General features: G+C 39.4%; 4 protein-coding genes across 4 annotated transcripts; 2 read left to right on the top strand and 2 right to left on the bottom strand.

The window, feature by feature from the left end:
• Positions 1–11827: 11827 nt before the first annotated feature.
• On the bottom strand, positions 11828–13477 carry LOC116108247 (pathogenesis-related protein 1-like). The gene is made up of 2 exons (XM_031394507.1): positions 13262–13477; positions 11828–12043 (listed from the first exon to the last, which is right to left on the bottom strand). Exons 1-2 carry the CDS (start codon positions 13475–13477, stop codon positions 11828–11830), a joined length of 432 nt encoding a protein of 143 aa, XP_031250367.1.
• A 24406-nt stretch (positions 13478–37883) lies between these two features.
• Positions 37884–41521, top strand: LOC116108244 (pentatricopeptide repeat-containing protein At5g04780, mitochondrial-like). The gene is made up of 2 exons (XM_031394503.1): positions 37884–41027; positions 41333–41521. The coding sequence occupies exon 1, from the start codon at positions 38005–38007 to the stop codon at positions 40852–40854; it is 2850 nt and encodes a 949-aa protein (XP_031250363.1). The 5' UTR covers positions 37884–38004; the 3' UTR covers positions 40855–41027; positions 41333–41521.
• A 14-nt stretch (positions 41522–41535) lies between these two features.
• On the bottom strand, positions 41536–46052 carry LOC116108245 (MACPF domain-containing protein NSL1-like). The gene is made up of 7 exons (XM_031394504.1): positions 45626–46052; positions 45006–45244; positions 44623–44809; positions 43760–43843; positions 43462–43645; positions 43031–43197; positions 41536–42376 (listed from the first exon to the last, which is right to left on the bottom strand). Exons 1-7 carry the CDS (start codon positions 45890–45892, stop codon positions 41687–41689), a joined length of 1818 nt encoding a protein of 605 aa, XP_031250364.1. The 5' UTR covers positions 45893–46052; the 3' UTR covers positions 41536–41686.
• A 24257-nt stretch (positions 46053–70309) lies between these two features.
• Positions 70310–71640, top strand: LOC116108246 (ethylene-responsive transcription factor 4-like). The gene has a single exon (XM_031394506.1). The coding sequence runs from the start codon at positions 70399–70401 to the stop codon at positions 71089–71091; it is 693 nt and encodes a 230-aa protein (XP_031250366.1). The 5' UTR covers positions 70310–70398; the 3' UTR covers positions 71092–71640.
• The last annotated feature ends 449 nt before the right edge of the window (positions 71641–72089 follow it).

The following is a 72089-nucleotide window of genomic DNA, read 5'->3' as shown; positions in this document are numbered from 1 at the left end:
AAAAGTCTAATAAAAATAGTATAATCCATGGATTATCAAATACCCCTAAACTAAAGACATGCTCGTCCCCGAGCATAAGGTACAAAACTCAACGAAGGAATAACAACAAACAACCAAAAACACAAAACACAACACAACAAAACTGAAAAATGAGCAAACACAAATTAGACTCAAACTCAACATACGAATTGCCTAGAAATTACAGAAGTCTCAAAGGTTGTTGAAAAATTATTATCAGAAAATGTTCAACACTCCAAGAAGTTATAAGCTACATCGACCGTCATGGTTTCTAGTGGATTCACCTGAGGGGGTGAAACCCATAGAGTCTAAATGGGTCTTCAAGAAGAATACTGACATGGTTGGCGAGGTGCATACTTATAAGGCATGACTGGTTACCAAAAGGTTTAGAACAAATTCATGGTATTGACTATGAAGAAACATTTTGCTAGTTGCCATAATTAAATCCTTCTCAATTATGCTTGTGATTGCTACGTATCCTGATTGTGAAATTTGGCAAATGAATGTCAAAACGGCTTTCCTGAATGGAAACTTTGAAGAGGATGTGTACATGACACAACCCAATGGTTTCATTCTTGACGAACAAACTAAAAGGATATTCAAGTTGCAGAGGTCCATACATGGACTCAAGCAAGCTTCAAAGAGTTGGAACATTTGTTTCGATGAAGCCATAAAATACTATGGTTTCATCAAGAACGAAGATAAGGCCTGTATTTACAAGAAAGTAAGTGGAAACGCAGTGGCATTCCTGGTGTTGTATGTCAACAACATACTTTTGATCGGAAATGATATACTGAGCTTGCAGTCGGTAAACACTTGGTTATCCAAGTCATTCTCCATAAAGGACTTAGGGGAAACAGCTTACATTCTTGGAATGAAGATCTATCGTGATAGATAAGGAAGTCTGCTTAACCCAAGTTAGAATACATAGACAAGGTACTGAAGAGATTCAGTGTGGAAGAATCCAAGAAGGGATCTCTTCCGATGCAACATGGTGTCTATCTCTCTGAGGATATGTGTCCTAAACCACACATTAAGAGAGATAAAATGAAGAGGATCCCATATGCGTTAGCAATTGGATCCATCTTGTATGCTCAGATTGTATCTCATGTGCATTAAGCACTTGTAAGGGATATCAATCTAATCCAAGTGAGCGATGCTCTGATTGCATGCTCAGACTAATATCTTATGTGCATTGAGCAGTTGTAGCAAATATCAATTAGATTCAAGTGTGCAATGTTCTCAAATTGATGTCTTATGTGCATTCAATACTTGTAGAAGATATCAATCAGATCCAAGTAAGTAACACTAGATGAGTGTTAATGGACATCCTTAAGTACTTGAAGAGTACTAAGGATATGTTCTTGGATTATGGAGGGGTAGATGAGCTCACTATAAGAATATACAGTGATGCTAACAGATAAAGATGATTTTCGTGTGCAATCCGGGTTTATATTTTGTCTCAATAGAGCTGCTGTGAGCTAGAAGGGCTCGAAGCTATTGAAGTTTCTATTGGAGCAGAAGCATGATGGGCACTTGGGTCATTCGATGTTAAATACATGAATGATTGGCTATAGTACAAGTGGGAGATTGTTGGAGCAGGTGCCCTAGAGCCAATCAATTATTGTGGAATTGACTATTTGTAATAATGTTTATTAATCAATAAAAGGCATTATCCACTATATCACATAAATCATATTATATGTATTGAGATATGTCCTTAGGATGGTAGAACCGTGACGAGGGTATCAAGTGTTTAAAATCTTGATAGTGAGAACCATATGATCACATATGGTGGCCATTCTAGAAACGTCCATAGCCCCAATATTATTCTGACCAAGGACACAGATAATATGGTAAGGCTATCATAGTATTGAACGACCCTGTCGAAAGGCAGTGATTGATCTCACTTGTCAAGGTTGTTTGCCAACAACCTGGTGTAATGCATAGGTGCTTGCAAGAGGCAAGTTCACCAGACAAACCCACTAAAGGATTTAATATGGATGGTAACCTCAATGTCTATGGAATAAATCCTCTAACGTATGGTGGTGCATGTGATCAATAGACTAGAGATCACCAGAGTGCCTTGTGCACCAATTGGTGTAGTTTGACACTAGCCCAACGTAGTTCTATTTAGAGCTATCAATACGGTATTGATTGGCTACATTGAGAAGTGTATCAAGACTATGGTGGATCGATAAAGGATTCATCACTCCTGGGTACGAGAGAAGTTATCTCACTGAGTAATTCAGTAAATGGCAATGACACTAAATCTGTGGCCACAATGGGATTGAGTTGTTGCTCTATCCAATTTGATATTCCGGTCATTGGTCCATTAACTAAATACAAACATGTCGAGGATATCTAAGGTTGATATTATTTTTGTACCTAAGTCTCGATGAGATAACAGATGATGAAAGGATTTGATTGCACGGTAACCATACCATTGACAGGCTACGGTTTCACTAAATTTGAATCTATCGGGCAGCCATGATGCCTTGCTAAGGGCCAATCTCGGTATGTGTGTAGTGAGACGATTAATTGGTGTTAATCGCGATACTACACACTGGCGATATGATGAGGAGCCTATGGATCAAACACCTAGAAGATAATTTAAGAATCAATTTGTGAGAAGGATATTTTCGACTTTCATGGAAGGGTATTTTGGTAATCTCACAGTGCAATTAAATTTGCTGAGGTTGTTGCCTGTTTTTAATTTTAATATTAAAATTAAATTAGTGAAATTATTTAAATATATCTATGCATATATTTAAATGAGTTATTATTATTATATATTAATTGATTTTAATTATGATAATAATTAATTAATTAAAATACCATAAAGGGTGTGTTTGTTTGCAAGGGTGAATTAGGGTTGGAGCCCATGGCTATTCCTTATTAGAATAGGGTTTTAATTGTTGCACTATATAAGTGCAACTTAAATTAAAAACAAATGAGAGATTTTCATTCATTCATTCAATAATTGAAAACCCTAGCCACCCTTTTACTCTCTCTCTCTCATGCCCCACTCATTGATTGAAGAGAAAAATATTCTTTCTCTTCTTGACTCATTGAAAAACATTGATTCTTGAAGCCCTTGATTGTTCTAGCAAAATAATCAAGGGTTCTGCGGATTGTCTTCATGTGATTTTCGTGAATGCGATCCTACTTTGAACTGATTAGCGAAGAATCACGCAAATAGTGTCAATGAATAGTAACAGTGAACAGTTCTGTGAACAATAGCTGGTGAACAATGCTGTGAACAGTGTTCGTCAGCGTAATCAGAGATATTCAAAGGAGCCTCCAAATGTGTGTAAGCATTCTGAATCCTTGTATGGATTTATTGTATTGTTGTAATGCAAAATTTATAAACACTATAATTTGTACCCAGATTTGGGATTAAGCATATGATCGGGTCTTTATTTGTTTTGAAACAGTTTTTTTCCACTATGTAAACCCGATCACATGCTAACACACCGTCCACGGTGATTGGAAATCAAAAGAGGTAATGGTCACTAGACGAAAAAAGGTTGAGTGAAATTAATAACCAGTGCTATGTTTCCCTTTCAGAACCTAAGAATTTTAAAGAAGCACTTGAAGACGATTGCTGGATTGTTGCCATGCATAAGGAGCTAGAAATGACATGTGGAACCTAGTTCCCCGTACAGAAGGGATCAATGTTATTAGGACAAAGTGGATTTTTAAGAATAAATCAGATGAGTTTGGGAACATTGTGCGAAACAAAGCAAGGCTTGTTGCATAAGAGTATACCCAAGTTGAAGGAGTTGATTTCGATGAGACTTTGCACCAGTGGCTAGGCTTGAATCCATAAGATTAATGCTGGGAGTTGCTTGCTGTATGAAGCTGAAACTTTATCAAATGGATGTGAAGAGTGCATTCTTGAATGGCTTGCTCATGGAAGAAGTTTATGTTGAGCAACCAGGTTTTCAGGATCCTTATAAGCCAGACCATGTTTTCAAACTAAGGAAAGCACTCTATGGATTGACGCAAGCACCGAGAGCCTGGTATGATAGGCTAAGCTCCTTCCTTCTTGATCACAACTTCTCAAGAGGTAATTTCGACAAAACATTGTTCATAAAGCATGAAAATTGTGAGTTTTTTTGCGCTCAAATTTATGTAGATGATATAGTCTTTGGTTCTACTTCTCATACTCAATTAAAAAAAAAAAAAATTATTGTATTAATGAAAGATGAATTTGAGATGACCATGGTTGGAGAGCTAAACATGTTCCTTAGCCTTCAAATCAAACAAATTGATTGTGGCATGTTTGTCTCACAGTCCAAGTATGCCAAAAACATGCTTAAGAGATCTCAAATCTGCCAAGCATGCTAAAACTCCAATGAGCTCCACCCTTAAACTTTCCAAGGATGAAAATGGTAAAAAGGTTGATAACAAGTTATTTAGAAGCATGATAGGAAGTTTGTATACTTGACAGCAAGTAAGCTTGATTTGTGCTTTAGCGTAGGTGTGTGTGTGCTAGGTTTCAATCTAATCCAACTGAGCTCTATCTTAAAGATGTGAAAAGGATTATGAAATATGTTGCTGGAACATCTGATTTTGGACTTGGTCTTCTTATGATTCTAATCCTACTCTAAGTGGGCTATAGTGATGCTGATTGGGCATGGAACTTGGATGATAGAAAAAGCACATTTGGAGGATTTTTTTTCTCGGCAACAATTTGATCACCTGGTATAGCAAGAAACAAAATTCAATCTCACTTTCCACAGCCAAAGCTGAATATATTGCTGTAGGGAGCTACTGTACACGAGTTCTTTGGTTAAAACAAATGCTAAGTGATTATGGATTAGATCAAGAATGCATAACTGTTTTTTGTGATAACACAAGTGCAATAAACATCTCTAAAAATCCAGTTCAGCATTCTAGAACCAAACACATTAACAATAGGCATCATTTTATAAGAGACTTAGTTGATGAGAAAGTGATCACTCTTGCCCATGTTAACACAAACTCTCAACTTGTTGACTTGTTCACTAAGGCTTTAGACTTGCAAACTTTTGTAAATTTGAGGAAGTCCATTGGACTGATTCAATTTGAGTAGTGCCTTTGTCTTTTCTAATAAATACCATGAGAAAAATTTCTAATTTTTTTATTTTTGCAAGTATTTTTTATTATTGTTGGTATATGAGAATTATTCTTGTCTTGTGGTAGTATGATGTTGTGTTGTGTCCACCTTGTGCTTTCATATCTAAAAGCATTTATGAATTTTCTCTCCATGAGTTTTTATTGCTTGACGTTGTCATCATGTGAAAGAGCTACCTTGCTTGTAGTGTGAAAGTCATAATTGAGTATTCTTCTAGGATGTAAAGATCCCTATGCTCTTGGAAAATCTACCATTTAGAGGGCTACTTCCTTGAAAGTGTGAAAGCTACACTTAGTTGCTTTTGAAAGATTTGTTTTTGCCTATTGCTTGCAAAGTTCATAGAAAAAGAAATCAAAAAGAATTCAAATGAATTGAAAAAGAAAAAGGGCATAAGGGAAGGGAGAGTTAAATGAAATAAAATTGACCAATGTGTCATGCTTCCCTTTGAGGACACTTCACACACTTATGACAAAGAATTCTTGCATTCTTGCTCATTGTTTGAGTAAAGGAATAATTGCTCTTGTGAGTGAAAGTGACTTGATTAAGAACATTCTTTTTGCATCCTCAAACAAGTTGGTGATTTTTCTTTATGTCACTTTGATCTTCAATACTTGCCTCTGTAAAACTTTGTTTAATGAAATTGATCTCCTGGTAATTTCTCCATTTTTTTTTTTTTTTTTGTCTCTTGGCTATTGCCTTTGTTTGATGTCACCACCTTAAGAGTTCATGTGTGTAACGCCCACATCAAGGTACGTAGCTTTATTTATGCCCTAATACCCTTAGTTGAATCTTGTTAGCGTTATCTTGAACAAGTGTGAAGGAAATTCTTTAAAACGTTGTTAGGGGTAAAATAGTCATTTCACTCTTAATTAGATGAAAGAGTGGGGAGTGAAAAGAAATAGAATAACATGGAGAAGTTAATAAAAATGAGGGTATTTTAGTAATTGACTAAAGGACATAGATAGAATTTCATAGAAAGTGTAAGGGCAAAATAGGAATACATGTTTATATTATTTGATATAAGGCTTTATATGAAGAAACCCTAACACACCTTCAGCCCTTGTTCACGTCACGTTTACCCCTTTTCTCTCAATTTTCTTCAATAAATTTCAAAGGAAAATCATAGGATTTGGTATGGATTTTTGGAGATTTTCAATCCTAAAGCATCCTAAGGTAAGATTCTAGCAAAAGGAGTGTGATTAAACTTTAAAGTTTTAAATTCTTATGGTTTTTAAATGATCTAGGTCCAAGAGGAAGAGATTTAGAGCAAAAGGGAAGTGATCTCACATATTCAAAGTAAGTAAACCTAATTTGAACCTTGATTTGAGAGAGACTTGTGTTGAATGAATTTTTGCATGTTTCTATGTGATGGTATGAGAGAATTATTGGCTGTTTTTATGTTTAATGATGTATAAATTCTAGCCATGAGAAGTAGTGTATGGTTATGTGATGATTTGGTGAAGTTGTGGAAGATTTTGTGTTGAAATTTTTGGAGTGTAGAGAAGTGATGAATTTGGCCCAGTTTGATACTAAAGTTAGCGAGTTTTTGGTTCACAATTTGGTTGAATTAGAGAGTTGTGGAATTGTAGCCAACATGGTAGTTGTATGTGCATATGAAGTGTTTGATGAAAATCCAAAGAGAAAATGCATGCATGAGTTGGCTAAACCCTAATGAAGAAAGGGTTAGAGAAAGGCAAGAATTGAAGTTTGATGACAATCAATGGAATTAGTCGCATCATGGGTTTTTAACATATTACAAGGGAGGTTATTATTGATCTTTTAACATGTTTTCACAAGGGAGAATGGTTAGGAAAGGTTAGGGAGTAAGTGGAGGTAAATAGGTATGGAAAAGCCTTAAAGTAGGCATGTTACCATGGTTGCTCTGTCAAATCCGTGGCCTTCTGAGTGATTTTTAGGAATCTTACCTATCGAACTAGGTTGAGACCTAAACACAAAAGTTGTAGCCCTTTATCTAAGCTTTAAAATGAGACCAAGACCATAGCAACATGGCATGTATAACTCAAGATATGATTTCTTAAATATGACATGTGCAGAATGATTACGTCAAAAGTGCTTCCAATTTATTAGTTTATTTTTAGCCTAATAATCTATAATTGATTCCAAGTATGAAAATGATGCTTAAAGGGTTGTGAAGCATGTTTGAATGAGTGGTCTTTGTGATTATTTAATGATTGTAGGAACATAGATATTTGATGTAATGAATGACCATGGAGGCTATGTGTAATATGTTATATATTACCCAAGTATGAGCTTGTGTTTGTATAAACAAGCCTAAGGATGATATGTTTCTATGAACTTGTTATGCATCCAAAAAATGGTCTTGATGAAATGATATGTTCATTTATGGAAAGTGTATGTTTTTAAAGAATGCAAGTGTAGAATTTCCATAGCTTGGAAATTCATGTTGAAATGTGTATAGTATCACTTTCTATTCTCTTTCTATAGCATGCTATGATATAAGGTTTTTACGATGGGGAACCCGTGAGTGATAGAGATGCCTACGTACCCGCCGCCACAAGCAAGCAGCATCAACAGAGAGATACAGTATTTGTACAATCCGTGAGTAGTGTATGTGGATGAGGACTATACCCAGTAGAGCATACCTACATGCACGCCGCCATGAGCAAGCGGCCACGGCAGAGAGATAAAGTACTTGTACAGTCCGTGAGTAGTACATGTAGATGAGGACTATACCCACTCACACGGCCAGGGTTCCAAATCCATGCATCAACCTAGTCTGATCGGCAAACTAGAAAGAAGAAAGAAAAGAAATAGAAACATAGAAGAAAAGAAAGAGATACAGTATAAGAGAAACAAAAACAGGAAAGAAAAGAAAGTTCTTTTCTCAAGAAAATTTATTATTCTGCATATGTATTATTCTACTTACATGATTCAGTATTTCTTATGTGCTCGACGATGTACAGTTTTATTCATTGACTTTGCACGTTGGTAAGTAGCAAATCAGAGTATCTGAAAAGAATGCAGAATATCAAAAAAGAATGAAGAATATAATCAAAGAATAGAGTGAGAAAAGGAAAAAAAATCAGAACATGAGTAACGGAGGAAACACAGTAATGCAGTTTGGTTTACTTACTGAGCAATTAGCGCTCACTCCGTTATTTTACTGTTTTGTAGGTACTAGATGATTTACGACCGGGTAGGAAGTCAAGAAGCGGAGGAGTTTGGCAGCACTATTCAAGATTACCTTATGCTTACTAAAGTATATCAGTATTTTGTGTATATATTTATATGAATTAAAATTAGAATTTTCAGATTTACATTATGTATATATGTTTGTAAAAGTCATTTAGTGGATTTTATCTTATATTTCTTAAAGAATTACTAGCTATACAGTATATTACAATGTGCTCACATGCCTGTTATTTTGTGTCTTTGAATTCTCTCCTAAGTGTCTGCCCTGCAGTTGTGTTATATCATTGGTTCACTATGTGCACCTTGCTTTGTCATGTTACCACATGTGTGATTTTATTATTATTATTTGTTATGCACACATTACAATTCTATGTGCCCACTTTGTGTCCAGTGAAAATTTCCCATGTTTTTCTAGGGCTTCAAATTTTTCTTTTTAAGCCACCTCTTTTTTCTTTTGTGCCATCAAACCTAGGTCGGCGTTTTTCAATTTTTTTTATCTTCTCAAAATTCTCTTCATAACTAACCTTTTTGGGTGATTCAATGGAGCATCAACAATGGTTTTTTGATGACATTAGGGAGGTTCCTGAATCAAAGAAGAGAACAAGATCAGAGTAGTCCTCACAAGCCTAGGAATATGCGCACTCCTCTGCTTCAAGTGAAGGCACCCCCTCTGCTTCAAAACCAGTGTCAAACTCTCAAAACTCAAGATCCACACTGATGATTAACCTCTCATCAAGAAACTAAAGCGCTTAAAAGGGTCTCTTGCTAAATCCAAAGCGAAGAAGAAGAAACAAGTCGAAATCACCAAAGGAAAAAGGAAGGTGAAAGCTCCACCTTAATCTAAGATTCTTGGTAAACTTCAAATCCTTTTCTCTCCTTCTGCAGAGTCTAGGTTTAAGGATATTGTTGTTATTAAACCTATTGTTTGTGAGTCTCATTCTTCCTATGGTGAAGAATGAGGATGACTTGGCTGTCCCAAAAGAGAAGCGTAAGTTTATGGCCAGTGACCTTAGTGGTGGCGTTGTGACTGAATGGCCTGACAGTGGTTTCCTCCTTGTCAATGCGCTCACTTCCCATTATAAGGCTCTTTTCAAAATTGAAATCTCTGACCGATCACCCTCTAGGCATAATTCCTCTATTAGGCTTCACAAAGCCCAAATCCTATATGGAATTGTGCAAGGAAAGAAAATCGATCTTGCATCTGTTATGTATAAGTTGATCAAAATTGTTGCTAAGTCAAAAAGAAAATCCTTTGTGTTACCTTTCCCTTCTCTGATATCAAGGTTTGTTGATTTTTATCTGGCTCCAAAACAATCCAATGAACATTTGCTTAAGATTAGAACCATATCCACCAAGACTCTCATGTCTTCTGCCTCGTCTTCTATACCTTGTGAATGTTCCATCATCCTCTCAAGTGCCTCCAGAAAAATCCAATTCTTGGTAGTCCAAGATTTATGAGTTGTTGTATGATCTTGACAAGAAAGTGGATGTGTATTACACCACTTTACTTGGTCATGTTAATTCCTTTGACGCTGCACTCAAAGAAACCAGGGTTGAGTTTCTGAGCAAAGGCCTTTCAAGTGGCTCCAAAGATGTTCTTGATGCCTCTGTTCCTACTGAGAATGGTGCTATTCCATCTGAGCCTCAGATTGATCTAAATGTTGATCCAACTGCTGCAAATGTTGCATCTGAAGATTTTGATCGTGTCATCCCTAAAGCTATTCCAAAAATTAATGAAAAAGATGCTATGGATGAACCTAATTCTAGAGTTGCTGCTGATGCTAGAGCAAAAGAAACTACCATTTCCTTGACTATTCCAGAAATTGATCCTCCTCAATTCCTACCCCTGTCAAGAATCATGGAAAAACTATTGCCTGGAAGCTCCCCACCAGAAGATCTTCTAGGTGTAGAGATTTATCACTTATGATCAACGAGGGGAAGATTTTGTTGCTAGTGAAGAAGACTACTACTGAAAAAAAAAAAAAAAAAAAAAAAAATTTACTGCTTTTCATTGTGATCACTGTTGCTTCTATGTGATCACATTTTAAGATTTTTTTTGTCGTTATTTATTTTTCTCTGCAGAACTTTTCCTTATAGAACATTTTGTGGATGTTTTTCTTAAACTGATGAATTGTTTTTTGGCTGTTTGCTTGGTTGTGTGCTTGTGCAGATTTCACTTTGTTTTATTGCTAATCTCTCATTTGTTGTGTCCTGTGTTGTGCAGATTTTTTTTTTTGTTTGACATGTTGATCTGCCTCATTTGGAAAACTCTTGGTAACCTCTTCTTGACTAATGTTATTATTATTATTATTATTTTTTATTTTTTTTAGGGGGAGTTTTATGGTTGAGGGGGAGTTGTTGTGATTTTTTTTCTCATTTACTTGTCTTCTTGACCTTATCTCTTCATAAAAGATAGGTTTTATTTGTTTAAAAATTGTGCTTTGATCATAAGTGACGAAGGGGGAGATTGTACGTGTTTTTGTCACCTTATGATCCTGTTTTGAGTCTTGCAAAATGTTTAACTTTATCTGTCAATGTGGCCACTCTCTCTAAATGTGACCACCTTCATCAGTGTTGGCACTTCAAAGTCTGTGTTGTCACAATGCATCTAGTAGATTTTTTTCTCATAAGCACAATATGCACCCATTTTGTTTTTGGAAAATTATACTCCTTGATGATATTCTGTTATGGTACTTTTCTACCTGTCCACCTTTTATTCATTGTGTAACAAAAGGTATTTTGCTTTTGTTTGAGGTCCAAAGTTTCTTTTACAAAAAGAAAAACACAAAAGTTGATATTTAACTTTTTTGTCCCCCAACCCTTGACGCATTGAACTCTATATATTCATATTTTTTCTAGCGTCTTCTTTAAGAAATCTGAGCACCACTGTTTTCCTCTCTACATATTCTTTGAGGTCTTCACTTTGGTTAAGGTTTCTTACAATGCTTTGGTAGGCTTCAAATACCTTCTGTCCTTGTTCTTGTGTGATGACTTTGGAACCTGATTCCATGTTGATGAGTGCTTGTGTGTAAGTTGCTGTCCCAAAGATTGGTCTTCATTGTTGAAATTTGAGAGGAGTTCAATTTCAACATGGTGATGTTGTGCACGTGAAGCTTGCTATGAGGATTTGAAGTTCAACCAAAGAAGATAGAGTTGTCATGTAGAAAACAATGAGTGTTTTGTAACTTTGGTTATCTTGCTCTGTATTTGAACTCATAAGTTTCATAGTGAATTTGCTTCCTCTAGACCTGGTCCCATGGATGTAGGCATGATGCCAAACCATGTAAAAATGAGTGTGTTCTTTACTTGCTTTGATGTATGTTTTGTTTATGTCTCTCACAACTCATTTGCACTAAAATGAACAAGCAACCCATTCCACATAAGTTTTAATCACTTGGTAACCTCCTCAAAACTTACAGTTTATATTATTTTCTTTGTTCTTAATTCTGCTTTACTATCAATGTTTCTGGGTTGTATTCAATACTGTAGATATTCAATATAGAGGAATTCAGATTATGTTGTGTGTTGCTCAAGTTTTGGGTTGATTTTGTCTGGGTTCTTATCATACTTGTCGGGAGCGCCAGTATTAGCATCATAGTTATAGTTGGCCTTCTCATCAACCCACAATGTCACAGCAACGGTGCCTGAAAGGTCACCATTGCTCCATGCAAGGTTCTCGCCATAAAAACCTCTGGAGTAGAGGCGGATCCAGCCCCTTTGAGGGTGAACCTAGGCCTACCCTCAGATTTAAAAATAATAATAATAATAATATATAGATCCACAAAAAATTGTTATTAATATATATACCAGGCCCACCCTAAGATTTTAAAAAAATGAGAATTATATATATATATATATATTTCAAGCTCACATTATATTAAAATTTTAAAACTCTCTCCACTCTTTTTCTTCATGGATCTACCTGTTTTTTATGATTTTATCCCAAAATTCTTTACTCTCTCATTCTCTCTTTCTCTTTCTCATGCTATTCGCTTTTAAAACTTTTGAAGACTAAAATTATTAAAATTTTCACTTCTTTCAAGCTCACATTATATTAAAATTTTAAAACTCTCTCCACTCTTTTTCTTCATGGATCTACCTGTTTTTTATGATTTTATCCCAAAATTCTTTACTCTCTCATTCTCTCTTTCTCTTTCTCATGCTATTCGCTTTTAAAACTTTTGAAGACTAAAATTATTAAAGTTTTCACTACTCAAAGTGTCACAATTAGCTCCGTTTTCTGTTTTATGAATTTTAGGTACGTGTATTGCTCATTTCAATTTAGTTTATTTTAGGGTTGACTCATGCATGTTTTTTTGGGAGGTTTTTTATTCTAATTTTAGGGGAAAAGACATGGGTCTTATCAATTTATTTTATTTTTATGTCTAAGAATGAACATGCTTTCCCAAATTAAAACCTTAACTATATTTTAAAAGATGTTATTCTTCACCCTTCACTCACCACTTCCCTACATTTCAAACGTCACCGTTCAGCTGCTTAAAATTATTAAATGAATTTGAGTTACTATCTATGTCTATACTAAGAAAATTCCCATTTTTTTATTAATTCATATTAAAAGTCAACGCAACGTTGGCTTGATTTAAGTTTTAGTTGACTTTAGCTTAGGTTAGGTCTGATCAAAGTCATGAAAATTTATATTATAATCTTTGAAAGCCAAAAATTTTAAAAAAAAAAAAATTAAGAAAGTTTTGCTCAAGGTTTACTCAACATATTTACTCAAAATTTTGCTTCTCATAGATTTATTCAAGTAGGAAAATATTGTATTATTACATTCTTTTCTCTCAAGTTCTTGATATTGTATTATTTTCTTTGCTTAAGGTTTAGTAATATTTTGAAGTTTTCACTAGTTGTTTGGCAAATACTAGCAGAGCCGCAGAAGCCCCCCCTCAACAAAAATCATGGATCCATCATTGCTCTGAAGTGTACAAGTCTGCAATCTCCGATACGTTGATTTGCATAGTTTTGAGCATAGGCAGCCACCGTGTTGTCCCAAGTCATCGGTCCAACATTAACCTGTGCTTGAGCTGTGTTGTGAGCATTGACGTAGTCCTGTTGCGAGTTTTGTGCATGGGATGGAAGGACTGGGGCTAGGGCTAACCCCATGACACACAGAAGAGTTACTGAAAGCTTAGAAGATAGCATTTTGGGTTTGCTTACAAAGTCATCACACTATTACCTGTATAACGCAATTGAAAATCAAGTTTTTCTAATTAATAATTTCGAGGAAATCACCCCACTCGAACAGTTGCTGGCCATGTTCCAGAAGCTGACACTGTTTAAGAAACTGCAATGTTTAGCCCGCAAAAGTCCAAGTCTTTAGAAAACATATATACTTTATCTATGCCTGTGCCATAGACTTTTATTAATTTGTTTCTATTGTCAACCTGAGCAACTTTGGAAATCTGAGATTGCTGTCTCTTTTATTAGGGTGGCATATTTAGAAATCTTGATCTGTCTTCAACTCATAGATTAAATTTAACAAAAGAATATTATCTAATTTTATGTTTTAACCTATAGAATGGTTAATTATCTAAGAGATTAAAAGTTTTGAATTCATTCGAAATAATAGGGTTAAATAGCTTTCCCTTCTTATTGGTCCTAGTTAGTCTTGTGTTAAAAACCTCTTCTTCTTCCAACAATATAATAGCATTATAGAATGATACTTTCTTATATCTATTTTATAATATTTAAAAAACTGAAATATCATTAGATAAAACTATTTTTCAAGGACACCTAATTAGCAAGGTCAAGTCAATACACTTACTTTTGGGGCATGCATTATAGTTCCCTGAATGGTAGGTTACTTTCAGATATTTCATACAATTTCTTTCGCTATTATTAAAAAAATGGACTCAGAGACGAATTGGTGGGTATTTATAGGAATATGGTGTGGAAATTATTTGATCAACTAGCTTGAGGAGCTAAAAAATTTGATAATCTGACGGAAATTAAGGCAAGAAATTACAATTATATATGTAATGTCACCTTCATGAGAATTACCAGATTTAACACGGACCACATTGATAAAATTAATCGACAAGAAGTGAAATATATAAATTAAACAATATACGTAGGCACCCAGAATAGCACTATTATACCTAATATTCTAAGTACACATATTACTAAAATTTTAGAAATAATTTTTTTCCTCAATTTTAAATATATTTTTGGATTTCTCATTCCGTTTACTATCAATATACTGTTGTGTTAAAATCTGTGTTTTAAATCCTGGCCCAGCCTAGTCGGCTCAACCGAGACCTGTGGCCTTCACCGAGTGGGTTTTCAACTTTCACTGTGTATGGCAAACAATTGATGGTTGGGATGTTAGGGGTTTTGAAGAGGAAGGGCTGATGAGTTGAAATGTGACAACGGAGGTGGTTTTTGGTGAGTGAAATAACCAAAAATCACAAAAATTGATCATCGGAAACAGTATTTGGTGTGAAATGCAACTGGACACGACCTCATTTTCCAGTCTATTTGGCCTTTTACTTTCTTATATGGTTTAGACTTCAGTGTATTCTCGGCATTTAATGAAAAACAAAAATCTTCTGCATGTATTGAAAGCTTCTGGACACAAGTTTTTCCGATTAAATTACAAAGGACTTCGCTATCTTTCATGTTATATACCTCTTCAATAATTAACAAAGGAATGCGTATATTAGCATTATTTTTTGGATTGTATCGATTATAATTATTGCTACCATATATTCAATCTATATATATCTCCATTTTGTAAACAAAACACTTAATTATTTTTAATAAAACAAAAGCTAGTAAAAACATACTAATTCATTCATTCTTAATTGTCTGCATATAAGAGACTTATTGGTTCCTCTGAATGAACCCTGTTATTAGCTACCTTTAGATTAATATTGCTAATACATACATAATTGAAATTAAAGTCTAGCTTAGTGTAATTGGCTAGCTAGTGAGGTTTCTCCGAATTCTCCCCATCGTAGTTGTCTGGGGGATCATACCTACTGTTGAATTTAGGCCCAAGTCTTTTGGGTTCTTTCTACTAAGACCCATATATTGCTATAACTAAATACTAGCCCAAGTAATAAACCCATGTATTAGCCCAAAAAGTTAGGCCTTATATCTAGAATTAGTCTTGTAAAAATATCTCATTTATTAGGGTTAAACAAGAGGTTGGAAGTTGGTGTGTGGAAATCTCCCTTGAGCACTATTAAAGAGGTGACCTCTTGCTATTTTGTACAAGCCAAATTTGGGAAGCAATTGTAATTCTCTCTTCAATCACTTGCTTCTTTTCCAACATAGTCGTATCAGGGCTATAAAAATCTTGAAGATGGCAAGTGGGATGGTTCATTTCCAAGTTCTAGAGCTTAGCCAAAGCATTTGTGATAAGTGGATCATCAAGATGAAGGCACTGCCCAAGTCGCAAGGCACATCAAAGAATGTGGAGAAAGGTTACAAGGAACCAGAAGACAAGATGAGGTTGCCCTATCCTAAGCACAAAAGGATACTTTAAAGGATTCAAGGAAGAGAGACAAGAAAACTATCTTTACAACCTATCAAGCCCTTGATGATGATGGGTTTGAAAATATCTCAAATGCAACTACTGCCAAACTTTAAGATGAGAGTTTGAATCTCTCCATATGAAATAATCAAAGGCTATCTCTAGTTATTTTTAAAGAGTTCAAGTGGTCTCTAACCAGCTTAAGAGAAATGGAGAAACGTTGAGTGCTATTCGCACAATAGAGAAATTCTCTGCTCTTTGGACTCAAAATTTGAGCACATAGTTGTCACCATATGAGATCTTTGGAAAAAGTTCAAGGCAAGGGAGTGAAATTCTGATACACATTCATGAGCAAGGACTTTTGATAACCATGCTTTGTTGGAGTTCTTAGTGAGGGATTCTTAAAGAACTAAGCCCCTGTTCGTTACACTATTCTGGATCATTATTTTGTTATCCTATTTGGATTAAAAAATATGATATGTTTGTTTACTTATTGGACCAATCCAAACTGAAAATTAATCCAACTCAAATAACATTTTTTTGTCTAAAAATGAAAAGAGGGTGGGACTTGTTTTCAGATTATCTAACTCTATTCAACTAAAAACATTTTTTTGTCTCTCCTTCTCATTTTTTCTCTCCTTCCAATCTAAAAATTAATCCACCCAAGACCACCACCACCTATCAACAACCATCGTCGATCAACATGGTCAGAACAGTGCATGACTAGTAGGATCTTGCTGGTCGTGCGCCGATCTGGCCGAAAAAATTTGGCTGAGATCTGATCATTAACGATGGCCATAGCTATCTAGTTGTAGATCTAGCCGAAATGGCTATATCGACGCATGATCAGCCAGATCCAGCCGGTCATGTACCGTTCCGGTGACTGCCAACTGTCGTCCAATGGTGGTGGCTAACAGCCGACTGTCCTCTTGGGTGACTGAGGTGTTTTAGTTAATTTTTAAACTTTTATTGTGGAGGTGTTTAGCTAAATTAACAAATGTAAGAGGTTAAAAAAATAATCTAAATATTTTTAGAAAAAATACCAAACAACTATTCTGTCTTGAAAACCTTTTTAAAAAAAAATATACCAAACAACTATTCAACATTTTATCTAACTCTGATATAATTTTCAGATGTTTTACCAGATACATTTTCATATTCAAATCCAATTTAATTTGATTCAACTCAACTCAACTTAAAACACTTTTTCAAAATAACATTTTTCAAAAAGTGTAACTAACAGCTTCTAAGACACTGATATGTCACATTGAACTATCATCAAAATACAGTAGAGTTTGATGATAGTTCCATGTGATATATTTACATCAATCTTGAATTTGTATATTTCATTTGTACATATATACCTCCAATTATCGAAACCAAATCCATTTTCAGTACTATCGCATTTGCTAATCATGGGACATACTAAAAACATTGATTTTGATTTCATTGGAATTAATTATTCTTCCAATTTTGGAACCAAGTTGTTACAACCATTTAAGTCGTGGCTATCTTTTCGGTGCTTGGATATTTGTTTCCTCAACTTTTGGTTAATTTGTTATTTTATTTACTTGGCTGTTAGGAAGTAAACATGGCAACTGCAAGTCCTGCTATTTTGTTGTTTGTTTCCTTATTTTTCTAAAGTTTGTTATCATTTGAGTTATATAAATTATTCAAAAGTATTCAATAAAGGGAGATCATTTATTATCAAACTCATTTAAAGTTATTTGGGAGGCGTTGGTTCCTCATACAAGCCAACAAGTTTACTGTTTCTTTTCTTTCTTTTTTTTAAACTCTTGGATTTGTTCTTATCAGTTTTTGGTATCAGAGCCAGGCATGGAGTCACCAAACTGCTCAGAGAAGAGACTAGAGAACCGCATGGAGAAGCTAGCTGCCAGCCATGAGGACCTTGTGCGTTACGTCACTAAGAGCTTGGAGACGCTAAATCAATAGATGTCGAGTAAGAATGGAATGGGAGATCACTCGACCAACAAGAGTGGTGGACAGAGCGGCACCGGGTCAGTTTAATAGCTGCTTTCTACTCATATACTCATAAAATATCCATAATGAAAACACATGGAAGATAACATAAATAGTTGGGCCCAAAATTTTTCTTTCATTAAACATATATGTTCTTTACAAAAAGTTAGTATCATGTACAAAAACTATCAAAACTATGTGGATAGTGTAGCCATTTCTCCTCGCGTGCCGATGTCCATCCGATTGTGTCCTCACCTAGATCCTGCAAAAACATTGGAAACAACGGGATGAGCACAAAAACAATGCTCAGTAAGTAAATCATCTACTCATCTATCCCCGTAACTCTCTCTAATTCTTTCCTTACAATTCTCATTTACTCTCTCTCTTATACTTCTCTCTATTTTCTCTTTCTCGTAACTCTTTCTCACTAACTCTCTTTTGTAAGTCACGGCCTCATCTTACCAGAGGCACGGCCGGGACTCGCTCCCGCTCTTCGTGACTTCTACTCGTTCTAGCCGATTGAACTTGCTTATGCATGGATTCGGAACCCTCTGCCATGTGAGTGTATAAACTCTCTCTCAGGTACTCTCGGGTATAGCCCTCATCCGCATGTACTCTCATGGGCTACACCATTTTCTCTCTCATACTCAAGTCGCTCTCTCTCTTTGCGACGTACATACGGGAATACTCTACCCATTACTCACTGGTTCCCCATCGCACAACCTACTCTATTCTCTTTTTCTCTCTTTTCTCTTAATGAAGCTCACACTCAAAGTTCTTGAAATACCGATCCATCAAATCCACAAAAACTGCTAGAGCATTAGTCAAGCCAAATGGCATCACTACAAACTCATAATGCCCATACCTTGTACGGAAAGCAGTCTTAGCTATATCATGCTCGGCCACTCCTATTTGGTGGTACCCTGACCTCGAATCAATTTTGGAGAATACTGCTGCTCCCTCCAATTGGTCAAACAAATCATCTATCCGAGGTAACGGGTACTTATTCTTCACTGTCACCTTATTCAACTCTCTATAATCAATGCACATCCGTAGTGACCCGTCCTTTTTCTTTACAAACAGAATTGGGGCTCTCTAAGGAGAATGACTTGGTCGGATAAAATCTTTATCTAAAAGATCTTGGAGTTGCTTCTTTAATTCCTGAAGCTCTGCTGGGGTGGTGCTAGTTCAATACTAAACTCAACCTCTCTTTCTAGTGGCAAACCTGGTAAGTCTTCCGGAAACACATCTAAAAATTCTCGAACTATCGGTACCCTCTGAATTTCTGACTGTGGAACATCACCACTCTGAACTACATGAGCAATGTATCCAGAACACCCCTTTCTCAACATCTTTCTAGCCTTTACACTACTAATCAACATACCCAACTGATGGCCCTCTCCAAAACTAAACTTATCTCCACTATCGAGATTAAATCTCGCTTTCTTCTTCTGACAATCAATCTCTACTCCATACCTCCTTAGGAAATCCATGCCCAATATCACATCAAAGTCAGGCATATAAAAAACTATCAAGTCAACTGCTAACTCTCGACCCTGGATCACTACGGACTCTCCTACTAACATCTCCTGAGCCAACACACTCACCCCATCAGGTAACTCTATCTTAATGGGTTGACTAACTCTAGTAGGTTTCAAATTTAATCTCTCTATCATTCCATGAGATATAAAAGAATGGGTAGCTCCAAAATCTATTAAAGCATATAAAGAAACAACATGGAATAACAACTGACTAGTTACGGCTGATGGACTGGCCTCAGCTTCACCCTATGCCACTGTAAATACTCTGGCATTTATACCTCTAGAAGTCTAAGCTGCTAGTAGAAGAGGAGCTTTACAATCCCTCATCAGATGCCCTGGCTGTCGGCACCTGTAACATACATTTCTGTCCCTCAAACACTCTCCTGAATGGTTCCTCCCGCATTTAGCGCAAGGGGGAAACCCTTCTGTCCTGGGCCGTTTGTTCTGCCAATCTCTTCTATTCTTCCTTGGTTGGAACTTCTTCTTGGCCCTTACTTCTCTGTTCCTTGTGGCATCTACTCTCTCCCTCTATGGGGTGATGGATGGCTCGCTAGTACCGGTAAAGCCAAACCTTCTGCAATGTATTTGTTTACGTAGATCTCTGCCCTTAAAGCCTGTGATAGAGCTTCACTGTAGGTATGAGGGGGCTCGGCTCTGTCATTACATCTCGAGCAATATCCAATCTCAACCCTTGTACAAACTTATCTCTCCTTAACTCCGGTGTATACACTATTCCGGGTGCAAAGCGAGCAAGGGAGTTGAATCTGACTGAATATTCTTTCATAGTACTAGTCCCTTGCTTTAGATGAATAAACTCTTGGACCTTCTCATGTATTCGATCTTCTATTCGGTACTCAGCCTCAAACAATCTTCTGAATTCTTCCCAAGTCATCGAGGCCATACCATGAGTCTCTTCCATTAATTTCCACCGAATTCGGGCATCTTCCTTAAATAAGAAACTGGCATCTCTGATCCTCTCTCTATCATTCATGGGAAACAGTGTCGTCGTCTGCTCTACAGACTTAAACCACTCATCTGGCTCTAGCGGCTCCCTAGTACCCCTAAACGCTGGCGGCTGGTGCTGTTTTGCAAGCCCTTGAATCGGATCAACCCGAGACTGTATTGTCTGAGGTATCGACCCTTCTTGCTCTTGTCTTGTGGGCGGTACTCTATTGGGGGTCTCGATTTTCTCCTGAACAACTCTCCCCTGACTCTCCGCTAATACCTACTGTACAATGGTTTGAATCCTCGTCTCATCAAGGGTAGGGGGAGTTGGTTCTGGTGGGTTAGAGGATTCTCCCTCGTTCATCACACTCTTACCCTTCTTTCTGTTACTACGCCGCATCTACAAAACAACCACACTCAATCAATTCAACAAACACTTAATGTAAGGAAAGAATTAACTTACACAATCGGCTCTCGGACATCGTAGCGACGAGAATGGTACACTGTCAAATCCCAAAATCTCAGCTCTGATACCAAAAATGTAATAGCTGCTTTCTACTCATATACTCATAAAATATCCATAATGAAAACACATGGAGGATAACATAAATAGTTGGGCCCAAAATTTTTCTTTCATTAAACATATACGTTCTTTACAAAAAGTTAGTATCATGTACAAAAACTATCAAAACTATGTGGACAGTGTAGCCATTTCTCCTCGCGTGCCGATGTCCATCCGACTGTGTCCTCACCTAGATCCTGCAAAAACATAGAAAACAACGAGGTGAGCACAAAAACAATGCTTAGTAAGTAAATCCTCTACTCATCTATCCCCGTAACTCTCTCTAATTACCCAAAAGCTCCCTAAAATTACTTAGAAATCTTGGAAGATTGAATGAAGGATGGGAAGAAAATAGAGAGTGAGAATCGCGGTGGAAATGGGTGAAATGAGGGTTTACTACACTTAATCCCTTGTTTAGCTCATATTGTAACCACTCTTTCCCATTTTGCCCTTGCTCTTCCTTGAAAATTTCATCTTTGTCCTTTGATTCATTACAAACACACCCCCAACTCCAACACATTCTCTACTAATTTTTTTTACATTTTACTCCCCACTTTTCCTGCTAATTAGGGGTAGAATAGTCATTTTACCCCTATGGAGAATTCTCTAGAAACCTCAATAAACTTTTCTGCCGTCCCGTCGCCGCGGCGAAGAAAGTTCTGTCGCCTCGGCAAAAAATTACAGAACCGACATCGTAACACAGAGTTGACGTCGCCACGACGAAGACTATTCTTCGCCCCGACGAAGACTGTAATACCAAGATTCCTCAAATCTTAACAAATTTCAAGGCAAACACTCAACCAAAAATAACAACATACAAAGTCAATTGAATCTGAATCAATAAATATTTAAGTAATACAGCAAATCTTAACAACGTACCTCAAGTGGGCCGTTACAGTCGGGTCAAAAGGGGTCATCTTCCTTCAATAGTTTTGTTCCAAAAATGTTGAAGATCGACTTTCCTCGATACGACGGTAGAGATGATCCAACTGCTTGGGTTTGCAAGGCGGAAAAATACTTTGCGCTCCATGAAATTAATGAATCTAATAAAGTCAACTTGGCTTCCTTCTATTTTGAGAGTGAGGCCTTACTTTGGTTCCAAACGTTAGAATAAGAATCACTCTATGTTACGTGGCAAGACCTTCGGAGTGGACTTTTTGCTAGATTTGGTCCAAACCAGTTCGAAGATCCTTTTGGAGAGCTTACTCAACTTCGTCAGCCGGGATCAGTGATCGAATACCAATGTAAGTTTGAGAGGTGGTTGGCCAAAGCAGGAGCTCTAACTCAAGATCGCAAAGTCACATGTTTCATAATAGGTTTAAGGGACAGCATTCGCACTGATGTTCAAGCTAATCGTCCTACAACTCTAGTAATGGCAATTGGCTTGGCGAAACTTTTTGACGCTCGGAACCAAGCTCAAAGACGAACCAATATTCCGGCAGTGAGATCTGCAAATCCTCCACGGCAAAACATTGGGTACCAGGATCGCAGTTCAATTACCACTCCAACAATTAAAAAGATGACAACTGACGAGTTATCAGAGCGACGGAAGAAAGGGCTTTATTTTCATTGCAATAAGAGGTACGCACCGGGACACAATTGTAAAAAGCTTTTTTTGATTGAGGCCAGTTGGGAAGATAAAGATGGGGACGTTGAAATGGAGATTGAAGGAAAAGAGGCCGAACAATCTCTTGAGATCTCTTTGCATGCTATGGCTGGAAGTGAAAGCCCTAAAACGATGAGGATTTGGGGCGGGTTGATGGGCCAATCGGTGGTTGCACTCATTGATTCAGGAAGCACTCATAATTTTATTAGCTCACAAATAGCTCAGCGAATAAATCTTCATCCCACCTCAAACAGTCGACTAGAGGTTATGGTAGCATCGGGTGAAAAGCTTTCTAGTCCGGGAAAATGCTCGAATGTTCAACTCAAGTTACAAAAAATACCCTTCTTCGTTGATTTTTTTATCTTACCTCTTGAGGGTTATGATGTTGTGTTAGGAACTCAATGGCTGAGGACTCTTGGACCAATTCAATGGGATTTTGAGACCTTGCGAATGACATTCCAAAAGGATGCTCAAATGGTGACTTTTCGTGGAATATCTAACCTCCACAATATGGTCAGTGAAGCCGCTCCTATCACCAAAATAACGAAGCAGCAGCGAGGGGTTATTATGTAATTAATAGGGAACACAAAGAAATCACATACCTACACTTCCTTAGCTTGCTCGGTGCAACAACTCTTGGAAGACTATAATGAAGTGTTTGATAAACCAGAGGGCCTACCACCGCGACGAGATCATGATCACAAAATTCCCCTCCAATCTGGAAATGGACCAGTAGTGACACGGCCATATCGCTATCCACACTTTCAAAAGACTGAAATTGAAAGGCAGGTTACGGAGATGTTGGATTCTGGAATCATTCGCCCAAGCACTAGCCCATATTCATCGCCAGTGCTTTTAGTCAAGAAGCATGACGGATCCTGGAGAATGTGTATTGATTATAGAGCTCTAAATAAAATTACCATCAAGGATAAGTTTCCTATTCCAGTAATTGATGAGCTTCTGGATGAATTGGAGGGTGCTCAATTCTTCACCAGATTAGATTTGCGATCTGGCTACCATCAAGTGAGGATGAATTTAGAAGACATTGAAAAGACAGCCTTTCGAATTCATGAAGGTCACTATGAATTTTTGGTAATGCCATTCAGGCTTACCAATGCTCCTTCTACTTTTCAAGCACTCATGAATGAGGTATTCAAAAAATTCCTTCGAAAATTTGTTTTGGTTTTTTTTGATGATATTCTCATTTATAGTAGAAGTTGGGACTTACATATGGAGCATTTGAGGCTGGTTTTTGACATATTAAAAGCTAATGAGCTACGGGTGAAGCTTGAAAAGTGCTCATTCGGTTTGAGGGAAGTGCAATACTTAGGCCATCTCATTTCCAACCATGGAGCTGCTGTTGACCCGTGTAAAGTTGAGGCAGTGATGTCTTGGCCCATGCCAAAAACTCCAAAAGAGATGCGAGGATTTTTGGGACTCACTGGCTATTATCGCAAGTTTATCCAAAATTATGGTAAGATTGCAGCTCCACTTACTAGCATGCTCAAAAAGAACTCATTTGAATGCAGTGCAGCAGCGGAAGAAGCCTTTCAAAAACTCAAATTAACCATGACAAAAGCTCCTGTACTATCTCTCCCTGACTTTAGTAAACCTTTTATTGTTGAGTGTGATGCTTCTGGGATGGGGGTAGGGGCGGTATTGTTACAAGAAAGACCCATTGCTTTTTTCAGCCATGCTTTTAGTGGAAAAAACCTTCTCTTGTCTACTTATGAGAAGGAGATGCTCGCATTGGTACTTGCTGTCCAAAAGTGGCGACCTTATTTATTAGGGAGAAAGTTTATTGTTCGTACGGATCATCAAAGTCTCAAGCATTTATGGACTCAAAGGATTACAACCACCGCTCAACAACGTTGGCTATACAAATTAATGGGTTATGATTTCCAAGTGGAGTACAAAAAAGGTGGAGATAATTTGGTAGTTGATTCCTTATCACGGCGACTTGAAGTTGACGATAACTCAGGTGCTATTTTTGCTTGCTCTCAATTGGTACCACGCTAGCTTGATACTATTAAGGAAGAAATTGATGGCAATTCGGTTTTGCAAGATTTGAAAGTACATATTCAACAAGGGGAAGCAGTGGGACATTGGAAGGTAGCTGATGGAGTTATATTATTTAAGGAGAAGATTTATCTTGCCATGGATTCTAAACTAACGAATGCAATTATCAAAGAATTCCACATTAGCACTCATGAGGGTTATGTGCAAACCCTTCGAAGAATCAAAGCCACTTTTTATGGGAATGGAATGAGGAAGCATGTCAAAGAATTTATTCGAAGCTGTGATGTTTGTCAAAGGCACAAGGTGGAACAATTAGCTCCTGCTGGTTTGTTGCAGCCACTTCCAATTCCGGCTCGAGTATGGGAAGATATTTCAATAGATTTTGTAGATGGATTTCCAGCTTCTAATGGTAAAACTACTATCTTTGTCATAGTTGATAGACTATCAAAATATGCCCATTTTGTTCCTCTTTCACATCCTTATATAGCGGTAGGTGTACCACGAGTATTTTTTGATAATGTATTTAAGCTTCATGGAATGCCCAAGTCTATTGTTTGTGATAGAGATCCAACTTTCACTTGTGCTTTTTGGAGGGAGTTGTTCCGTTTGAATGGTACTTCTTTTAATTTCAACTCTAGTTACCACCCTCAGACCGACGGGCAGACCGAAGTGGTTAATAGAACACTCGAAATGTACCTTCGTTGTTTCACTAGTTCTTATCCAAAGGAGTGGCTTAGGTGGCTTTCTTGGACTGAATACTGCTATAACACAAGCTGGCATTCCTCAATTCAAAGAACTCCATTCGAAGTTGTTTATGGTAGGAGTCCTCCACGGTTGCTTAACTATGTTCCGGGAACTGCCAAGGTGGAGTCAGTCGAGCAAGAGATGATCTCTAGAGACCAGGTTTTGCGAGAAGTACATATTTGTATTACTCGAGCTCAGGCTCAAATGAAAAAGGTCTATGATTCCAAGCATAGGGAACGTGAGTTTCAGGTGGGAGATCAAGTTTATTTGAAGCTACAACCTTATCGCCAATTAACTGTGGCAGCTCGTAAAAATCTCAAGCTCTCAGCTCGTTTTTATAGCCCATATGAAGTGCTGGAGAGAATTGGTAAGGTCGCCTTTACATTGAAACTTCCACCTTCTTCAAAAATCCATCCTATTTTTTATGTCTCTGTTCTTAAGGCAAAGGTTGGAGAGGGGCAGTCAGTTATGTAGATTTTGCCTGCAGTTAATGGGGATAAGTTGGTATCTTGTCCTCAGGCGGTGCTTGATCGGCGGTTTAGAAAGGGAAAAACTGAATTTTTGATTCACTGGCAAGGTTTGTCTCCTGCAGATGCTACATGGGAAGCTGGTGATATTTTACAAGAACGTTTTCCAAAGTTTATCCTCGAGGGCGAGGATCGTTTTCAAGGAAAGGGGAATGTTACAACCATTTAAGTCGTGGCTATCTTTTCGGTGCTTGGATATTTGTTTCCTCAGCTTTTGGTTAATTTGTTATTTTATTTACTTGGCTGTTAGGAAGTAAACGTGGCAGCTGCAAGTCCTGCTATTTTGTCGTTTGTTTCCTTATTTTTCTAAAGTTGGTTATCATTTGAGTTGTATAAATTATTCAAAAGTATTCAATAAAGGGCGATCATTTATTATCAAACTCATTTAAAGTTATTTGGGAGGCGTTGGTTCCTCATATAAGCCAACAAGTTTAGTGTTTCTTTTCTTTTTTTTTTTTTTAAACTCTTGGATTTGTTCGTATCACAAGTCCTCTTTAGAAAAATCGATGCTGTCTCCTTCGCTAATAAGGAACATACTGAAAACATTTATTTTGGATTCCATTTGAATTAATACTAAAGAGAACGTGAGGAAACTAATAAAAGATGAGATCAAAGAAAGAATAAAATGAAATATTTTGTTTAGTCTAAGTTATATACTGAATTATGAATTCATGATTTATATAGTTTATTATATCATTCCAGAGAATCCAAACTAAGCAACAGTCGGATTTAATGGGTCAATCTATGCTTTTTAGCCCTCGTGAGGATCTGAGTTCAAGTAGAGCAGCTCGTTCATTGGGTCAACTCAAGGTCTCAAGTTGCTCAAATGTAGACTCAAATAATAACAACAATATAAAAATAACAGCTACTGCACTTTGCTGATCCACCATGGCTCATAATCTAAACTTCCTCATATTCTTTCTCTCATACTTGAGTGCAATCTTTCAACTATATCTGACAGAAAATGAAAATGAAATCTAACAAAATACAAAACACCCAAATGATAAAAACACATTTTTTTTCATATAAAATTAAAGACTCTCAGTTCCTTTCTCTTAGAAAACAGAACTAAAAACTCTTACCTGAATCACAAGCTTTTTTTTTCCCTTTCTGTTATTTATATATCTCCTAAATTTCTTCTTCTTCCTCGAAAAAAATTTGCTGCTGACCAGTCTATGTGCTATCTTTTGCTTATGTTCTCTTCTTCTCTCTATTTCTCTCTACCTACTCTCTCTCTCTCTCTCTCTCTCTCTTAATCCTTCAGTTTCTTCGGTTGATGAAAGAGAGAGAAACTGAAAATAAAAAAAATGTACAGTGATCTGTGTTGATGCTGGTTATTGGCACCAACTAATTGTCACGTGCGTATTGCTGATTGGTGGATTAACACACGTGATAATAAATATACCAAGTGAACTAAATGCAAAGAAAGCTTTTAAAGTGGTTCGGATGCTAAGGTAGCAAGTCCTACGTCCACTGATTTGTATTGATATTAGTGTGGGTCAGGTCGCAAAGCGGACGGACTTACAGAGGAATTATGAAAAGTAAATGTGTTTACAGGAGAGAGAGAGTCTTTATAAAAATGGCCGAATCCTCTTAATGAAGGGGTCTTCATCATTTTATACCAAGCTGAAACGTGTAATTATCATTAACTCCATGGGTTGGTGTGATTGTCAGGATATAATCCGGCTTTCTGTCCCATTTCTCTCTTCCCAAGCTGATTTCGCATGATTTATTGCAGGGGAAAGGGACGCGTGTGAGCCCCATATCATGTAGCAGGTCTGACGTGTGCGTGTTGTCCTGACGGGAGCAGGTCACTCTTCACGTGACTTTCCCACGTCAGCCCTTATTTCCCCAGGCATAACAGAAGCCCCCTAGTTTCTAAGGTTTGAGGATCGAACCTTGAAAACTAAGTCACATCGTAGCTTCTGGTCGCCTCGACCTGAATGGGATGAGCTCGACACAGGACTCTTGGCGAACACGATCTCGCGCAATTCCTTGCCTAAGCGACCTGACAACCTTCAACCTTGCGACCTGGATCTGATGGACGCTCCTTTCCGTACTTTAGAGGTTCAATGAACCTGGTTCTGCGCTGTCAGGCGCTCTGCACGCGTTAAAGCGTTTGTCAGACACATTAAATGCGTTGCGTGCTGAGCCGACGCCGTTTTGATGGCATTGGTTATGTAACGCATTCGAAACGACGAATCTTATCACGGCATTTAATGCGACGTGGGCGCATTTAATGCGGGGAGAGAGAGAGTTGTCGTTTCGGTTTCGAGGGGCGGTAACCGTCGGTTCGCAATCCATATAAAAGCTTGTATTTTTTCAGATGAGGTCACCGAAATTTCTTTCGATTTGAGTGACAAACCTTTGCAAACCAGGAACCATTCTCTTCCGATCGGCGCTTTTCAGGCAACCGAAACGAATTTCGGCCTCAGCTTCGCATCCCAAAGAGTAAGGTTCTCCTTTCCTTTTTTCATTTTGCACTGGTTTGGATGGACCATGGCGTTGGGTCTCCCGGTGTTTCACCGGGGACGTGACGCCGTCATTGGACTCGAGCCGTGGATGGCGGCTCGAGTCACTGCTAGGTTTTAAGAATTTGTTCCCTGCCGCCGCACGGGGCCAGCACGAAGGCCTAAATGACCGTGTCTGATGTTGCAGACTGGAATGGAACCGTCAACATCCAGACCCGAGGAAGGAGCCAGCTCGTCCTCGCGGGAAGTTCCCGAGGACGTGGCCCTCGATGTCTACTCGGTTCTTACCTCCGAGGAATATAATAGAATAAAGAGGCAGTTTGACATCCGCACGGAGGTGTTCCTCGACCACACCAGACCGTCACGGCGCCCGGCCGATGGCCTCGCCGCGATCTCTAAAGAGATCTTCAAGGGTGGAGGGAGGATTCCCTTTCATCCTTTCATCAGGTCGGTCCTGGATCATTTTGAGATCGCACCAATGCAGTTGACGCCAAACGCGTACGTCATCGCTGTCGCGATGTACATCGGGTGCTGCGAGANTTTTTTTTTGCATCTGTTTGGTTGGTGGGCAACGGCATTGAGTCTCTCGGTGTTCCACCAGAGACGCGCCACGGTTGCCGGACTAGAGCCGTGGGTGGCGGCTCGAGTTACTATTAGGGTTTTGGGAGTTTGTCCCTTGCCGCCACACGGGGCAAAACACGAAGGATTAAATGACCGTGTCTGTCGATGTTGCAGACTCGAATGGATCCGTCAACGTCCAGACCCGAGGAAGGAACCAGCTCGTCTACGTGGGAAGTTCCCGCAGACGCGTCCCTTGAAGTCTTCTCGGTTCTCACCCGAGAGGAATTTGATAGGATTAAAAAACAGTATAACGTCCGAGCAGAGGTGTTCCTCGACCACACCAGGTCGTCGCGACATCCTGCTGATGGTCTTGCTGCGATCTCTGAAGAGATCTTCAAGGGTGGAGGGATGATTCCCTTCCATCCTTTCATCAGGTCGGTCCTGGATCACTTCGGGATCGCACCGATGCAGCTGACACCGAACGCGTATGTCATCGCCGTCGCGATGTACACAGCGTGCTGTGAGAGCGGCTTGGGCGAGCCGACGGCGGTGGAGCTCGGCATCGCTTATTATCTCAAAAAGAGTAGGGATAAGGATTCGTATTACTTGTCCCGGCGACCTACAATTGCCGAGGGGATACATAGCTATCCCAGCAACACGGGAGCCTACGAGACCAAATTCTTCTTTTTCTGCTATGACGGCTACTGCCACTTCCAGGCGCCAAGTAGGTTCTTCTTCATTAGGTATATTAACTGTTCGCATGCGTTATGATAACGACCTGTCTCTTCTTTTGCAGTCAATAGAACGACCAACCAAGACTTACTCGACGATCCGGACAGACTTGTATCTTTTGGAGTGCTGCTCGAGGAAAGCCGAGACGCGAGGAAACTAGTGACTACTGCGAACCTGCGGAAGTACGGTTTTATTAATAGCAACGCGTCTTTAGAACCCCTTGAAGAAGGTAAGCTACATTAGTTTTCTTTCTGGTTGCTGAATAATTTTGTTTACTAACGCACTTTCCTACAGAAGTTATGCCTCCAAAGGAGTCCGGGCAGTCTCGCCGAGCACCGTTTGTTTTCCCTCGATCGAGGAGTGAGAGGGCGACCGAAGCTACTCGTCCCGTTTCGGCACAACCAACACGAACTGCCGCGCCCTCACGGCCCCAACCCGTGCAAGGAGCGACCAGGGCAGAGCAGGTCGCTCAGGCACCCCCGACCTGTCCAAAGCGGAAGGCTCCAGCTCAAAGGTCAAAGAAGAGAAAACAGGTTCAGGCCGACGAGTCTGAGACTGAATCCAAGGAGGAGCCCTTGAGGTCGCGAAGGGACTCAAAGAGGTCGGGCAAGGAACCTGCTAGCGAGGCGACCACCACCGATAAGGCGGCGGACATGCCAGTGCTGGACTCGCTGGGGGGCCTGCCTGAGTATCTGTAGCCGATAGTCTATTCTCTGCTTGAGTGTGGATTATCGGAATCCTATGATGAGTTCGCTGACACGGGCGACGACCTTATGACCACGTCGTTCCAGCATTTAAGCAAGGTAAACGAGCTTCTCTTAAAACTTTGTTCTGGTTCATTTTTAACCATTTCTTGCTCGCAGGCTCTACTTGCGATGAGGATGTCCATGGAGAGGACTCGGCTGGGAGCCGCGAAGGAGTCCAGCGAGCAAGATGAGATCGCGAAGCTCAAGAAAAGCCTGGAGTCTGCCGAAGCTGAAAGAAAGGAGGCATTCGAAGCGGCGAACAGGTACCTGATGCAAAAGGATGCTGCTTTGCGCACCGTGGACTACCAGAAGGCGAAGCTCGAGCGACGCGCGGAGGAAGTAAAGGAGCTACAAAGGACAACCGCCAGGCTCTCCAAGGAGGTCGGGGAGAAGGACCAGGTGATTCAGATGACCTCCGAATGGGCTCAGAAGGCCGAGCAGGAAAGGGAGGCCTCCGAATAGGAGAAGCGAGGTCTCAAGGCCGAACTCCAAGAGAGTCAGGAAAAGGTCGCTTCGCTGACTGAGGAAATGCGGGTTTAGTTAGAGGAAACGGAGGAAAAAGCCGCCGACTAGGCGATCGAGGCCATTTACACGCTGCGACCAATGAACCCGGGTCTAGACGTGTCCGTCCTCCCACCAGGTTGGCAAGAGACCTTGCGGCTCTTGGCAGAGGAGGACGAAGCAGCAGCAGCGGCAGCCGCCAAGGGGTCCGACCAGACAAGGGGTTCGGGTTCTGCTTTGAAGGATCCCCCCGACCAGCCGTAGTGTAATAGGCCTTGCTCCATTGAAAGTAGGCTTAATTTTTGCTTGTACATACAATGGAAATACATTTTGTTTTTAATTACAACTTGCTTTTTCATACATATGTACTTGTTCGTAATTTTAGTTCAAATACATAGGCAATGTTATTCGTGTATTACAAGCGAACAGGATAACCTCGAACCGCTAAGCGAACAAGATAATGCTTTACAAATACAGGGAATTCAACAAAAATGAACTAACTTATAACAAGGAATGAGTTCGGGATTACTGATAGTAGGGTCGAAGGTGCTCGGCATTCCAAGCTCGGGGCACTTTGGAACCATTCAGTCTTTTGAGATGGTAAGTCCCCGGTCTGATCACCTTATCAACCCGATATGGACCTTCCCAGTTAGGTCCTAATACTCTTGCACTCGATTCCCTGGTTCCGAGGAGAACTTCCTTCAACACAAGGTCACCGACCTGGAATTCTCTTCGCTTGACCTTTGAATCGAAAAACCTCTTTGCTCGCTGCTGGTAGGCTGCTATCCTTAGCGAAGCCTTGCTGCGATGTTCTTCAACGAGGTCCAAACTTGCCCTCATAAGTGCTTCGTTTTCAACCTCATCGTACAAGTCCCTCCGAAGTGAACCGGTTCCTACCTCCATAGGAATCATCGCTCCGCAGCCATATGCTAGCGAAAAAGGGGTCTCTGAGGTGGAAGTTCTTGGAGTTGTCTTGTACGCCCATAAGTCCTCGGGGAGGTCGTCACCTAATTCCCCTTGGCTGCCCCAAGTTTGGCCTTTAGAGTGTGCTTGATGGTCTTGTTGACTGCTTCAACTTGGCCATTTGCTTGCGGTCTTGCGACTGATGCGAATTTTTTATGGATGCCCAGCTCGTCTCATAACTGTTTGAATTCCTCGTTGTCGAACTGTTTTCCTTTTTCCGAGATGAGGGTTTGAGTAATTCCGTAGCGGCACACTATGTTCTTGAAAATGAAGTCTTTAAGCTTTCTGGTCGTGATCGGGCCAGAGGTTCGGGTTCCACCCATTTTGTGAAATAATCGACCGCGACCACGGCGTATTTGACCTCTCCCTTTCCAACTGGTATGGGACCGATAAGGTCGATCCCCCACATGGAAAACGGCCAGGGGCTAGACATTGTTGTCAGTTCGTGCGAGGGGGCTTGCGGAATGTTCGCGAACCGCTGGCACTTGTCACATTTCTTGACAAAGTTGTGCGCATCTTCTTGAATCCGGGGCCAATAATACCCTTGACGAACAACCTTGTTTGCAAGAGATCGAGCAGCTGTGTGGTTACCGCAGATCCCTTCATGGATTTCTCTCATGATGTAGTCTGCTTCTCCACTAGTTACACATCGGAGGAGAGGGGCACTGAATCCTCTTCTGTACAGCTAGTCCCCGATGAGTGTGAAACGAGCAGATCTTACTCGCAGGACCTTTGCCTCGACCTTGTCGCTTGGCAAGGTCCCATCCTTGAGGTACTGGGTAATGGGGGCCATCTAGGAATCCGGTTGAGCTACATTTACGGCCTGTTCGGTCGAGCTGATTGTTGGAGCACTGACGAAACGAACAGGAATATTGTCTGGAGCCTCTGAATCCAGCGAGGAGGCTATCTTTGCCAAGGCGTCCGCTATAGAATTGCTCTCTCTGGGGATCTGAGCGATTTCAAAGTGCTTAAACGACCCCAGCGCGGTCTTAGCCTCTTTCAGGTAGCGGACCATGTTCTCTTCCTTGGCTTGGTATTTCCCTAGAATTTGGTTGACGACCAGCATAGAGTCGTTATAAATGTTGATCGTGGTTGCACCCATTTTTTTAGCAAGTCGCAACCCAGTGAGCAGAGCTTCGTACTCGGCCTCATTGTTGGTCGCTTTAAACCCGAACCAGAGAATACCATGAATTCGAGCCCCCTCGGGGCTCACAAGGAGAAGACCCGCACCGGCTATTTTCCTGTTTGATGACCCGTCGACGTAGAGGTTCTAAGTCGACAGGTTCTGAATACTTTCTTGCGCAGCTTCGCTAGGCTGTTGCTCGCTTGGGAGATAAGAAAATTTCGAGATGAAATCGGCAACAGCCTGCCCCTTAATGGTCGACCTGGGCTTGTACTTTAGGTCGAACTGGCTCAATTCCATGGCCCATTTGAGCAGTTTACCCGAGACTTCTGGTTTCTGAAGGACCTGCCTGAGGGGGTAATTTGTCATCACATTGATTGTATGGGCATGGAAGTAAGGTCGCAGCTTTTTGGACGCGACCAGCAGAGCAAAAGCTAGTTGCTCCATTTCCGGATACCGCATCTCGGCATCCGACAGACACTTACTTGCATAATATATTGGCCATTGAGCCTTTTCCTCTTCCCGTATTAAAGCTGCACTGACCGCGAACTGGGAAACAGACAGGTAGATGAGCAGGATTTCTTGTGGAAAAGGTTTAGAGAGGAGAGGTGGCTTCCCAAGGTGTTCTTTTATACTCTAGAATGTCTGCTCGCATTCGGGAGTCCATTCGAACTTCTTATTGGACTTCAGAACATTGAAGAATGGTAAACAGCGGTCTGTTAGCCTTGATATGAAGCGACTAAGTGCCGCTATCCGCCCGTTCAGACTCATGACCTGCTTTTTACTGGTCGGGCTTTCCATATCGAACAGAGCTTGAATCTTTTCTGGGTTCACTTCTATGCCCCGCTGATTGACCATATATCCTAAGAACTTTCCTGATGATACCCCGAATGAACATTTAAGAGGGTTCAGCTTCATTCTGTAGAGTCGGAGTATGTCAAACATCTCTGCGAGATGCGCAATATGTTCTGAGGCGACCTGGGATTTGACCAGCATATCGTCCACATAGACCTCCATTGTCCTCCCGATCTGGTCGGAGAACATCCGATTGACCAACCTCTGATAGGTCGCACCCGCATTCTTGAGGCCGAAGGGCATGACTTTGTAACAGTATAGCCCCTGGTCCGTAATGAAGGTCGTATGCTCCTCATCTGGTCTATACATCGAGATTTGATTGTATCCCGAGTACGCATCCATGAAGCTTAACAGCTCGTGCCCCGAGGTGGCATCAACAAGCTGGTCAATTCTCAGCAGGGGGAAGCTGTCTTTCGGGCAAGCTTTGTTGAGGTCGCTAAAGTCTACGCAGGTCCGCCACTTGCCATTCGGCTTCTTTACCAGGACCGGGTTGGCAACCCAGATCGGGTAGAGAGCCTCACGAATGGATCCATTCCGGAGAAGGTTCTCCACTTCTGATTTTAGTGCGGCGTACCGCTCCGGATCCATCGCCCTTCTTTTTTGCCGAACTGGCTTGGCTTCACTGCTGACATTCAATGAATGGCAAATAATGTCCGGGCTGATCCCGACCATATCTGTGTGCGACCAGGCAAACACGTCAATGTTCTCCTTTAAGAAGCTTATCAGCTCGGAAGCGAGCTGTGGGTTGAGACAGCTTCCAATCCTTAACACTCGGCTCGGCTCTTTCGGATCGACCGAAACCTTGGACAGATCCTCAACCAGGCCGCTAGGGGGGATTTCTTGGATTCGCGGATCTAGGTTATCCTCCGCTGGACCAGGCCGTGGCTCGATCTGGCTAATCGCCATAGCCTGGCGGGGCACACATCGCGAAATGCCCTTATCTGCCATCTGTACCGCTTTTACATAGCATTCGCGAGACGCGCTTTACGACCGCTTACTTCTCCGATCCCCGTTGAAGTGGGGAACTTCATCTTGAGGTGATAAATGGAAGTGACTGCCCTGAAGGTTCTCAGCAGAGGTCGCCCCAAGATTCCATTAAAGGCCGACGGGCAGTCCACGACCAAAAATTCAGTAACCCTAGTCACCTCGTCGTAGTCGCCGAGCATGACTGGTAGTTGGATCGTCCCTTTAGGGATCAGGTGGTCCCCTGTAAAACCGTACAGAGGCATCGAGGCTGGTTTCAGGTCGGCCTCGACTAGGTTCATTCTATCGAAAACGGACTTGAACAGGATGTTCACAGCGCTTCCGTTGTCTACAAGCATTCTGCAGACATTATGACACCCTATCAGGGGCGTGATCACCAGAGCATCCTCATGAGGATGGTGCAAGCGAGCTGCCTCCTTCTCGCAGAAGGTGATTGGTTCCTCCTTTCTGGCTTTTTAAGGTCGCTGCGAAGTGTTCATTTTCGGGCTCACCGAGCAAGCTGGCCTCCTCAGATTTGTCGAGGATTACAGATATGGACACGTTCAACAGAGTATATTGAGTCCTGTCGCGGTCGCGACGAGGAACATGAGCATAGGTTTTTTTCTGCTCGTAGCGGGGTTTCTTCCCTTTTCGCTGATCGTCAATGTCTCCTTTGCGATCAGCTCTCCTATTATCTCCCCGACCAGACATACTGTTGGAAGTGCCGTGATCGCGACGGCGGAGTGCCGCCAATGAATTCTCTATTCGGAGATACTTTTCTGCCAGGTTGTAGAATCTGGTGAGGGAAATATCATCTTCAGCCTGCAGTTCTTTCCACAGGTCGGTTTGCGGGCGAACTCCAGCTATTATAAGTGTTCGGATGGACTCTTCTAGAGCGTGGGCCACCTTGTTGAGTTCCCTGTGGAATCGGTCAATGTAAGATTGCAGGGATTCGTCTCTTTCTTGCCTTATGTTGCTGAGGTAGCTCAAAGGCATCGAAAACTTCTGATTGGCTTGGGAATGCCGCAGGAACGTCGTGCTCATCTGAGGCCACGAACTGATCGATCCCGCCGGGAGCGACCTTAACCACCGCTTGGCTTGAGAAGTCAACGTCACGGCTAAACAACAACATTTTGCAAGGTCCGAAACCTGGTGGAGCTCCATCAGGTCGTTAAACTCATATAAGTGATCCTGAGGATCATAGTTCCCATCAAACGGCCGCATATCTGGCATTCTGAACCCCGGTGGAAGTGGAGCAGCTAGTACTTCGGGAGAAAAAGGGGACGTAGAGGCGACCTGCGCCTGTTCGTTTTGCTGCTCCCTCAACCTGTCCAGAGCTCGCTGTAGCTCCTCAATTTGTGGTAACGGAGCCAATTGGTGATTGCTTTCACCCGTGCGAGTTCGGCCTTCTCGATTACGGTTCAGGAAGGTCCAGAGGTCGGATTCCTCTTCGCCTCGGCCGACATTTCCGGTCGCACTCGACACACGCTGATTAGAGGTGTGTGAAGGCGGTGGGTTGTGCGGGGCATTTTCACGACCCTCACGGTGGTACGAACCGCCCCGCGAGGTGTGGGGGCCACCCGCATGATAACGATCGGGGTCGTTCTGCTGGTGGTGATAGGAATCATCGCGCCCAGCATTTTCGCTTGGGTTTGCCTGCGATGTGGCATGGGACAGCTCGGGATTCACTCTTTCGCCGAGTCTCGGCTTTGCTGATACCCTGCTCGGGGCACCTTTTGTGTTCGCTGGTCCTTGGGAGCCCGTAGGCTTACTTTTTGCCACTTGCTTACCCTTGCGCCTACGCGCTGCAGTGCTTGCGGCACGGGCTATTGCCCTTTGCCGCGCTTTCGCGCGACCTGCAGGCGTCTTTGGCGGTTGCACCGCCTTGGCTGTGGTAGATGACATGCCTTGGTCCAAACGATCCAACATTTGGTTGACCGTCTGGAGAGTATTGTTGAACCTCTCCAGGTAGTTTCTGATGGCAAGGTCAAGTTGTGGAGTTGCCGGGACATCCCCCGCAGCATTTTGTGAAACTGGAACTTCTTCAATACGCTGATTAGCTTGCTCTGGCTCAGATTGGCGGGCCATTTGCTGCTGTAGGACCAGTAGGTCAAAGATTCTCCTGATGAAGGGTAGACACTAAATTGGCCCCTCATTCTAGCGCCAAACTGTTGATGCGAGATTTTGGGCACCAACTAACCGATACTTGTGCAACGTTGATTGATCAAAATAAACACACGTGAAAATGAATATCTAAAGAGAAATAAATGCTATGAGAGTTTTTAAAGTGGTTCAGATGCTAAGGTAGCAAGTCCTACGTCCACTGATTTGTATTGATAGTGAGTGTGGGTCAGGTCGCAACAGCAGACTGACTTACAAGAGGTTTAGGAAAAAGTAAATGTGTTGTTTACAGGAGAGAGAGAGGCTGATTTTTTGTAAAAATGGTCGAATCCCCTTAATGAAGGGGTCTTCCTCTTCTTATATCAAGCTGAAGCGTGTAATCATCATTAAATCCTTGGGTTGGTGTGATTGTCAGGATATAATCCGGCTTTATGTCCCATCACCTTCTTCCCAAGCTGACTTCGCACGGTTTACAGCAGGGAAATGGACGCGTGGGAGCTCCATATCGTTTGGTAGGCCTGACGTGTGTTTGTTGTTCTGACGGGAGCAGGTCATTCTCCACGTGACCCTCCCACGTCAGCCCTTACTTTCCCAGGCATAACAGTTTACATATAATCTATTGTACTATATATTATCTAAAATATTAATATAACTTTATAGTATTAAAAAACCACATTTGAACCAGATTAATATCATTATAATCAATTATGTCTATTTAAAGTGCAAGTTTTTCTTTTTCTTTTTCTTAAATGTCCATTATTTCACTTATATTAAACACATAGCAACATAATATATACCCTTAAACACATAAAAACCAATACAAAAAACATAAATCTAAAACTATTAAGGAGACGAAAGAAGAGAGAAGGATAAAAAAAAAATATAAAGAAGTTTAGGGTTTAGGGTTAATTGAAGGAGAAGGGTAAAATTGTTCAAACGTAAAATAAGTAATAATTTCACAAAGGAACTCTTGATCTCTTGATCTTTTATATAATGAAAAATCTAGGAAATTAATAAAATATCTGGTTTTATTGGTTGATTTAATACGTCCTGCTGTTCGAATAATTCTCATAACAAAGAACTTGATTGCTAAGATCCGTATATAGTGAATGTCTGGCTCAATTAATCCAGTTATCTGATTCTAAGTCGGGGACGAAGACGATATACAAGGCTAGTAAAATCGACCCGGCTTGAGATTTAAAAGCAAACTGTAATACCACCAAAGCTGATTAATGATCAAATGGACTATGAAGCTATTGAGCCTTTCGAATTCCCTCCACAAACATCATTACCAACGACTTTACCTAACTTTTAAAAATCCCTCTTCTTTCAAAACCCAATTTAAATTCATCCAAACCTCCTCTATATTCATTGAAAACCCACAAACCAACACTCTATTATGCTTAGCCCAGAACAATAATTTCAGTTTCAGTTTCACACCCACTTCAATACCCTACTCTAAACTCTTATCACAATGTACTATTTCGAAGTCCTTAACCCCAGGCATGCAAATCCATGCCCATCTAACCAAATTTGGATTATCTAAAGACCCAAAGATTACAAACCCTTTGATTAATTTGTATGCTAAATGTCGATTTTTTGGGTATGCTCGTAAACTGGTTGATAGAAGTCCTGAACTAGATTTGGTTTCTTGGTCTGCTTTGATATCTGGGTATGCTAAAAATGGACTTGGTGAAGAAGCAATTTTGGCTTTCCAAGAGATGCATTTGTTGGGCCTTAAGTGTAATGAGTTCGCTTTTCCTAGTGTACTTAAGGCTTGTACTATAAAGAAGGACCTGAAGGTAGGGCTGCAGGTTCATGGGGTTGTGGTGGTTACAGGTTTTGAGTTTGATGAGTATGTTGCAAATAGTTTGGTTGTTATGTATGCTAAATGTGGGGACTTTGTAGATTCGAGAAGACTTTTTGATGCAATACCAGAACGAAGTGTTGTTTCGTGGAATGGGTTGTTTTCTTGTTATGTGCAGAGTGATTTTTGTAAAGAAGCAGTTGATCTGTTTCAAGAAATGGTTTCTAGTGGAATAAGACCTAATGAGTTTAGTATGTCAGGTATGATAAATGCTTGCACCAGTTTGGGGGATAGTGGAAAGGGGAGGAAAATTCATGGGTTCTTGATAAAGCTTGGGTATGATTCAGATCCATTCTCAGCAAATGCTCTCGTTGACATGTATGCAAAAATAGGGATTCTTGAAGATGCTGTTGCCGTTTTTGGGGAAATTGCACATCCTGATATTGTTTCTTGGAACACCGTGATTGCTGGTTGCGTTCTTCATGAGTACCATGATTGGGCTTTAAAATTGTTTCAGCAAATGAAAAATTCTGGAACATATCCAAATATGTTTACTTTATCGAGTGTATTTAAAGCCTGTGCTGGAATGGGGCTCAAGGAATTGAGTAGACAGTTGCACAGTAGCTTCATAAAGATGGATGTAAAATCTGATTCTTTTGTGGGTGTTGGACTTGTGGATATGTATGCCAAGTGTAATTTGATGGATGATGCAAGAATGGCTTTCAATCTGATGCCAGAGAAGGACTTAATTGCTTGGAATGCCGTGCTCTCTGGACATTCACAAATTGGTGAACACATAGAAGCTGTATCACTTTTTCCTTTGATGTACAGGGAGGGAGTAGGTTTCAACGAGACAACCTTATCTACTGTCCTCAAATCTGCTGCTAGTTTTCAGGGTATCAATGTTTGTAGGCAAGTTCATGCACTTTCTGTGAAATCAGGGTTTGAATCTGATAATTACGTTGTAAACAGCCTTATTGATACATATGGAAAATGTGGTCAAATACAAGCTGCTGAAAAAGTATTCAGAGAACCCCTGGTTGTAGATTTAGTGGCTTTCACATCAATGATCTCAGCTTATGCCCAATATGGACAAGGTGAAGAGGCTCTAAAGTTCTATTTGGAAATGCTAGATAGGGGGATCAAGCCAGATTCCTTTATTTGCAGTTCTCTCCTGAATGCATGTGCAAATCTATCAGCATATGAACAAGGGAAGCAAGTACATGTTCACATCATAAAGTATGGATTCATGTCAGATATTTTTGCTGGAAACTCTCTAGTTAACATGTATTCCAAATGTGGGAGCATAGATGATGCAGATCATGCTTTCATTGAGATACCTGAGAGAGGAATAATCTCATGGTCTGCAATGATTGGAGGTCTTGCTCAACATGGGCATGGAAAAGAGGCTTTGCAAGTATTTGATAAGATGCTTAAGGCCAGTATACCCCCCAATCACATTACTTTAGTTAGTGTCCTGTGTGCATGCAATCATGCAGGTTTGTTAACTGAAGCCAAACAGTATTTTGAATCAATGGAGAAGCTGTTTGGAATTACACCTATGCAAGAGCATTATGCTTGCATGATTGATATGCTTGGCCGAGCAGGGAAATTAGATGAAGCAATGGAGATTGTAAATACAATGCCGTTTCAAGCAAATGCCTCTGTTTGGGGTGCACTTCTTGGAGCTGCAAGAATCCATAAGAATGTTGAACTTGGCCAACATGCTGCTGAGATGCTTTTTGCTCTAGAACCGGAGAAATCCAGCACCCACATTCTTCTTGCAAACCTTTATGCATCGGCTGGCATGTGGGAAAATGTAGCAAAGGTTAGAAGACTTATGAAAGACAGTAAGGTGAAGAAGGAGCCTGGGATAAGTTGGATTGAAGTGAAAGACAAGATATACACCTTCATAGTAGGAGACAGAAATCATGCTAGAAGCGAGGAAATCTATGAAAAGCTTGATGAGCTAAGTGACCTTTTAAATAAAGCTGGCTATGTTCCCATGGTAGAGATTGATCTGCATGATGTGGAACGAAGTGAAAAGGAACAGCTTCTATTTCACCACAGTGAGAAACTTGCAGTGGCTTTTGGGTTGATCGCTACTCCACCACTAGCTACCATTAGGGTGAAAAAAAATCTTCGAATCTGTGTGGACTGCCATACAGTGTTCAAGTTCGTTTCAAAAATTGTGTCAAGGGAAATTATAGTGAGAGACATAAACAGATTCCACCATTTTAGAGGTGGTTCATGTTCTTGTGGAGATTACTGGTAGCATTTTGAGGAGTTAACATTATTCTTTGCACTCCTTTTGCACTAACCGCCTCTATGCACTCATTGAGGGGGATATTGGAGACCTGCTATAAACCACTCTCTCTCTTAATTAATTTAAAACAAGATTTTGTACCATAGTTAATGTATCGGCTTATTAGCATTCATTTATAAATGGTGAGTTCCATTTCTTCTCCACTGTTGAAAGAATTATGCTTCTGCTTTTCTGCTTTTGGCTTTCCCTCTTATATTAGCTGTCTGTCTGCCGGTGGTACCAACATTTATAATTCCAAGGGTCAAGAATGCTAAATTTTACTTTCAAGCCAACTGATACCGAGGGTCATGAATTGACTTGTTATTTTCTTTTAATTCTGGATAGAATTCCACATGTTCCCATTTCTTATCTAATCAAACATGTATATAGAATTGAGTGCAATTTCCACCCTTTCTGATTCTCAATTTTTTTTTTTTTTTTAATCTAGTTCTCAGCAATATCTCCTTCAAGCTAAGATGGACTTGATCAATGACAGCAATTTTATCATGACTGTTTCCTGAGATATGGTTTTGGACTGCATACCATCCTTCCACAGTTGCCTCAAGCTATATTCAATCCTTCCTTATTTAGGTATAAAATATTGTATGTGCTATAAGCTTCAAGGTCAAATGAAGGTGCAAGAATGAAGAATACATTTCATGAATATTTGTGTATATCAACATTGTCAAACCAGGCTTGCTTATGCCAATTGATATCTATCCAATGTGATATTAAAGAAGTGATGTACATGATAACATTTACAGCAACAAATAAATATTTTTTGCTCCCTACTCAAATCTACTCACATCAACAGCATAGAGTCCTCTGACATTATGGTCAACAACGAAAACTTCCCTTTGATTGAGATTCTGCCATCCTCTACACACAACTTGGCTCCAGTAACCACCCAATATCCAGGCGGGTCCTCAGGACCCCTGACCATTTCCTTTGTATCAACAAAATTTGACATTTTTGGCGCCTTTTGTGGAGGGCCACCTGGGAAAACAGCCGAATTCAAATCCACTTTCTCTGGTGGCTTCTCAGGTTGACTCAATCCAGTACTAAACTTTTGGCTGATCAACATTGAGAAAACTCCTGATTTCCGAGACATGGTTGAGGGTCCATCCCATTCAGATCTCCGGATCTTTGCAGATGCCACCATTGAAAATCCAAGTCTCAGGAAGAGCACCTTTTTCATCCCAATAACCTTAACCTCAAACCAGGCCTTTGTCACAATTGAGGCACAATCATCAAAGCGGGCACCATTGTACTGTACTGGAGCAGTGCACACATGTGAGAATATGCTCCACTTGACTGGTTCATAGTAGCCTCGTTCAGCTGGCTCATCAATTGGTTCGTAACTATGATCATCTGTGAGTTGCAGGGTCTGGGGAACAGTTGAGAGATGTTGAAGATGGATTGCTAGATGATCACTCTTCTTACCTTCCAAGTACAAGCGGATTCCTGTCACTGGCCGATTTCCAGAATCAACCTGCATATCACTGATTTAGTAACCAGGACAGCTAAAACTTTGGTAGAATAAGAAAGGTATGAAACAGTTACATACTGATGAAACAAAATCATAGATCTTTAAAGCTATGTAGACATAACAGGCATCTAAGACCTTAGGCAAAATACAGTACAATTATAGTATCCTAAATGCCTTTTCAGTGAGATAGGTAATTTAACTACCAAATTCAAACTTAGAATACGCTATATTTTGAATGACCAAATCTTTTTCAACTGTGTATAAAAATGGCAGAGAAGGGACAACCCCATAATATAAGGGATATACAGAGCAGACCTCATAAAACTTGTGGTAAGTTCCTAGGATCTGAAGATTCCACCAAAGTGGTAAAAGGCTCAAGAAAACAAATATAATGAGACACCTCAAAGTATTGAAGACATAACATCCGATACACACAAACATATAAGTTTTCTTTTCCTTCATAGTTGATATGGTTGATTCGAGCCATTTACAGGGCAAGATTTATTAATTCATACTCCCAAGAATTTTTACTCCATAAACTCTCCCAGTCAAGAGCTTAAACAATACATGTGCTTTGCATGATTAAGAATGCATAAGATGCTATCACAAAGCATTCCAAAAACTACAATTAGTTGCATGGCTGATTTTAGATGCTACCTGCATGGTATTCACATAAAGCTTGGGGCCCATAAAAGTAAACTGAAGGGATGGGGATGCTTGTTTCCTGCGCCTTAGACCCAGAGGAAGATCACCATACACTGGAGCCCATTGCCGAGGTAATTGAAATTCTAGAAATTGATGGAGTTCCTCGATCGGTGGCTTATCTGCATGGTTTAGCATCTATTAGAGACAATAACAGTATTCTGAAACAACTACCACTGTAGAGGAACATGCTTATTTATTTTATTTTCCTAAGCTTAAAGCTCTAATATTTGGTACTTTGGCTAATTCCCATGGTTCAATTTTATTATGATGGAGGTGAATTAAGATCAGCTACCAACTGATATCGTCAAGCATCTAAAATTAGATATGTAATAGAAAAAACATAGAGAGAAAAAACAGATAGATAAAGATTCATAGACACTCACATCGGAGATACAAATTCACCGCATGAGTCAGAAATCCAGTGCCTGGGACACCAGCCAAAAGTGATGTTACAGGCACAAAGGACATTGATATGGCATTAGGCGACTGTGATATGGTCGAAAGCCACTGGTTATGACTCTGATTAAGATCAACACCTCCTCTTCGGATGAGAATGCTCATCATATCCTGACAAGAGATATACGATCTTTCATATCTTATTTACACAAAGCATACTGCCTTTTTTTTTTTTTGGTTTCAGTTTAAGAAACAAGTTAGTAAAAGAAATATCAAGAAACTTACATTATTCTTGGAATGATTGACAATGGGTGGCCTAATAGTGGTAGCATACGGTCCCTGGAGATTCCAAGAATTTGGATATTCATCCTAAAGCAAAAGAAGAACGTTAACTTAGAACAATTACTTTCCTTCTCATTGTCACAATTGCCCTTTCACAAATTAACATCTTTCAAGTTTAGACAAACCAATGGCTCAAAAATGTATATGCAGGTTCAGTAATATGATTTTTAACTAATGTTTCATCCTATTCACCTTAATTTCTTCACTGCTACTTAGTTAGCAAATCTCACAGACATAATGACCAAAGATAAGATTGCTTTTAAAAAGCTTATATAAGGACTGCAAATTATGCAGACATATCACAGACAATTTCAAAACACATTGCAAATTAGTCTCATATCAGGAGTATCAGCGGAGGAAAAGACAACTATATAACGATTTATGATTTTAGCAGCACTGCTTATGAAAAAACACAGAGGATCAATTCTCATTATATAATTAACTTACCCAACGGGCTGGCTGATATGGTACCATCCCCCAAGTTGAAGTTCGTGCATTTTTTTTTTTTTAAAGGTAATAAGAGTGTGATTTTTTATTTATACGAAGACTTCAAGCTAAAAGTAGAGATATAAGCCCTTTCATGTTTCCTGACAGTTTAGCAGGGTTTCACTTGTTTGAAAGCTTCAAGAAATAGAATTTCACTTGTATGATGGATCTTTACTTAGTGGCCAACTTTCCTACATCTAGCAACTTGTCAATGTCTACTCTCCTCTTACCTCCCTTTGAAGCATCGAAGCATCATAAAGACACAAAAATACATTACCACTTTGCAATAGGGGTCGCAATGATTCTATAATTCTTCTTACCTTCATGTTTCCTGACACTTGAGCAGGGTTTGCCTCTTCAGAAAATCTCTCATCAGCTAATTGCTTTAAAGATTTCAGCACTTCAGGGGGCAAAAGGTTTGAATTCCGTAACTGCTTTACGTGAACTACATCCTTACCACCCATCTTTACCCCAACAACAATGTGAGTACCATATTTTTCAATGAACCTGGAAAATCATTTTAAAAATTAGATTGTATGCAGAAGGAGTATCATACATTATATGGGAGAAAAAAAGGCATAACAGAAAACATTAAATCGTTTGGATTTGTTGATAAGCTTTCAACTCCAAAGTAAGCTAGACTTGTTTTTGAATTATATTGCAGCTTTACTTCAATGTTGAGCTTTTAGCTTCAAGTACTTACTCAGCAAGGGCGGCAGGGTCCCATGAAGTAGGCACTTCTTGTTTCACTTGCTCAGACAACACAACCTGAGATCTTGCCAATTCAACATTATACAATGATATGAACCAACCATCAAAAGCAAGACTTTTTGCTGCAGATGCATCCTTCTGCCAGCACCCATTGAAGAGGAACATTGCATTAAAATGACCCGATGGAATTTTACCGGATAACGACATCTCCCGATTGAATTTCTCTGACATCTATAATAATTCAAAATGAACACACACAAAAGTCAGAATTTATACTTTCTGATCAAACTTTTATCGATCAAAATTTAGAGAAAACTCCCCAATTAACCATCTTTAATAACAAAAATTGTTTCTTCCTTCTTCATCAACATTATTCAATTAAAAAGAAAACAGAAAAAAAAAAAAAAAAATAGTTCCCAAAAGAAATCTTTCCCCTTTAGGAAACATTACCAGTTACCACTAACCAAAAAACATCTCAAACTTTCCAAATTTACTCCATTAAACTTATACCATCCATGTCACTTCTCAAACTACTAAGTACTAAATACTTTAAGCACGCACAAAGCTTTTTCTTCATTAAAACAAAACGAAAAAAAAAAACTCAAAAATCACCTGATTGAAAGAGAGAACATCAGAACGAAACCTTGTCCGCTCGCCTTTATCACACTTGATGGAGCTGCAGACGTTTTTAACAACAACCCCACCAGGAAAAACAAGATCTCGAGTCCTGGTTTGATCCATTTCAATCAACCTGGAGCCTGAAGGACCCGGTTTGCATGCAGTTAACCGGACATCAGAACACAAATCGTAGCCGAATCCGATGACCGAGACAGCCTTCTCCGCCGCAGACTGGGGGTCCAGGCGATGCGAGGCCGCCATTGATTCTTATTATCAAAAGGCGATGAAAAGAAATAACGTAAGAGAGATTTGTGGGTTTTTTAGAGGTTTAGGTGCGTTTTGGTTTAAGGCAACAAGGAGAAGACCCATTGAAGTGGTCTTTGGTTTGAGAAGTTTTTACAAATATTTTATTTTCGTCGTTGTTTGTTAATTGATGATGCTAGTGGCTTTGAATTTTGACTTTCTGACAATTTTAATGTAGACAAGAAGACTTACCAAGGTGGTTGGCGGCTGTCTTTTCTTCTTGCCACGTGGCAACGTGTTGTATACAGTTCAATTAAAGTTAATGTTTTTACCGAGAAGAGACACTTTCTGCTCTTTAAGCACAACTGAAACGGTGGATTTCACCCGCCAAAAGTGTTTCGGGCTTTCTTGAGCCCCTAAAGTTTAATAAAATGACAAACCTCTCATAAGATTTCAGAAATAACAAAAATTACCCTGTTGTTAGTTAACCATTAGGGGATGTTTGGTTGGGGGTTATATAGGATCATTGAGGTTATGTCATCTTATAATACTTAATTATCCAGTTTGGTTATCAAGTAATTAGGGGTGAGCATAGGTAGCGGGTAGAACTAGAACCTACCCAGAACAGACACTGTGTGGGTAGATTCTGGTTCCATTTTTTTGGAACCGACACTGTGCGGTTCTGATTCTGATTCCAATTTCGGTTCCTATATGTGCCAGAACCGAAACCGGAATCGGGGAAAAGAACTTGAAGTAGGTACCCAGTTTGAAACCTGTTTAGAACCGAGGGCCGGTACCTGGATTGGAACATGTTTTGAAACCTGGGTTGAAACAAATATCTGTAAATAATGGGGGTTCTAGATAATTTTACATATAAAAAAATTAAAATGAAAAAAATTAAATTTTTACAATATATATATATAGAATTATACATATAAACTACATAGTATAAAAAACTTTAATATACATTATAATAACCTAATCGAATATATATATATATATAGTAATATATATACTTCAATCAATATATATATTAAAATTTTTACATATAAAAAACTTTAATATATTATAATATTAAAGTTTTGATTAATTAAGTGTATAATTAGAATTAGGATCCAATTAAAAGTGTTTTAATGTTATTAAAAGAATTTTTTTGAATAAAATAGTATATTTGATTGAACAATAATATAATAGTTAGTTATTTACTTTAATTATCAAGTTTTAAGTATATCTATAGTAAATTAATAATTAATTAATTATATATGATAAATTGATAAACATTAGTATATTATTAGTTGAATAATTACTTAATTAATTATAAGTTTATAACATTACATTATAAACATTAGTAATCTACTACATTAGTAATTTAGTACATTACTTAATTAAATGATTAGAAATTTAATTAATTATAACATTATATTATAGATTTATATTATGATTACTTAATTTATTATAATATTACATTATAAACAAATGATTACTTAATTTATTATAATATTACATTATAAACAAATGATTACTTAATTAATTATAATATTCCATTACAAACATGAATACAATACGTATTGAAATTTAATTAATTATTATATTATATTATAAATTTATAGTATGATTATCTAATTAATTATAACATTACATTATAATATGATCACTTAATTAATTATAACATTATATAATTAAATGATTACTTAATTAATTATAACATTAAATTATAGATTTATAGTATGATTACTTAATTAATTATAACATTACATTAGAGTATTGTTGTGTGTGATTTTTCCGTCAAGCTCGGAGAATTGCGAGGTTATAGCTCGATCCAGAATCTATTTGATTTAATTTATTGTCCGACTCAGCATAAGCGTCGAGTTATAGCTCGACCTAACACAAGCTAGTCGCGACCAATCCTTACAGTTTTTCAATCAATTCACAGATAACTGTAGATCCCAGATATCACGGAAGGGATCAAATCGACAGAAATCTCAATGCTCAATCGCGAGAATATCGGATTTGTATTTCAATCTTAATTGTAATCCATTTATTTTCGCTCTTTCCTTTATACAAAATCTGTATATAAACCCCCTTCAACGATGAGAAAGTGGTTAGCAAATTGTTTTAGGATTATTATTGTAAACTCTCACAGCAAATACAAAAACAATGGACGTAGCCTCAAGAGTATAACTCGCCGAACTACTTTAAAAACTCATTTTGCCATTTACTTTATTGCATTTTTCCGTTTAAGCATTTCTGGTTACTTGTAATCACACATACATTAGTTCCGATCTCGTTAAGGTCAATTAGATCGCTCTAGTTGGTGTATTTTTGCATCAACATTTCGGCGCTAGAATGAGGGCCTCCTTTAAATTTCAAAATTTATGGCAAGCCAAATCCAATAACCCGACCACTCAAGGCCCACGATGGTACAAACCAGATCAAAGACCACTACCAGGAATCACGACAACGTGGAGATCACCCACCAAGAGGTGCACCAAGATGTCATCGGGTGTTGACCACTAGTGCCACCGGTGTAGCAGGCTGCAAACCAGCTAGGGGTAGGGACATTAAATCCCGAGAATGGTCAGTTGGTGGAGATGATCAGAACGATGGTCGCACAGGCTGTGCAACAAAACGTGACTGAGCTAAGAAATCAGCAACTGGCCCCCTAAGACCTTGGCCAGCCACGCTTCACCGACGTCACCCTAATAGGTCAGAACTCAGCCGACGACCAATCTGATTCGTAGGCACCGAGACACGACCAACGATCCCGACATCGCCGGGAACATTTCTTACAAGAATGAGAGTCCCACAGGCAAACTAACCCCGAGAGGCGACCGAGCAAATAGCCCATAGGAGAGGACCAAGATAATGGTCGGTAGAGGAATACCTGACCTGCTCAGCGATATCCCCAGCGTCAGTGTACCAGTTTTAATCGACGCCTAAGGTTGGCTCAATTCTCGCAAGCTCGCGAGATGAGTCATGTGCGCCAATCTGGCAATGATCGACGTTCTAGTTATAACCAACGTTGTGAGCAACGGATCGATAAGCCTGGTAGCACCTACCAGCCCAACCATCATGACTCAACCTTGCACATCAATGCGCATAATGGAGGGGTTCACAAGCAATAAACTTGTGAACTCACCTGCTCGAGGTAAGGCTGAATAGAGCTAGCCAAGGTAATCCTCACAATAAAGACTTAAATTGGGTGCAGAAAATGCTTGACAATCTTAGAGCCCGCCAGAACAATGCGGCCAAAGAGATAGTGAGCTCTCCCTTCATAGAGGAAGTTCACTAGGCCCCGCTTCCCCAAGGATTCAGGGCACCAGAGAGTAAGTTTGATGGGAAAGGAGATCTTAGAGACCACCTCGACACTTTCAACTACCGCTACACCAGGTTTGTGACTTGGCAAAGTGTCACTGCTTTGCGGTCAAATTTGTAGGGGATGCCAAGAGGTGGTACAAAAGACTCAAGGTGAACTTCATTAGTTCTTGGTAACAATTCTCTACGCTATACTTATAGCAATTCCAAGCAAGGAGATAATTCATAATGTTGCTCAGATACTTGAGCAACATTCATCAGGAGAGAGACAAAACACTAACCTCGTATTTAACAAGATTCCAAAACAAGCGAACAAAGGTTGCAGATGCACCTAAAGATTCAATCCGAACTTTGTTAATCGCGGGCATCAGGCCGCAAACGGAGATGTGGAAAGAGCTCCAAAGTGAAGACCATGTGAGATTGGCAAAATTTTATCTGATGGCTGCTAAGCATCAGCGAGTGGAAACCTTGCTAGTTGCCCTAGACAAAAGCTCGTCGCGAAAAGCCCCAGATAGGCGACAAGATCGTCCATCAGATAAACAAATGGGCTAAGACCGTAATGACTAGGACCGTAACAGGTTCCAAAAGAAGTAGAAGAGAGAAAAATCGCAAGGAAAGGCAACCCTTCTCGCGATATGCAGAATACACCCCCGTCACTCAAGATATAGCTCATATATATGAAGTCTCCCGTGAGGTTAAGTGACTACTCCCTCCAAAAGAAAAGAGGGGGCTTCGGGCAGAAGAGATTGGCAGAAGTATTGTCGATACCACTGGGACATTAGGCAGAACACCAACAAGTGCCGGGCTTTAAAGGATGCCATTGAGGATCTGATTCAAAGGGGCCACCTAAAAGAGTTTGTTAAGGAGGCGCCTGCTAGCGAAAATACTGGCGAGCAAAATAACTAGATCCAGCAAGCCCCGACCAACGCCAACAATGAAGTTTTGGTAGACATGATCTACGGGAGTCCTGACATTGCAAGGAGCTTAAGGCGCTCTCGCGAGCAATATGATCGAGAGGCCAAAACAGACTTGGTCCCTCAAGTGATAAGTTGTGAACAGAAGTCGTAGAAGCGGCCCAGGTAAGAGAGCGAGGTGGTAGGATTCACCGTGGAGGAATGTGAAGAATCTCTTCGCCATAATCATGATGCGATTATAATCATAGCAAGGATCGGTAATGCCAGAGTACTAAGGGTGATGGTTGATAAAGGTAGTACAGTGAACATCATCTTCTCGGGAGCTTTTCGAGAAATGAGGTTCACAGATAAAGGTGGAAAAGTAACCCGCCCGGCCCGGCCCGGCCCGGCCCGCGGCGGGTTACTTTGTTTGGCGGGCCGGGCCTAACCCGCCCGCCAACAAAGGCAGGCCGGGTTAGGCCCGCCATTTTCTCCAAAATGGCTGGCCCAGCCCGGCCCGCCAGCCCTAACCCGCCGGGTTAGGTGGCGGGTTGGGCCGGGTTAGCCCGATTTTCCTTTTTTTTTTGTTTTTTTTGTTTTTTTATTTAACTTTTCAAATAAATAATTATAAATATAATTGTTTTTAATTAACTTTTCTAATATCAATAATTCAATTCAATTTTTTTGTTTGTTAACATTTCAAATATTAATTCAATTTTGATACAATAAAATTATAATATAAGAAAAATTAGACTTATTGGAGTATGGAAATTGGAATTTGGAAAATTGGAAATATGAATTAAAAATTGCAAAAACTAATAAAAATTAAAATATGAGCAAATTGCAAAAACTAATAAATGAATAATTGAGAGATTAGAGATTAGAGAATATGAGAGAATGAGAGAATTTGAGTTGTGAGAAAAATGTGAGAACTTAGGGCCAATTTATAGGAAAAAATGGGAAAGAGAAATGACGAAAAAGACCCTTTCAACGGCTATATTTCAAGGGTAAAGGGGTAATTTGAAAAATAAAATAAAAATTTTTATTTTTTTTTATTTTTTTCGGCCAACCCGACGGGTTGGCTGTTGCAACCCGCCGGGTCTCTTGCAAAAGAGACAAAATAGCAACCCGCCGGGTTGCGGGTTGCCATTGTGCAACCCGGCCCGCCCGGGGGTTGTTGCCGGGTTAGGGTCAACCCGGACCGCCATCTTGATGGTCCGGGCTTAACCCTCATTTTCCCGGGCCGGGTTAGGGTTGACCCGCCTAACCCGGCCCAAATTTTCCACCTCTATTCACAGATAGACTTGAAGGCATGCCCATTACCATTTTATGGATTCACTGATGATAGCCTAGTTCTCAAGGAAACAATCGACTTGCCCGTGACCTTAAGGGCAGAACCCAAAATCAAGATGGTCATGGTAGAATTCCTAGTGGTGGATTGCCTAACCACTTACAATGTCATTCTTGGAAGACCGATCTTGGATGATCTGAGTGCAGTCACTTCGGTGCGCTGCCAAGTAATGAGATTCCCAAGTCCAGGCGAGGTTGCAACAATCAGGAGCTGTAGGAAAGAATCTCAAGAGTGCTACAACCAAGCTATTCATGTTGCATTAAAATGGCCACTCTCGAGAACCATGATCATCACAGAATCTGAGCCAAACCCCAGACCTTTGGAAGACACCATAGATCCTTACATCCATAAAAAAGAGCATGCAGTAGGGCCAATAGAAGAGCTACGAGAAGTATCTGTTAGTGAGGAAGACTTAACTCGTGTGTTAAAATTGGTAGCAATCTAAGCAAAGAACTGGCTGATAGTTTGGTGGGGTTCCTAAAGAAAAACATCGACGTATTCGCATGGGTACATGCAGATATGGTAGGGATCATCACCAAGGTAATGTGCCACAGGTTGAACGTCGACCCAACAGCTCAACCAATTTGACAAAAGAGAAGATCTATGGATGCAGAGCGCTCCAAAGCACTCAAAGATGAAGTTGATAAACTCTTGAACATCAACTTCATCAGGGAAGTGAAATACCCAGACTGGCTTGCCAACCCAGTCTTGGTTAAAAAGTCAAATGGCAAATGGTGGACTTGCTTCGACTTCACAAATTTGAATAAAGCTTGTCCCAAAGATAGCTTTCCGCTGCTCCAGATTGACTAGTTAGCAGATGCAACAATAGGGAATGCATTACTCAGCTTCATGGATGCATACTCGAGATACAACCAAATCCAATGTATCAGCCCGATAAAGAACAAACCTCATTTATTATTGAGCGGGGTATTTCCTGTTACAAGGTTATGCTGTTTGGCTTGAAGAATATTGGGGCGACCTACCAGCATTTGGTGAACAAGATATTCGTAAAGTAAATTGGCAAAACGATGAAGGTGTATATTGACAACACGCTCATCAAATCGAAGGTCGTCGAAAGCCACAGAGCACTCGGGGGAAATGTTTGACATCCTTAGAAAATATAGAATGAGACTCAATCCTCTGAAGTGTGCTTTTGGAGTAAGCTCGAGAAAGTTTTTGGGTTTCCTAGTCAATCAGCGGGGTGTCGAAGCCAACCCAGAAAAGATTTAAGCTCTTCTGGACATGAAAAGCTCGACTGGCAAAGACAGGTTCAAAGCTTGACAGGGCATGTGGCCGCACTTAACAGGTTTATTTCTCGAGCCACAGATAGGTGCCTATCATTCTTTGAGACCCTGAAGAGAAAAAATGGTTTCAAGTAGACAGAGGAGTACGAGAAAACATGAAAACATTCCAGGAATTGAAGAAGCATCTAGGGCAGCCTCCTTTGCTATCAAAGCCCATTCAGGGCAAACCGCTGCTACTATATTTATCGATATCTAAGTACATGATCATTGCGCCTTTGGTATGCAAAGAAGGGAGAGTGCAGTGGCCAGTGTACTATATAATTAGACCTAGCAAAAGAGAGCCCGTACCCATGGGTCAACAGGTACCCAAACGTAATAGGTGGGTACGGGTATCCCTTTAAAATACCTGTTTCAAAGTTACCAGTACCCGACTTGCTCGTGAAAATTGCGAGTGGCCTGGGTAATGTCCGCAGGTACCCACACTTGAATTAAAAAAAAAAATCAATAATTATAATTCAAAATAAATGAATAATTAATCAAGTCAAAAGTCAAAACAAATTAACAAACCCTAACTCTCAAACTGAAAAAAAAAAAAAAACAGGACTCACTCAGTCTCATTCTCTCAAACTCAATCTCAACTCTCAACTCTCTCACAGAGTCACGCTCATAGCTCACTCACACCGACGAATGGTAGCTCCCAAACCCAGGCCGATGATGAAACAACACTCAACTCAGTCTCATTTTCTCAAACTCAATCTCAACTCTCAACTCTCTTACGAAGTCATGCTCACAGCTCACTCACACCGACGAATGGTAGCTCCCAAACCTAGTCTGATGATTAAACAACACTCAACTCAGTCTCATTCTCTCAAACTCAATCTCAACTCTCAACTCTCTCACGCTTACAGCTCACTCACGCCGATGAACGGCAGCTCCCAAACTCAAGCCAACGATAAAACAATAGCAGCTCTCCTCTCATTCTCATTCTCTCTCACTCCAACGCCGCCTCACTCGAACAGCAGCAGCTTTTACTCTCATTCTCCCAACAACAGCATCTCTCTCTCTGTCGCCCAGTCACTCTCAGTAAAAGCTTTCTCCCACGCCCTTGTCGCCTCACACCTTCATTGCAGCTCAATCTTCCAATCTCTGTCGCTGTCACACCAACGTTGTAGCCATCTGAGACTAAAAGTAAGGTATGTTGTTTACCTTGGTAATTGTTTGGACGTGATTTTTGGAGCAGTTGTGATTCTCTGTGCTTCCTTGTTGTATGAAAATGAGCAAGTTAAATATGTAGTTGTTTTTTGGATGTTGATTTCTTGATAGTGTTTGCACCATTTTTTGTCAAAAATATGGAAGTGCTTTCTCAATTGTATTAAAATTATTCAGGTTAGCAGTCGTACAGATGACTGTCTATTATATTTGGAGATTATATTCATCTTGGATTTGTTAATATATTTTGCAAATTCAAAATCTATGTAGGAATGCAAATATGGAATCAACTTATTGTTTGTTTGTAGCTTGTAGGCTCTGTTCTCTCTTGCCTGCCTGAGAGTTCAAATTAATTTAAATTATAAACTATATTAACTCTAAATGTTAGGTCTTCGATTTGCATGCCTAAATTATAGCCTGGGTTGATCTATTTTGCATATGTTAATTTTTAATTTTTAATAACTCAACATAGATGTTAACTTATAACTACTGTTTTGCAGGTTATTTTTATTTTAGAGTTCAAACAATACTGAGTTACAGAAGAACCCTCTGAAATCTGAATTATACCCAGGTTAGTTTGTCCCAAAACTTACTATTTTTAGTTTTTTAAGTTGAGGAGTGTTGACTGTTGAGTTGGAAAAATCCAGCCATTTGGTAAGGCTGGTTTGCTTGTAAAATATATAAGAGTGTTTTGTTTTTATTTTGGATGAATTGTTATGATTGGTTAATTAATTAAAATATAAATACTCTGTTGTGTCCTTAAGATTGGCTTGGCATGGAGGAGTCTATAGATTTGTTTAACGAGACTATAGAAAAAGGGTCGTAATGTAGCCGTAGGTTAACCTCCTTCTAGTGGTAATACTGTTTGTCCAAAAAAACGTAAAGTTTCAGATGTTTGGGGTCAATTTACAACATATATGGAAGAGAATGGGAATGTGAGGGCAAGGTGTTTGATTTGTAGTAAGTCTTATGCATATGGTAGTTCCACTCATGGGATTAAGAATTTAAAGCGTCATATGGAAGGTTTTCCTAAATGTACCATTAGTAGTGTAGATCAATTGATGATGGATTGTGATACTAAATTGAGACGTTTGAGGATTTCTCAAGAGATTTATCATGAGAAGATGGCAATAGGAACCATAAAACATAATTATCCATATTCAATAGTGGAGCATAAAGGAATTAGGGATGTCCACATTTATTTGAATCATGAAGTTAAGCCTTATACTAGGAACCGCTAAAGCAGATTGCTTAAAGATATACTATAGGAAGAAGGAAAAGATTAAGCTTGCTTTAGAGAAGGTTCTGGGTAGAATATGCTTGACTTCTGATATTTGGAGTTCTTGTATTACTAATGGGTACATTTCTTTAACGGCTCACTATGTTGATGATAATTGGGAGTTACAAAGTAGAATTATTAATTTTTGCCATATTCCTCATCCACACTCAAAGGCTCTTTTGTCAGAAATAGTGTATGATTTCTTAAAAGATTGAGAGATTGAAAAGAAAGTCTTCTCTCTTACATTAGACATGTAAGTAATAATGATAAGATGGAAGACATTTTAAAGAGTTAACTTTGTGTGCAAAATGCTTTATTATGTGGTGGTTCTTTTTTTCATGTGCGATGTTGTGCACATATCTTGAATCTTATTGTCCAAGAAGGGTTAAAGGTTAGCAGCGTGGCTTTACATAAGATTCGTGAAAGTGTGAAACATGTTAAAGAAAGTAAGGCTAAAAGAATCAAGTTTGGAGAACTTGCTACACAAATTGGTGTGATAAGCTCAAAAGCATTGCGAATGGATGTTCCCACAAGATGAAATTTCACTTTTTTAATGCTTGAAACTGCGTTAATATACTGTCGTGTGTTTGTTCATTTGTCACTAATAGATCCCAATTATAAAAATTGTCATTCATATGAAGAATGGGATAGGGGGTGAGGATTTGCAAGTTCTTGCAGCCATTTTATGACATCACTACTTTTTTTTCGGGTTCCCAATACCCCATAACAAACTTGTACCTCAAAAATGTGTGGAGAGTTCAAGTGCATTTATACGAAGAAATGGAAAATGGGGATGAAGTTGTTAGTACAATGGCAAGTCAAATGAAAGTAAAGTTTGACAAATATTGGGATTCTTATAATGTTGTGTTAGCTATTGCAACAATTTTGGACCCACATTTCAAGTTTGAGTTTGTTGAATTTTGTTACAAAAAAGTTGATGACCCAATAGTTGCATTAAGAAAGTTGGAGTTGGTCAAGGAGGAGTTGTATAAGCTTTTTGCTGCTTATGAGGGTCTAAATTGCAATGAGATTCTCACCGGTCCTTCGGCATAGACTAGTTTGTTTAGTATTTGTGTAAGTCACTACTCCCTATATATTTTTATATTCTTGTGATTAATAAGGTTTTGTTTATTTTGTAATTTTGCTTTATTAAATTTAAATATTTAAATGGTGCAGGAATTTGACTACTACAAGAGTGACTTTAGTGCTACTAAGAAGTCCGAATTGGATACTTATTTGAGAAAGGCAAGGTTTAATTACATCAAATTTTGCAATCTGGATATCCTGGACCATTGGAAGAAAAATAGTAATCGATACCCGATACTTTCCATGATGGCCTGTGATGTGATGAGTATACCAATAACAAATGTTGCTTCGGAGTCCAATTTCAGTGTTGGTAGCAAAGTACTAAGTAAATATCAAAGTTCACTTTTACCGAAGAATGCATAGTCTTTGATATGCACTAGGACATGAATTTCTGGATATGAAGTCAAAGGTTACATTTTAACTTATATTTTACATGTTTTAATATTTTAGTTTGTTAATATATTACGATAGTTAACTTATATTTTGTTAATTATAGAACATGAAATTGATGATGCTCAGCTTATTGTGCCATTAACCGAAGTGCCAGCGGAGAAGGAGATTAGAGAATCAAGGGCGGCTTCTAACACCGTCAATGTGTGATAAGACTTAGTTTGTTTAGTGTTTGGTTGAACAATTCTATATGTTTAATATTTTAGTGTTTAGTGTTTACTATGTATGTATGTTGAATATTGAACTATTCTATATGTTTAGTGTTTAGTGTTTATTATGTATGTATGTTGAATGTTGAACAATTCTATATGTTTAGTGTTTAGTGTTTACTATGTATGTATGTTGAATGTTGAACAATTTTATATGTTTAGCGATTAATAATTAGTAATTACTATGTATGTTTAGTGTTTAGTGTTTACTAATTCTATATGGTGAAGTTTGATATAAATATAAAAAATATTGATAATGAATTAATGATGTTTGGTGAAATCTAATCAAATTTAATTTAATCATCTATTTATTTAATTTAATTAACCAAGTTATTTAAGCTTAATAAAGGAATTTTATACCAAGTTTTTAAATCAATACAATTTACATCTTCAAGTATGCAATTTAAATAACAAAAAACAATGAAAAAATTGCAATTTGAATAACAAAAACCTGTAAAAATAAAAAATTACAGAAAATGCCATTATATGTGGGTGACCTGCGGGTCGACTCGTACCTACAAGGGCGGGTACAGTGCGAGTACGAGTCATGCATATGTCAACTCATGGACCTATGCCCGTTTTACCCACGGCCTGTACCCGCCTGGCCCGCCCGTTTGCCAGGTCTATATGTAAGCAAGAGGTTGCTCGACATTGAGACAAGATACCTTGAGATGGAGAAGCTTGCCTATGCACTTGTCATTGTCGCTCAGAAGCTACGACCCTATTTTCAAGCACACTCCATACATGTGCTGACGAACTTTTTGTTGAGGAAAATAATGCAGAAGCCTGAGACATCGGGCAGATTGATCTAGTGGACGATGAAAATGAGTTAGCATGATATCAAGTACATCCCGAGAACATCGATAAAAGGTCAGGCTTTGGCAGACTTCATTTCAGAATTTTCCTATTAGCTTTAGGGAGAAGTAAGCTTGCCAGGGGCAAGCACATCATAGATAAGCAAATAACATAAACCAAAGCTTGACGATCTATGGCAATGGACTTTGTATGTAGACGAGTCCTATTGAGAAGGGAGTAGGAGCTAGACTCTTGCTCGAAAGTCCCGAAGGGAACCCGATCAAAGCTACAGTCAGATTCGGGTTCGCCACCTCCAACAACGAGGCATAATACAAGGCACTGCTCACGGGGATCCGCCTCGCTAAGGAAATAGAGGCAAAGTCTATCAAGATATATAACGACTCCGAGCTCGTAGTCCATCAGATTTCTTGGGAATTTCAAGTAAAGGAGGATAAAATAGCATCCTATCTCCGACAGGTGAAATATGAGCTTGAGCAATTCAAATCCTTCACTACTCTTCAAATCTTGAGGGAGAAGAATTCAGTGGCCGACGCTCTAGATTGTCTAGCTTTTCTGCAATGAGCAAGAGAAGACTGATTTGATACCTGTCAAATTCCTTCCAAGTCCAAGCATCCTCAATCCACATGAACCAGTCTTAGTAACAGGGCAGAGATACAGCTAGATAGATACAATAATTACTAACCTAAAAGATGGAACGGTGCTTGAAGGAAGAAGTGAAGCCAGAACACTCCGAGCAAAATCAACTTGATGCATGCTTATCAATGACAAACTGTATAAGCGTGGGTACAATTCACCTTTCTTGCGGTATGTTGACCATGAAGGCGCGGACTATGTTTTGAGAGAGATCCACGAAGGCATCTGTAGGAACCATGTAGGGGGCAGATCTCTAGCATACAAGGTGCTTCGTCAGGACTATTACTAGCCAACAGTTTTTTATGATGCAACATACTATGTCCGCATGTGCGACAAATGCCAGAGATTTGCAGATGTTCCATGAGCTCCACCCCAAGAGTTAATTACTTTGACAAGCGGCCGTTTGTAATTTGGGGCATCGACTTGATAGGCCCTTTGCCTTAAGGAAAATGGGGTATTAAGTTTGCAATGGTTGTAGTGGACTACTTTACAAAGTGGGCAGAAGTCGAGCCTTTGGCTGCCATCACATCGAACAAGCTAAAAGATTTCGTGTACAAAAACATCATTTGTAGGTTTGGAATTTCACATACAATAATAACCGACAATGAGAGACAATTCAACAATAAGGATTTCAGATCTTTCTGCGAACGGTTTGGTACCAAGAAGAGCTTCACTGTTGTTTATCGGCCTCAAGCTAACGGTCAAGTAGAGGCTATGAACAACATGATCAAGCACACCATTAAAAAGAAGCTTGACACCCTGAAGGGAAGATGGGCTGAGGAATTGCCCAAGGTCTTATAGTCTTATAGAACAACAACTAGAAGCTCGACAGGAGAAATCCCGTTCTCTTTATCATACGGGTGTGAAGCAATGGCTCCAATTGAAGTGGGGATTAATTCGTTCCAGAGGGAAGTCTTTAACGAAGAAACAAACGAAGATCTTCTCTACTTGAGGCTAGACCTAATCGAAGAACATCGAGCCAAGTCTCAACTAAGGCTCTCCTTATACCAGCAGTGAGCCAGACGATATTTCAATTCCAAAGTCAAGAATAAGGATTTTGAAATGGGCAACCTAGTCCTCAGAAAGGTTGTCCAGGGCACACAAAACCCGAATCTAGGGGCACTTGGACCCAAATGGGAAGGTCCATTCAGAATCTCTGAAAAGCTTGCACCAAAAACTTTCCACCTAAAACACCTCAATGTGAAGCCGTATTGTGAGCATGGAACGTTGAACATTTGCGAAGGTATTACCAATAATCAGCTCAGGTTTCAATCGTGTTTTGTCTTTTTCGAATATTCATTGTAAGGTCGTTTATGACCAAAATTTTGTCAATAAAAAGAGGTATTACTCATGAACTTTACTTTGTTAGTCATTTTCTGTTTATTAATATATTGTTTATCATTTATCATCTATGGTTTCAAAATCGCGACTCACACGATCAAGTCTAAAACTCAAAGTCAAGAGTTTGGAAAAAGGCAGCTTAGTTCTATAAGCTACGCTAGAATTCAACTCATTAAGGGAGAAACTTCCTGAATTAACGAAGTTAAACTTGGGAAAACTTAAGTAAATCACGTCAAAATAAATCGGTCATAAGCCAACGACCAAAACTCGAGATGGACAATTAGTTTGAATTCAAAGTTGTCACATAAGATTTCCTTGCATATATTCGAAAAGTTCCTCAAGAAGCGAGCTACTCATAACTTGAAGAAAATTCAAATTTTTTATGATAAGTCCGATAAAGATGATCAGACGACTGTGCATAAATAAAAATTGCTCGACAGAAATATGAAAAACATATCCTTCATTGATCAGGCAAGTTTAGTTACAAACTAAGCTTAAAAAAAAAAAAGGAGATACAAAAAACAAAAATCTATAAGCAATTTGAGGAGCGGGGGCATCATTGCCAACTGGACCAATGAGTTCATCCCTAATCAGGACAGATGGGTTGTTGATAGCAGGAGTCTTGGCAGCCTCTTTGGGGCTAGGAGATGGGACGTCTTACAGAATCTCAGATGGAGGAAGGTTGGCAGTGATGGGTGGAAGAGTGGCCAGAGGAGTTGGATTCTCGACCTCCTACTTGACACCAACATCTTCTTCTCCCTCTTCACCTTCTCCATCAGGCTTAGAGTCATCCAAGTAAATATAGGTCATCCTTTGAGCCTCAGTCCTCATCCTGTAGACCTCCTTCTAATAGGCCCTCGGGAGGAAGGAAAATTCGATCGAAGGATGAGTTTCCCACAGTTTCTGTACCAGGAAGACCGACGTTTCCAAGCTCAGTTTGTGATGGTCGAGTTTAGCTCCTCAACTTCGACCCAAGTTGTTCAGTCTCAGCCTCGACCTTTTGGCGATCTTCTACCTCTTTGGCGAGATCAAGTGCAAACTTCTTAAACTTAACCTCCCAAACTAAGGTAGCTTTCTAAGCCGAAGTGAGCTCGAAGTTCAGCTTATTGTTGACACCTTGCTGTTATGCCAAACTCTTCTCAGCCTCGACCGCTTTTGCTTCAACCTTTGCCTCGGCAGTCTCGTTTGCCTCAATCTTGTTAAGGAACTCCCTTTCCTTGAACCCAAAGGCCTTCATCTCTTCCTTAAGTCATTCAAGCTCGACCTGCCTCGAGTCTTTCTCAGCCACCTTGGCCCTAGCCAAGGCATCCTCCTTAATCGCTTCTGCTTCTTGCCATCCCTGATGAGTGCCCATCAATGTGGGGTAACACTCGTCATAGAGAAGCCTAGTCAGCACGCAAGCCTAAAAAAAAAAAAATGAAAGTCAGCGAAGAATAAAGAAAAACATATATATAAAAAAAAAAAAAAAGGAGGGAGAACCACTAATACCTTTGTCACGTAGCTGCATACCCAAGACAATAGCTATAGAGGAGACGAATCTCTAATATCCGTGTAGGTTCGCAGGGTGATGGCATCCCTGATCGTCGAGGCCCCAACGCCGATGTACTCAAGGAGTTGGTCGATTATTACGTCAAGCGCAGCTCAAGCTGCCTCGTCTGTCATTTTCCCTTCCTGCTAAGGCCAGCTTGATTTACTTTCCAAGGGAATGACAACTTTGCCCTTGAGAACGAACTTCTTCTTGGCCAAGTGTCTAGCCGCGGTTTTCTTAAGGCCACCAGTTTGCCCTGTAGCCTCTTTGCTCGAGCCACTTTGCTGCTCGACGACCTTCTATTTTCCTGAGCCTCCTTATGACTCGGTCGACTTCTTCTTGCCAGAGCCCTCATGCTACCTTTTTCTTGCCTGAGCCATGATGCTGCTCAGGCGCCTTCTACTTTCCCAAGCCTCTAGTTGGCTTAAAGGTTTTCTTCACGCCCTTGGTTTTCTTCACGCCCTCTTTTAGAGCTTGAGGGCATCTTTCTCCCTGGTTTCCTTGGACGTAGTCGCAGGCTTCTTGGCACTTGGGCCTTCCTCAAGCTTGCCACCTCTGCGCTTGAGAGCCGAGCGTAAAATACCCTACCCAACCATCCAATCAGCATCAGTAAGCTGCTTCTTTGTCGGAGCAACCAACGGTTTCATGGTAGCCTTGGGTGTTGTCGTCTTCTTCTTCAAGCCTTTTGGTTTCTTGGCCCACATATTTGCGAAAGGAGAAGCAAACAATCATCAACCTAAAAAAAAAGTAGGGGAAACGAGCAAGTAAACACTTTACATTTCTCAAGAATAGTGTTGAAAGTGGCTTTGTCTGCGCAAAAATTGTACGCCCTCAACTGAGGAAGCGAGATAATCTTGTTAACGTTGCACTCCCTGTCAGAGAGATTGTTGAAGCGCTAAAGCCGCTTTAAGCTCGTCGCGGAAAGAAAATTTTGCTCAACATTTACTACAAAGCAAAGAAATATGGTTAGTTCGACGGTTGAGGTTGGCAACACTTTTTGTGCATGAAGGATCAAATTCTTACTAGCTTCCGAAGATAAAACGCCGGTTTCCTCAGCCTCATAAAAGAAAAATTGAGAATCCCAGTGCGGGACCTTCTTCGGAACATCAACGAAACCATTGAAATGTATTTTCCTCGCCTTAGAGATGTAGTACATTTGATCTTGACCCTTTTTTAACTTATACAAATGGACGAGATCCTCTACAGATGGCTCACCCAACTCGACTATTTGGCATGTTATGTACAAACCTATGATTATAATATATAAGTTCCCGACAGTTGGAGAGGGACAATGTCGAATCGTCTCAAGATGTTGTCGATGAAATGATAGGCGGGAATGGACAGCCCGTATCTCAGAAGGGAGTCAAAGACTGCCATGCAGCCTATGGGGGGATTCTTCTGGGAGAAGCCCCCCGGAACCCTCAAGTTAAGTTAAGGCGCATAAATGAAATCCTCAACCCCATTCGAGGATTATGGTTCCTTGCGCAGCCTATGGACAAGAGATCTTTTTTACTGTGCGAGCTCCTTGGAAGCATGGTCGGAAAAGCCTGCTGCATTGGGTTTCGAGCTCCGTGTGATGACATCCTTGGAAACCTCGGGAACTACGCCCCCAAGAACTGCTGAGCCCGATGTGGAATTGAACATGCGATCAATGGTATGGTTACTTGATGAAGACATGACGATAGCTTGCCTCTGGATACCTAAAACAAAAGCAAACATGTGTTAGAGCTCGAAAATTCGACGACCTATCCACACTTTGCTTTCAGTTTAGGCACCAAAGGTAGCTTGCGTCAAATAACAGACACAAGTGACCTACCAAGATTCCGACAGCCACCACTATAAACCCTCTTTAAACTTAGAACCGCTGGAAACACACTCAAAAACCCTAACAAAGCCCTAAAAGGCTCAATGTGGCCATGGCAATGGCCACCCTCAATAGCGAAAGTTATAAAAGCAAGTCAAGGAAGGGAAAGAAACCTTATCGGAGTAGAAAGATTGGATGAACTCATTGGAAAAGCACCGTGAAAATGAAGAAGCAACGACGAAACAAGCAAGAAATCTGAGAACTTTTGCAAAGTATGTACACTTTCTGACAAGTTTGTCCACTTTTATAGTGGTTTGCATGGGAGACAAAAGGGCAAGGTTTGATCGTAGCTGTCGATCTATAGTGAATCTCGGCCCTCCATTCATTGAGCAATCTTGGCCCTTGGACGTGGCCACGTGTCAATCATTCGCGAGAGGTGATCAACCGTCAAACTGCCACAATCATAACTGTCGTCGCACGTCGCCTCAACTTCACGCGTGGAAAGCTATAGTCGGCCACGCGCGATGAAAAGTAACTGCCAAAGGTTATTGCATTTAATGTGATATGACCGCGTGGAATTTATACAGATACCCTTTATTTCAAATTTTGAGTTTGTCAAGAATATCACAGCAAAGAAAAAGCCAAGTGTTGAGTAGGTCGATTGGAAATGAGTCAAACTCATGAAGCTCTACTAAATCTGTATTCAGCGCACAACCAACGAATTCCAAGCTTGATATCAAATCGAGTAATAGTCTTTGAAGCTCAAAACGAGCACCGAACACTAGGGGGTAAATGTTGTGTGTGATTTTTTCGTCAAGCTTAGAGAATTGCAAGGTTATAACTTGATCTAGAATTTGTTCGATTCAATTGATTGTCCGACCTAGCATAAGCTTGTCGAGTTGTAGCTCGACCTAGTACAAGCTAGTCATGACTAATCCTTACAGTTGTTGAACCAATTCACAGATAACTTTAAATCACAGATATCTCAGAAGGGATCAGATCGACAGAAATCTTGGCATAATCTCACTGCTCAATCGCGAGAATATCATAGTTGCATTTCAATCTTAATTGTAATCCCTTTATTTTCGCTCTTTCTTTTGTACAAAATCTATATATAAACCCACTTAAACGATGAGAAAGGGGTTAGCAAATTGTTTTAGGATTATTATTGTAAGCTCTCACAGTAAATACAAAAACAGTGGACGTAGACTCAAGAGTATAACTCGTTGAACCACTTTAAAAACTCATTGTGCCATTTACTTTATTGTATTTTTCCGTTTAAGCATTTCTGGTTACCCGTAATCATGCACACATCAGTTTTGATCCCGTCAAGATCGATCTGATCGCTCTAATTGATGTATTTTTGCATCAACAAGTATGATCACTTAATTAGTTATAACATTACATAGTTAAATCATAAATAATGACTTAATTAATTATAAATTTATAACATTACATTATAAACATTAGTAATTTACTACATTAGTACATTACTTAATTAAATTATTAGAAATTTAATTAATTATAACATTACATTATAGTTAGATGATTACATAATTAATCATAACATTACATTATAGTATGATCACTTAATTAATTATAAAATTACACAGTTAAATGATTACTTAATTAATTATAAATTTGTAACATTACATTATAAACATTAGTAATTTACTACATTAGTACATTACTTAATTAAATTATTAGAAATTTAATTAATTATAACATTACATTATAGTTAGATGATTACATAATTAATCATAACATTACATTATAGTATGATCACTTAATTAATTATAAAATTACACAGTTAAATGATTACTTAATTAATTATAAATTTATAACATTACATTATAAACATTAGGAATTTACTACAATAGTACATTACTTAATTAAATTATTAGAAATTTAATTAATTATAACATTACATTATAAATTTATAATATGATTACTTAATTAATTATAACATTACGTTATAAACATTAGTACAATACTTAATTAAATTATTAGAAATTTAATTAATTATAACATTACATTATAAATTTATAATATGATTACTTAATTAATTATAACATTACGTTATAAACATTAGTACAACACTTAATTAAATGATTAGAAATTTAGTATAATATTTATGATCACATTAGACACAAATGAATGAGTAATCAAAAGTTGAAAACTACTAAATGCAAGTTTTCTTAATTTGTTAGGGGTGTATTTGTAAACTTTTAAGGTATTTTTGTCATTTTTTAAACTAATAGGGAGTAATTATTTTTTATAGGGTACCCGGGTAAGGAATCAAAACTTGCATTTCAGGTTCCGTTTCCTTGAATTTAAGAACCAGAACCGACAAGTTCGGTTTCGGTTCCTTTTTCTAGTAACTTGCACTGTGAGGTTCCAATTCCCCCAAAAATTGCAAGGTACCCGAAACCGCTCACCGCTACAAGTAATATAAGATTTTGGTAATCTTCCAATACTAATAATAGTTACTGTTGGTAATATTGGAGGTAACTTGATAACCTCTATTCTTATTTTTGATACAATTTTATCCCTTATTAATAAAAATTTTAGACAATAAGGCCCTTATTTTAAAATCAATTTACATGAATCTAGCTTTTACAATTTTACCCCAATTAATTAACTTTTTGAACAAAATTACCTTAGAATTTAAAACAAATTGCAGCCCACCCAAGCCACCACCCCCAACCACCTGTTGCTGCCAACCATCGACGGCTAGCCGTCGCCGCTACTAGAACAACACACATAAGGCTGAAAATGGCCTCCGTGCGTCGATATGGCCATTTCTAGCTAGAGATCTGGTTGAAAATGACCAGATTATGATAGATATGGTCGTTTCCAGCCAAATCTGTCGATCTGGCCATCAATGGCCACAGACGTGGCCTTAATGGCCATCGATCTGGCCAAAAACAACCAAATTAGATCTGGATGTTTTTCAACTAGATATGTCATGATCTGGCCATTTTCGGTCAGATCTCTGGCTGGAAATGGCTATATCGGCACATGAATGTCATTTTCGGCTTTTCGTGCGCCATTAGGTTACCAGTTGCTTGCGACCGGCAGTGGCTGAATTAGTGGGGGTACATTGTTGATTTTTCAAACTTTTATTATGGAATTGTTTTTGCTAAGTTTTTAAATGTAGGGGGGTTATATTAATAATCTAAATAATAATATTTGATTAGAGGATAATTCAGTAATTTAAATAAGATACCCACCAATATATTCCTTCCAACCGAACATATTAATATAACATACTCACTAATTTATTCCAACCAACCAAACACATTTCCCTAAACATTCCCAGTAATCTTCAAGGTAATCTTTCTTTCCATTAATATAACATTCCCGGTAATACAACATTCCTGGAACCAAACGCACCCTTAATGTATCGTTGGAATTTATAATGTGATGGCTTAATCAGTATTTACTTAAGAGCAAACAACATATTCCCACCCGAGGTTTAGCAAAATCCCAAATTGATATTGTTGGTTGCATTTATTCAAGATTATCACCCTTAAAGTAAAGTTGCTTCCTTTATTTTAATAGATTCCCAACTTTTCATTGTAGTGCAACTCACGTTAACACACTAAAGTGTGCCAGCGCTTTCTTTGGCAGAAGACTAGCTCATGTTAGCAAAAAATAGCTCACTTTAGCAACATCCATGCCGACGGCTTTTAGCTTTTTTCGGCCGATTTCGAAGTTCAAAATCACTTATGAGACCACCGTTGGACTCCCCACAATCTCCTCTACAAAATCCATAGCTTCACTTGCCAACCTCACTCACTGTTTTTGACCACCTCCAACAGTCACTAACGGTGTTAGTTTAAGGGTAAGAATCTAAAATAAATGCAACTAAGAGTATCAACTTGGGATTTTACTAAATCTCGGGTGGGAATATGTCATTTACTCTTTACTTAATTATCACTATACATTTTATTTTAATACCAATAGATTAACAATAGGGGGATTTCTGTTATTTCTCTAAGTACAAGGAAATATCGTTACTTAATGATACCTCGGGGGAATTATTGTTATCAACGCTTCTCTTTTCCCTACTAGTAATTTAACAGAACCTTTGATGGTGATGTCCTTTGGACCAATTAAACGGTAATATCATAATGATGGAAGATTTAACCCTAGGAGTTGGATTGAGAAGACAATAATTTAGTTATTAGCAGAGAATCGGCCAGAGTCCAGATGATTAGATATTTCAGAGTGGACTTTGATTACCTTATCTAAAAGTTAAATTAAAAATAAATTTGTTTTAAGGGTTTGAGGACGGCATTTAAGGTGCCTGCAACGAAAGTCAGCTGTATTGAAAAGATTTAAAACCAACGTTTACTCTATGTTGGGTCAAGGCTTCTAATTTCTAAATAATCTAACGTAGTTTATGTTTAAGCCTCAACAAGTAGTATAGAATTGAAGATTGTAGAAACAGTCAAAAGCTTATTGTTTTCAAAGGAAATCATACCTAACAAGCCAACGTTTTTCAACTTCAGCCAATTTCCCATTGTAGCTTCCACGAAAGAGCCAAGGTCACTGTGGCTAATCAAGTTTCAACACACTAGAAGCCAAACTGATTGAACAAACATCAGTTGGACTTGGACAAGTTCTTGTTTGAAGCTTAAGCCGGTTCTTAATTCTGTGGTAGGCAAGTTAGATTTTATGATATCAATCTCATACACAGTGTTGATGATGAGCGGCTAGGTTCAGTGAATTAAGTTGATAATTTTTACTTTTTTTTTTTTTTTTTTTTGGGTTAGGTGTTTGTATCAAATATAATCTCGCCAACTTTCTGGATGTTCTATATCTATATATAGTTTACGTGTATTATAAGGCTCATGATCAGTAGTACAGTGCAAAAGTAAAGCTTATATAATACTTTAATTCAATAATGTTTTCAAATGAATTCATTCAAATGAAAGTCCAGCTCAGTCTATATTGGAATTTTGCGACTAAAGTGGAGGCGATCTCACTAAAAATTAGACCTACCCAGCGATCAAATAAAATATAATATCATATAAGCTAAAAGAAACAGTCATTTCAAATTTTCAAAATTGATACGAAGAAAGAATGGAGCTACATATAGATTTTATATGCAACGTAGAACCAGTAAAACCATTTGTGACAAGAAGGTGCAAGGAAAACGGCCCTACTCTTGCCCAAACATATGCCAAACGAATGAGCAAAGTCAAAAGCTTGCGTAGAGTCTAATCCTTTCAATGTACTGTAATGAGTTATCATGTGAAAACTCAATATGAACACAAGAAATTAGCCTCTAAATATCTTAAGAATTTCTTTATACTATTATTTTCCCACATGAAAATGCCCTAAACATTCAAGTTTAACATACATGATCAACATAAGTAAAAGATTGAACAAGTCTAGGGTTTGAATGTTTGCATATACATATATTTACTTTGTCACCAAGGAATGTCAACATGAAGTTCAAACAACTTTTAACAGTCTGACTCAATTGATAGTCAACACGCCAAATTAATTCCCAGAAGAAAATCAAGCATCTTCACCCATTGACTCCTGGACGGTGCGAGAGCGGGAGGATGATGAGTTTGATCATGTACCCCCCATTCACACTCCTGGTCCTGAAAATTCTGGTAGTGTTGTGCCAGTGCCACCCCATTGAAAAATAATAATGTAAACGACAATGAAAGGCACATGAAATTGCCGAACAAGCTGCTGCAATGGTGGCTACACCATGCTGATTCATCAAAGATTTTTCAAACTTAAATTAAAAAAAAAAAAAAAGGTACAGCCACCAGTTGGGGACACCTGTTGGTCAACGTGTTTCATGTTGCGAAGAGAAAGCTAATTTATATAATTTTGTTTCATGAGAATATTCTGATATACGATATTTCCGTTGGTTATTTGCCACGTAGCTTCCTTCATGCACACAGCCTTAAGTACATGCGGTGGTGGACCAGGACCACCCACCTTCCCTCTGGCAGCCAAAATATTCTGAATGATTTATTTATATATTGCAAAGTGAAAGCTGGAGAGATGTTATGATATGGACACTGTACTGTGCAGCAGCCAAATCTACGGTGGTTGTTCTAGGAAACACAACAATGCTTTTTCTTTATTATTTGTGGGATTCTGTATCTCTATACATGTCGATAAGATATTGCCATTATGGAATGATTCTCTGTATCTTATCTTCTCAACACCCACCAAACAATTATATATACTTAATACTAATTCTGCTGACTCCGTCTACGAAATCGAAGATTGAAAATGGGGCACCTGAATGTATAATAATACTTGCCTTTACGGCTGGACTTTTACAGTCAATTAACACAGGGCTTTCCCACTAAGTAAGGATTATCTTGTCATAGTTATTATCAACATTCTCATTTTGTCTTAAACATGAAAAACGGAAATCATCGAAACGTATAAAATAAAATAGGTAATTACTTTAATTATCATTTATTTGTTTGAAATTCGTGTTTTAAAATAATTAATCAGAACATTTAACGAAAAAATAGGATAGAGTAAATTTGCGGCGCGTGTAAGTCAAGGAATATAGGTAGGAGTGGAAGTAAGAGTTGTCGGGTGAGATTGATACTGGCGTCAGAAACTACTCATGTGGATAGTAGAAGGTTTTTCTACGCTTTTGCCTTGAACACGCGTAAGGAACAAATGAAAATGGGGCACCTTGTGATCGGTAAATGAGCAACACCTGTTGGTCCAAGCGAGCGGTTCAAAGGGATAAAGGCATGGGCTTAATAAAAGCCTGAAAAAAGATGAAAGAGAAAGAAAGGCAAAACAACAAGCAGCCTCCTCTCTCCTCAAATCCAAATATCTAACCAACTAATCCAAGTCACGCGGCGAGATAGCAGACTATGCCGACAACTTTTCAAACCGCCTAATTTTCCACCACTTTCTCTCCAAACCCACGCACCCTTTTTTTTTTTTTTTTTTTAATAATTTTAAATCATTAATTAAAAATATTAACTAATTGCGTAAATGAACGCGCGCTGGAAGGGAAGTGGGAAGTGGGAAATCAAATCTGCGTTTTACAGCCGTTAGATAATTGAATTGATTGATATACAGTATATCTGGTTTTCTGCTTGCTCGACAACCCACATGCCACGTAATTCGGAAACCAACATGACGATAATACCCCACCACACACACTCTTTCTCTCTCTCTTATCAGCCGCCCACAGTCAAATCCCTCGTTGACTGTGCCCCACCCTTTTATTCTCTCTCCTCCTTTCTCTATATAACCAACCTCACCTCCTCCTCTCTCCCATGCGTCCCCACCTTGTTACTTCTCTCTCAACACAGAAACCAAAACACTTATACTAACCTGAGAAACATTTAACGAAATGGCGCCCAGAGATAAGACGGCGGTTAACGGTAAACCTTACGGAACCAACAATAACAGCGGGAACGTTAAAGAGGTGCATTTTAGGGGAGTGAGAAAGAGGCCCTGGGGCCGATACGCCGCCGAGATTAGAGATCCCGGCAAGAAGAGCCGTGTTTGGCTTGGTACTTTTGACACCGCGGAAGAAGCTGCCCGAGCTTACGATGCCGCCGCCCGAGAATTCCGCGGCGCTAAAGCTAAAACTAACTTTCCCTTGCCTTGTGAGAATGTAACAAAGAAAATTTGTAATAATCAGAGTCCGAGTCAGAGTAGTACAGTGGAGTCATCGAGCCGGGAGCCGGCTCTGATGGTTGATTCTTCGCCTTTGGATCTAAATATCGGTGGTGGAAGGGGTGGTGGTAGTGGTGGATTTAACGCCGCCGTTAGATTTCCGTTTCAGCCCGTGGCTGGTGTTTTCGGTCCTGCGAATCAGGTGTTCTATTTTGATGCTATTGCTGCTATGAAGAATCAGCAGTATCAGCGGCTCAGATTCGATCATCATCAGAATTATGGTTTCCATGCTGCCGCGGCGGGGAACGGAAGTGTCCAAAGTGACTCTGATTCATCATCCATCGTTGATTTAAACCATCACGATGTTAAGCCAAGGAGAATTCTCGGTTTCGATCTTAATTTTCCTCCAGAAGAAATCGCCTGACTTTTTTTTTCCCCAGATAATGGCGTGTTTATCGGAGATCATAAAAACAATTTCTTTTATGTTCATTTTTTCATGGAAACTTTATTTTTTATTTCCCGTTTGAAGAAAAAAGAAAAGTAGGCTAGAAAAAAAAAAAAAAAATGACGGTCAGCTTTTCAGGTGATCTGTTGTGATTTTGATCACGGATGTGAATACGTAGCTGATCTCCACCTTTTTTGCAACAGAGAAGCCATCGAGTCTCTTCACTGTTGTTGGTAACTAGTTACTCTGTACTCGGTTCTTTTTTTAAAGAAAAGAAAAGAAAAATCAAATGAATTAAATTAACACATATATATTCCTGTATTATTTATTTATGGCTAAACGATGGTGTTTCGCCGGAATATTGGAAATAGATATTCCGGCCGTGCGGTAGTTGTGCGATATGTGTCAGTACGGATACTTTTGAATGTGAATTTTTTCAAATAATCATACTTGCTGCCACGTGGGTGTAGTATTATTCTATTTATGTTCAGTAAAAAGTGGACACGTGTCACAGCATGTAGATTGGTTTTTGTTTTTGTTTAATTTTGTACGTTGGATTTTGCAAGAGCATCATTTCATTTACAAGAAATCTAATAGGGCATGCCCTGCCACCTACTTTATAGGTGTGTTTTGAATTCGATGAATAAATCAATTTACCATTAAGTTTTCTAATTTTGTTTTCATTATAGAACAGTGTTCGGACGTTTTGGGGGTTGCTTCATTAAATGTTGGCTTTATATCGGTTGGTCTTAGAATTGGTAACAGTGGAAATGTTAATTTAAAGGACTGTTGACAAAATTTGTATCATCTTTAAGCTAAGCATTAATTAGGAGAAATGTCTATTAATTGGAGTTAATCAAATCTACAACCACCAGATATTATTATAATTATATATAGAACCATAGTATATCTGGTACCAAAAAGAGTGTTGGCCGACCGCCGACCTTACCTTTTGATTCTTGCTTTATGCATAAGTT

The sequence above is a fragment of the Pistacia vera genome, unplaced genomic scaffold, assembly GCF_008641045.1.
Source record: "Pistacia vera cultivar Batoury unplaced genomic scaffold, PisVer_v2 Contig56, whole genome shotgun sequence".
Lineage (NCBI taxonomy): Eukaryota > Viridiplantae > Streptophyta > Magnoliopsida > Sapindales > Anacardiaceae > Pistacia > Pistacia vera.
This window is presented reverse-complemented; position numbering and strand designations above follow the sequence as displayed.

What these genes read in the sequence shown, in the direction of transcription:
- LOC116108247 (XM_031394507.1), bottom strand. Translation starts at nt 13,477, where the DNA reads ATGCTATCTTCTAAGCTTTCAGTAACTCTTCTGTGTGTCATGGGGTTA. An exon ending in GTATCGGAGATTGCAGACTT is followed by an intron (nt 12,044 to 13,261) that starts GTACACTTCAGA and finishes GGGTAGGCCTAG; the next exon opens with GTTCACCCTCAAAGGGGCTG.
- LOC116108244 (XM_031394503.1), top strand. Translation starts at nt 38,005, where the DNA reads ATGATCAAATGGACTATGAAGCTATTGAGCCTTTCGAATTCCCTCCAC.
- LOC116108245 (XM_031394504.1), bottom strand. Translation starts at nt 45,892, where the DNA reads ATGGCGGCCTCGCATCGCCTGGACCCCCAGTCTGCGGCGGAGAAGGCT. An exon ending in GGTGAATTTGTATCTCCGAT is followed by an intron (nt 43,198 to 43,461) that starts GTGAGTGTCTAT and finishes TAAACCATGCAG; the next exon opens with ATAAGCCACCGATCGAGGAA. An exon ending in TTTATGTGAATACCATGCAG is followed by an intron (nt 42,377 to 43,030) that starts GTAGCATCTAAA and finishes AGTGATATGCAG; the next exon opens with GTTGATTCTGGAAATCGGCC.
- LOC116108246 (XM_031394506.1), top strand. Translation starts at nt 70,399, where the DNA reads ATGGCGCCCAGAGATAAGACGGCGGTTAACGGTAAACCTTACGGAACC.